The sequence below is a fragment of the Phacochoerus africanus genome, chromosome 3 (genome assembly GCF_016906955.1).
Source record: "Phacochoerus africanus isolate WHEZ1 chromosome 3, ROS_Pafr_v1, whole genome shotgun sequence".
Lineage (NCBI taxonomy): Eukaryota > Metazoa > Chordata > Mammalia > Artiodactyla > Suidae > Phacochoerus > Phacochoerus africanus.
Window position 1 is genome coordinate 26461876 of NC_062546.1, and position 70294 is coordinate 26532169.

Below are 70294 nucleotides of genomic sequence, written 5' to 3' on the forward strand. Positions count from 1 at the left end.
GACCCAAACTTCTGCCAGCTTGTGGTTAGGCTCAGCCACGCAGTGGAGATGCAAGAGGACATCGTCAACTAACTTGAAGAGGAATCGATAGTATTTATTAAAACTGAATTAGAGGAAAAAAAGAGGTCAAAAGAAATGAATGGAACCTCACGGACTGGAGGGACTAGAACAAAAAGTCAACAGTCACGTCATCAGAGTGCCAGAATGAGAGGAGAAGAGTAGTTGCAGAAAATAAATTTGAGGAGGTCCCGCTGTTGTGTAGTGGGTTAAGAATCTGACGGCAGTGACTTGGATTGCTGCAGAGGTGCGGGTTCAATCCCCAGCCTGGTGCAATGGGTTAAAGGATCTCGTGTAACTGCAGCTGCAGCTCAGATTCAATCCCTGGCCTGGAAACTCCCATATGCTGCAGGTATGGCCATAGGAAAAAAGAAAGAAAGAAAGAAAATAAATTAGAAGAACTAATGGTTAACAACAAAGAAGTCTCACTTCAGGATGGCAGCGTGAGGGGCTCTGGGAGCCCATTCTCCAGTGAAACATATACTTGGTGAAAACTATGGAAAATCCCTAGTTCCAATTTCAGCTTCAACATGGAAAGAGCTTGGAAGTTGTCACTCTCATCCTCACAACAAGAAAAGAGCTCAAGGAGTTCCTGCCGTGACACAACAGGATTGGTGGCCTCTGGCACAGTGGGTTGTAGGATTCTGCCCTGCCTCGTAGGTCTCAGCCGTGGTGACTCAGATCTGATCCCTGGTCTGAGAACTCCATATGCCATGGGGGTAGGGGGGGGACCACAAATGAAAAAAAAATTGCTTAAAAAAAAAGAGCTCGACAAACTGAAAATCAATTCCTAGATCCATCAGAGAGAGAACTGAGGGCATAGGGCAAATTGCCATCCTGAAATCTGGAGAGATGAGTGAACGCTTAGAATTATAGCCAAGATCAGCTTTCCTGAAGCTGAGGCTGCTGGAACTGGTCCTTTTGTATTTCAGGTCAAAAATCATTCAGCTCCTACAGAATTTAACCACTCATCCTGAGCTCCAAGACCTACTTCTATGAGTGCGGAAGGTGCTTCCCCTCTGAGGGGACAAGCTTCCCCAGCCTGGGTAGCCCAGTTCTTCTTCCTTCTTGCATCTAACTTTTCATAACTCTTACCTATATTCACAACATTAACTTCCTTCCATCCCTCCTCTTCTCAGTTCCTTGAAATCAGGTTTTCTCCTTTAAAAATATGACTCTCAGCCAGGGCATTGATAATCTTTCCATAGGCAACCCCAGTGGCCCTTCTCTGTGTCTCTCTTTCCCAAGCCTTTCGGCAATGCACACTCTGGACCAGTTTGTCCTCCCTCCTACCCCTCCTCCTTGTCATCTGTGTCATCCTCTTGCCAAGAGAACAAAGAAGAGGCCAGCGCGACTGGCTGCAAGTAAGCAAAAGAGGGGTGGAAGGTGATGTGGGTCCATTAGATTTCGCTTTTTTTTTTTTTAAGGCTACACCTGAGGCATACGAAGTTCCCAGTTCCCAGGCCAGGGGACAAATCAAAGCTGTAGCTGCCAGCTTACGCCACAGCCACATCAACACAGGATCTGAGCTGCATCTGCAACCTACACCACAGCTCATGGCGACACTGCATCCTTGACCCACTAATCGAGGCCAGGGATCACACCCACATCCTCATGGATACTAGTCGGGGTTCATTTCCGATACACCGCAGGGGGATCTCCAGGATCCATTAGCTTTTGGATGTCTCCCTTGGGGTCTCCCAGGAACTTCCAGATGGTGTAGCCACAGCTCAAGGCATATTCTTCCTGCCAGGATCAACTCACTCCCTCATTTCTGTTATCTTCGGGATCCCCTCCTGAGACATGGACCCAAGCCCCACCTGCTTCCTCGCCCACACCCTTTCAGGTCCACCTCTTGAACAGCTCTAATCTGCCATTTTCACTTCCTATGTGGTATCCTTGTGTATCATCTCCTCTGTCACATCTAGCCCACCCCCTGCCCCCCGATCCTGAGGATCCCGGAGCAGACACTCATCTAAACATCTTCCTGTCCTGCCTAAGACCGTTAAGATCTCCAGTGCAAGGCCCAGACTCAATTCTACGGCTCCAACCACCCAGGCCAGGGCTCCTTCCCACCTCCAGTGACGGCGAAGAATGACAAGGCTCCTTGTGCCGAGAAAGGGCGATTTTATTGCGCAAGTAACAGGGAATGTAACACATGCCTGGTGGGGAAGCAGGGGGAGCGGTTCCTTGGAGGGAGGCCTGCTCTGGTCTCCAGACCTGGTGTCATTGTCCGGGACATGGGCTGGCCTTCTGTGAGCCCTCGGGTGCTGGGCAGGGAGTGGATGGGGCAGCAGGAAATGGTCCTGTTGGGAGAAGACCCCAATCTAATGGAGACTCGAGGTCACGGAGACTTGCTGGTACCAGCCGGTCACCCAGCTCGCCCTCTGGAGGGTGAGAAGGAGCCTGAGACACTGCGGCCGGGGGTCTTGTTTCAGCCACCTGGGGAGCCCAGGTCCAGGCTCAGCGGGCTCCTCGTGCATGTGTTTGAGTGAGTATGTGTCTGTGTATCCCTGTGTGCTTGCTTGTGTGTAGCGTGTTTGCCTGTGTGTGTACATGCGTGCGTGTGCCTCTGTGCGTTTGTCTGAGTGACCGTGTGGGAGTCTGGGCATTTGTGTGTGTGTGTGTGTGTGTGTGTGTGTGTGAGATGGCCGTGCATGTTTCTCTCTACCTCTGTCAACATTTCTGTGGGCTTTGTGCATCTCTGTGTGTGTCTATGTGCCTGTTTTCTCTCTCTTTGGAGGTCACTGTCCCAAGCCCCCTGCTGGAGAATAACAGGAGAACAGCTAGCCCCCCCCCCATATCCAGGGACCGGGGAGCCGCAACTCACCAGCTCAGGAGAGGCCAGGTCCCTCGCTGGAGGGCTTAGACTTTGATGACAAATTCCTGCCCTTGGATTAGCGCTTCTGAAAAATGGAAAAATAACCATTGTGGATGAGAGTGATGGCCTCCATGTGAAGGCGTCCAGAGGCCTCCACTTCCCCCAAGGGCCTGGGGCCGGGGAACGGGACTCTGAGACGCAACCAAATCCCGGCTGGCCTTGGTGGGGGTGGGCGGGTGGGGGGTCCTCCACCAACCAGACCTGCTGCTCTCAGTGTCAGGGCTGATGCGGGGAGACGGGGTCTATGCCTCAACATGATCTGGATTATTCAAGGCAAAAAAGAAACCTGATATGGGGAGAGCTGAGGCTGGACAGACCTTGCTGTCCTCCGTGTGCGGGGACAGAGCTCCTTGGGGGAAATCCCTGCTCTGCAGAGGGGAGGGGGCTGGAGAAGATACTTACCGACGATGGAATGTACCAAGGTGACGTCCAAGTGGCTGAGAACCTCATTGACCAGAGGGCACACCTGACCCAGGGGCAGAGAGGGGAGTTAGGCCAAGTGGGGGGGACCCTGGGAGCTGCAGCAGCCCCAGCATGGATTCTCTGGGGAGATTTTCCATCATTTTTGGTATCTGAGAATGTCTGATTTTTTTTTTTTTTTAATGGCGGCACCTGCGACATATGGAAGTTCCTGGGTCATGGGTTGTATCAGAGCTGCGGCTGCTGGCCTACACCACAGCCACAGCAACACTGAGTCTGAACCACGTCTGTGACCCACACCACAACACATGGCAACATCGGATCCTTAACCCACAGAACGAGGCCAGGGATTGAACTTGCATCCTCAGGGACACTATGTTGGGTTCTTCACCTGCTGAGCCACAATGGGAATTCGTGAGCTGTCTCACTATTGGATGCTCACGCACTCACACTAGTAGGAGGAGAAACTGAAGGCATGCGTGTGAGGTGCCCAGTCACACAGCGGGCTGCTGTCGGGCTGCTGTTCACCCTGAGATCTGACATCTGTTTCTGAAGAGGGTGGGCAGCTCTGGGAGGGGCGAGTTTCTGGCTATAGGATGTACCCAGGCATTGTCTGGGTGAGTTCCTATCTGCAGCCGTAGTTGGGGTGGACTGGGAGCTTCCTGGGGCAGGAGCCAATCTGTTTCAGCTGTAGTGTGGACACACCCAGGGACTGGCTCAGAGCAGAAAACAATCAATATATTTTGAAGGATGGAAAGAAGAAACATGGACGGATGAATCAATGGACAGATTGACTGATGGATGGAATTTACTTATCAAATTGAGTGGTTCAGAAAAGCTCACCCCAGGGGGCTTCTTTTAGCCCGAGAAGCCCTAAGAGCCAAGGATCAGGAGCCTCCACTTTTACCCCACTAACCTTGCCCTGCACCAGCCCAGGAAGGACCTTATCCAAGACTCCAGTGATGCTGTCAAGAAGGCCTTGAGGGGAGAGGGGGCCCAATCTGAAAGAGAAAAGCCATGGGCAGCACAGGGGCCTGGAGCTGGTATGGAGGAGCCTTCGGAGGGGCCAGTGTGCCCATCGCAGTCTCATCACTGAGTCACAGAGACAAAGCCTCGTGCATCCACACCCACGTGCACACTAACAAGGGACCCACCAGAAGGAGTGACACCCTCCATAGCAGTGCACACACTGGGCGCATGTAGAATAGACACAGTTCCAACCAGAGTAGGTGTTCGATAAAACTGTGTAGAATCCGTAAATGAACCAACAGTGCTTAGTATGTAGTTGTCATGAGGATTCATTGAGATGATACATGGGAAGCACCTACTCTCCTACCCATCCATCCATCCATCCATCCATCCATCCATCCATCCATCCATCCATCTTCTCACCCTTCCATCCTCCCACTCATCACTTCTCCCATTGTTCCATCCGCCCATCCATTCATCCATCCATCCATCATCCCATTTGATTATCTCTGGCCTGGAACAGCTGACCCTCTGGCCTCACCCATCAAGCAGGGAGATTTTCAGGCTGCCAGGGGAGTGAGTGCAGTCACCAAGGACCAGGTGGCTCTTCCCCTGTTCGTCTTTCACAGCTGAGAGTTCTGCAGTGATGTTGAGCTTCACGGCCAGCTTTAGCAGACTTCCGACCACAGGCCTACAGAGGAGATGGTTTACTGCATCTGGTCCCACCGCATCCCAAGACAGAGGTGGCTTTTCTCCTTGGCAGGAATGCCAGCTTCACTTCACTCCATCTTGCCCACAGCTGTACTCATCTCATTTCCCAGTGGGGGAAACCAAGGCTCAAAGAGTTTCCCAACTGGCTCAAGGTCACTCATCATAGCAAATGAGCTGAAGTTGGAGGCTCAGGTCTGTTAGATAGACATCAACAACCGCCCCCTGCTCCGCCGCCCCAGCCACATGTGCCCTTTTTCTTTTCTTTTTGAGGCCACACCTGCCACATATGGAAGTTCCCAAGCTAGGGGGTGAACTGGAGCTGCAGCTGAGGCCCGTGCCACAGCCATGGCAACACTGTATCCGAGCTGCTGCATCTGCAACCTCTGTTGCAGCTTGTGGCAACCAGATCCTTAACTCACTGAGTGAGGCCAGTGATCTCACTGGAAGACAACATCATGTCCTTAACCCACTGAGCTGCAATGAGAACTCCTCCCACACCCTTTCCTTGACTCCCCATGATCATCGGGGTCTCCTTTGGTGAGCCATCCCTCCCGTTCTCTGACTCACGTTTTCACATTGAGGACCAGGCCCAGAGGGATGGTGACATAGAGACGATGGCCATCGGGGCTCTGCACAAGGCCGAGTTCCAGCAGCTGGGGATCAGTGATCTTCAGACTGTTCAGGGAGCAACATGGGAGGGAGAAACATGAACTCCTCTGCCCCTAAACCTAGAAACCACATTTAACCCCACCTTAGCCATCCCGGAGGTAAAGCTTCCCGGGAGGTGCGATAGACAGGAGTGGAGTCTTGCAGCAAAAGCTACGTGGGTTTTGAATTTCACATTTGTTTTTCCCAATCTCTGCACTGGGTCAGATCCTGACACCCACGTGGCCCTCTCATCTCCCGTCCATGCGGTCTTCCAGGATAGAGTATCTGTGTTATATTTGCCTCCCGTATGCCAGCTCAGAGCCTTGCAAAGAAAGGGATTACTCCATATTGGTTGACTTTGTGGATTGATGAGTTAGATGGATAGATGCCTGGAAGAGTAGGTGGATAGTTGGAAGGGAGGATGGACAAATGGATGTATGGAGGGTAAGTGGATGAGCCAATGATGTATAGGCAACTGGAGTAAGTCCTTCACAAACGTTTATGTGTAGGAATCACTTATCCTACCGTGTCCTTCATTGGCAGGTAAATCAACAATGTTTATCATAGAGATCGAGGAGCAGGAAGCCAGGGAGGATGGAGAGAGGATGGAAATAAACCTATTCTCTGAGCCAGCCACCGCGCCAGGTAATTTACATCTTCTCCAGTCCTCCCAGCAGCTTTTCTCTGTGGGTACCATAATCTTCATTTTATAGGTGAAGAAACCAAGCTCAGAGAGACTGAGAGCCTTGCCCCAGGTTACCCAGCAAGTACATGGTGAAGATAAAATCAAACTCAAGGCTATTTGTCTGTTTTCAAATCAAGGGCGAGCACCTGGGTGGGTAGGAATCTGGGGAATGGCTTTGATCCAGCCTATGAAGGACTCAGATTTTGCCAGCTCCCTGACCTCAAGCTCTCCACTATTGCTCCTTGCTTAGAGAGCTCTCAGGTGGCTCCTGGATTGTTGTTACTGGATGGTTCCATGGACATAACACAGTGATAGTATTGATGAGAGTGGATTACACTTTCTTGCTTACATCAAAGGCCACCATGTTCTCAGAGCTTCACAGGTGAGGAGAAAAAACTACCTCGGTGTAGTGGAAGAGGCCTTGGCTTTGGACTTAAATCAGTTAGAGTTAGCCCCCTCATTGTGCAGCATGCTGGTGGTGTGGGCACAAGCCCCTTTCTGGGCCTTGGGTTTTCCATGTGTAAACTGGCGATTCCTAGATCGGCCTCAGAGGGTTACCGTGAGGATTAGAGGTGATGCTGGGGACTCAGGACTGGGGGCAAGGGCTGGCTCAGGAAGGCTGGTGCTCCCTGCCAGACTGTGAGAAGGGTCTTAGACTGAGTTCTGGCCTCATGTTCAGACCACCCCCCTCCCTCCTTTAGGGCCACTGCCTGGGGCTGTGGTGGGGTCCAAAGACCTATTTTAGGGCTACTCACTCAACGATGTTGTTCAGGAGAGGGATCGTTGAAGACAGTTTCCCAAGCAGGCCTCCCAGCAGGCCACTGGGAGTGTTCCCTCCAGCCTTCAGGATGTCCAAGAGTGGAAGATTTCCAAGAATGCCCAGCACACCGTCAGAGAGCGGGCCATTGCTGAGAGCTGAAAATGGGGATGGGGGCCTCGGGGGGTTAGATCTGACAATTACGGGTCTTTATGGGTCCTCCGCCTCCACCTCCTTTTATCCCCCCTTCTCGATCATTGCATAGTTGTGTGTGTACACGCGCGAGCACACACTCACACACCTGAGGGAGGTTGTCACAGTCTCTCACTTACCACTTGTCAAGCTTCCAGCAAGATCTGTGGGACTTGGGGCCAGGGCCAAGGGCAGAGCCTTGTCCAGGGGCAGGGCTTCCAGCAGCGCTGTGGTCTGGGCCAGCAGCCCACAGAAGACAACGAGGCCCGCAACTTGAAACATCTCTCTTGATGTCTGTGGACAGAAGGACGGGTCCTAGTGGCACAGACACCAGAGAGGACCACCGCCCTCCCTGCCCTGGTGCACCGGCGGTGGGGGGGGGGGGGGCGGTGTCTAGCAATAGCCAAGGCCCCTCAGCATCAAATCTCCGCCAGGCATCAGGTTGAGCATTCCACGCTCCGTGACTTACTTCATCTTTACCCTAAGATGTGGGTGCTCACCACCTGCATTGCACAGGGAAGGAAAGAAGGGCCTAGTAGTTTAGGTAACATCCCCAAGGTCATCACAAGTACACAAAGGAGATAGGATTTGAAGCCAGATCTCTCTGACCCAGAGGCTTCTGTTTAAGGCACCATCTGATTTACTCTCCCACTGCGCTTGCTCACGATGGCTTGAATCAGACAAAGCAAACTACAAGGCTTAAACATGCTAGCGGCTGAGGAATAGGACTATGATGCTACCATCCTTATTAAACCCTTTGGTCTTTATGTAGCCTGGGATGGTTTGTGGAAGCCCTTGCAAGTCACAGGAATACAAAAGGTGGCACGGCTGTAACTATCATCTCATCCAGAGCAGTGTTGGGAAATCCTGGAATCATCCAAGGTCCTCCTTGCACAAGGAGAACCAGAGGACCAGAGAGGGGTAGTGACTTTCCCAAGGTCACACAGCAAATTGATGACAGATCTGTGATTGGAGGTAGGTCTCCCACCCACCCCACCCCCACAAACATACACATGTGTTTTCCAGGTCTTTCTCTTCTCCTTCAAGATGAGCTGGACGAACTCCTGGGGCAACCCCTGACATTTGCCTGCCTTCTGCACCCTCAGATACCACCAACTCTCTCAAGGGCCTATTTGGCAGCCAGCAAAGGTGTCAAAATCTGGAGCTAATTCCTACATTTTGGACAATGAGGCCCAAAGTGCTCAAGTTGCTTTAGGTGAAATTCCATCGCCTGGCCGATCTGGCCAAAGTGCCATCATTGCTGTGGCTTACCGGAATCAAAAGGGCTTTTGGGTCTAAAGAGCCCGTCATGGCCTCCCTAGGGAGGTCAACTTGGCTTGGGGCCTCTGGATCTCTTTTGGGCAACAGATCTTTTACGAATCCAATGGAAGCTAAGGACTTTTGAAAGGTCCCAGAAAGATGCACCAAAATGTACAAAACTGGGGGGATTTTAGGTTTGTTTGGAGCTCCATGGCAACCTTAAGTTAAAACTCCATAGAGATTTAGATTGAGGGCACAGGGAGTGCGCCCATGAGAAAACCCTAAGTAACATGGAATTTCAGCAGTGTGGCTGCGGCCACGTGCTCCTGCCACCATCAAACAGCCTGTTGCCAAACATCTCCACATCAACGTTACTGTTCTCTCAGGGACGCAGAGTGAAGGGCCATCCCCACGCCCCCCAAATGGCCAGTCCCAGTTCTCTTGAAAGACCCCCAAAGGGTGATCTTAAGTGCAGTCACCCAGGGCTGCCCCACAGTGAGGAGGCTGGCACCTCTGCCACCCACGGCAGCAGGCAGGGGGCCGAATGGGCAGATCTCACCTGGCTTCCCAGAGGTTCTGGCGGCTGTCCTGTTCTCCTCTTCCCGGCTTGCTTCTGCTGGGGAGGCCGTCTCTTTTATAGTGTGGGAATCAGGAAACGAGCGATTGAATGATGGGTTACTAGGTAATTCAGAATTCTGCAATCTGGTGGTGTCTTTCAGGGCTCTCCAAAGTAAATAATTGCCAATCACATTAGTAGGTGGGACAGTTAAGCCATTTGATGGACAAGTCAAACAGAGGAAAACTTGAGATAGGGTTGTTACTCAAGACTTCATGGTTCCATGACTTCATGGTGGCTGGGGCTGGGGACCCACGCTCCAGGGTGCCTGGGGGATCACATTTGGAACACGGGGAGAGGCTGCCAGCGGAGCCCAGGAGGGGAGCTCGGTCTCATATCCAGGCCCTTTACCATTCCTGGACCAGTTTTTTTTTTTTCTTTTTTCTTTTTTGGTTGCCTGGAAGCCTATGGAGTCCCCAGACTAGGGATCAGATCTGAGCCATAGTTGTGACCTAAGCTGCAGCTGCAGCAATGCAGGATGTGATCCTTCACCCACTATGCCGGGCAGGGGATCGAACCTCCCAAGACACCACCGATCTTGCTGCGCCACAGCGAGAACTCAGTTATTTTTCTTCAATTAGAAGAGTCTTGCTCCCAAAATGTCAAGAAAGAGTCAAACTACCTCTGATTTCCCTACATTGGGGCGCCCCTCAATTCCAGGGCAAGGATCTCCAGTCACACGCCAGTCACGTGCTGGGGGCTAGACAGTCTCACAGAACCCTGGAGGGAGCTAACTCTTGCTGAGCTCTAGCTGAATGCCAGGCATGGCCTTGTTTTTCACATCCAGCCCCTCACGTATCCTCACCACCCCGTTCGGGGTGAGAACGGGTGCCATGATTTTACAAGGGGGAAACTGAGGCTCGGAGTGGGAGGTGGCACGTCCAGAGTCGCATAGTGGACATGGGGCTCAGGCAGTCACACTCCAGTCCTGGAGTTCCTGCCATGGCACAACAGGATCGGGGGCATCTCTGCAGTGCCAGGACCCAGGTTCGATCCCTGGTACAGAGGGTTAAAGGATCTGGCGTTGCTACAGTTGTGGCTCAGAACTCCATATGCCACGGGGCAGCCAGAAAATCCAAAACAATCACACTCTGGTCCTTTCGCTCAATCCTTGGGCTGAGATGAGGGCCCTTTATCACATCCTGACAGTTTCGCGTCCCCATGTCTGTGACTATCACGTGTACATGCCTCCCATTTGCCACCTGCTTCTGGAGGCTGAGATGCTGTGCCATTTCAAATGGCAAACGACGGAAATGGCAGCTGCCCTGTCCCTGTTTCGTCCTCATGGATGCCAGTCAGATTCGTTAACCACTGGGCCACGCCGGGAACTCCAAGAGATACATTTTAAAAGGGCTGAATTAACTTTGTCTAGGGACTCTGCCTGCAAGGTGTGTTCTCCAGAATTGGGGAGTGTGATGCAGGTTCTGCTCCCTGGGGGTCAGCACTCTGTCGTGGTTGGGTGCGGAAGTCACAAGCACAGGTGGGCAGGGTCTGGAGCAAGCTTCTGAGTATTTGGAGCTGAATATTTCCTTAAACTACCCCCCACCCCGGACCCAGGATCATAATAGAGGTCCATTGTGCTGCAAGCTCTTCCAGGAGAAAACACGAGGAGTCCACAGCCCTGTGAACCTTAAAATGAAAACAGAGTGCGAGAAACCCAAGGAGGCTCCTTGAGAAAGCAGCCCCCTGAAGGGGTCGGGAGGAAGGCAGACAAAAGCAGCCTTCACGCGGGCTCAGGCAACCGTGCCGAAGGATGGGGCCCCATCTCGCCGTGTTTGCTCTCTGAATCACAAGCAGGAAAAACCCCATAAAGTCAAGGCTGTCAAGGGAAATGATTTGTGTGAACGTGGGCGTGTAGTGTTGCAAATCCCCGGTGAAGCATTTTGGATCAGGGCATCTGAGTTGAAAGATGGTGACACGAGGATATCTTGCCCTGTTCTCTTCTCTGAGCTGTTGACACTTCCTTGTTTGAGCTTGTCGGTCTAGCCGAAGGCATATTTCATCATTTTGCCCTCACTGCCGGGCTGTGTGTGTAGTGGGGGTGATGTTAGGAGGGAGGGGAGGCTGAGGTGGGGGGTATCACAGAGGTCACGACTGTGAGCTCTGGAGTCTGGTTGACCAAGTGCCGTTGGCTTGGTCATTTCCTGGCAGTGTGACCTTGGGCAAGTGTCTTGCCCTCTCTGAGTCTCAGTGTCCTCTTGCATAAATAAGATAGTAGTTTTGGACTTTATGGGGTTGCTAGAAGGATCTGATGAGAGGCTGAATGTAAGCTACTTGCACCAAGCTTGGCACATGCTGAGTGCTTAAATGTGTGTGCTATTTTTATTCGTAGGTGTTGTGTGCATGTGCGTATTTCCCCTTGATTTCTCCCCTGGGAGGAGGAGAGCAGGCATCAATGTTTCAGAATTAAACAGCCATTCATCAAATAATAATGGCCTAAATGACCTTTAATAAGCATTTCCAATGGACCGAGCACACGCTAAACATGTTGCAAATGTTTTTTTCCATGCACGCCTAACAAACATCCCGCATGGTAAATACTCTTTTTTTTTTTTTTTTTAATTTTCCCACTGTACAGCAAGGGGATCAAGTTATCCTTACATGTATACATTACAATTACATTTTTTTCCCCACCCTTTCTTCTGTTGCAACATGAGTATCTAGACAAAGTTCTCAATGCTACTCAGCAGGATCTCCTTGTAAATTTATTCTAAGTTGTGTCTGATAAGCCCAAATTCCCGAACCCTCCCACTCCCTCCCCCTCCCATCAGGCAGCCACAAGTCTCTTCTCCAAGTCCATGATTTTCTTTTCTGAGGAGGTGTTCATTTGTGCTGGATATTAGATTCCAGTTATAAGTGATATCATATGGTATTTATCTTTGTCTTTCTGGCTCTTTATTTTTGAAAAAATGTGATTTGTTGAAGTATAACAAACCGAAGAGAAATGCACAAGTGAACGGCTCAATGAATTTACACAAACTGAACACCATCCGCATACCCAGCGCCCAGATCAAGAAACAGAATGTTGCCGGCCGTCTGGAAGCCTCTGGCGCCACTTCTGGTCACTAAGCCTCTCCCCTGGGGGTAGCCACTCTCTTGACCTCTAACGGCGTGGCCTTAGGTGTGCTGGTTTTGAGCTTCCTAGAAATGGGAGATGTGTGTTTGGGGCCTGGTTTATCGGGTGTGTGAGGTCCAGCCAGGCGGTTGCGTGGCATAGTGACAAGATATCCGTCTGCTCTGTTTACCCATTCTTTGGATGAGAGTTGTCACCTCGGGATTATCATGGCCACGGCTGCCACGAGCAATCTGGGACACGTCTCCTGGTGCCCACGTGTGTGTATTTCTATGGCGCACGTGCCTGGGAAAGGGATTTAGGGTCAGAGGGAGGTATATGTGGCCCCTAAGAGAGGCTGCCACCCAGTTCGTGGAGTGCTGGTACGACTCACTGCCCACCAGCAGTGTGATGGTGCATCTTGTTCTACATCCTGTAGGATTTCTTATCTCATTTTGCAGGGGAGGAAGCCCGGAGGGAAAGCGCCTTTTCCTCAACACGCTAGTGAGTCATGAGACCAGGATTCGACCATTATTTAATCAGGGGTATTTGCTGAGCTCAGGCGCCCCGATGCACACGTCCAGACCCGCATGGAACTTCTCTATGGGCTGAAACAGAGCTGAACTCAGAACTCTTTGGTGCTGATGTTTATACCTGGCCACTGGGTCGCTGTTTTTCTTCACTCCCTGGGAGCCCAGCAAAGTGCCTGACACCCTGACACATACTAGATCCTCAATAAATACAGGCCAAATGCATGAGGGAATGGGAAATCTCTCTCTCTAAGGCTGCATCTGCGGGATATGGAGGTTCCCAGGCTAGGGGTGGAGTTGGAGCTACAGCTGCCGGTCTATACCGTAGCCACGGTCACCGCAATGAGGGATCCGAGCTGCATCTGTGACCTACACCACAGCTCATGGCAACACTGGATCCTTAACACACGGATCGAGGCCAGGGATCAAGCCCACGTCCTCATGAATACTAGTTGGGTTCTTAACCCGCTGAGCCACAGCAGGAACTCTGGAAAGGGGAAATCTCAACAGGACCTGTCCTGTATGGATGGGCTGCTGGCAGCAAATTACAGGAAAAAAGTGTTTTCTCTGGCATTTCTAGGCTGATGAGCAAACCCGGGTAGATCAGATCTCAGATAGACCTTCCTCAGGTCTAACTTCTGTTTGTTTGTTTTTTGGTCTGTTTATGGCTGTACCTGTGGCATATGGAAGTTCCCAGGCTAGGGGTCGAATTGGAGCTGCAGCTGCTGGCCTATGCCACAGCCACAGCCATAGCAATGCCAGTTCTGAGCCATATCTGCAACCTATGCCACAGCTTGTGACAATGCTGGATCCTTAACCCACTGAGCAAGGCCAGGGATTGAACCTGCATCCTTATGCATGCTAGTTGGGTTCTTAACACGCTGAGCCACAATAGGAACTCCCAGGTCTAACTTTTGGAGCCCAAACCTCAGGGCCCAGGCAGGGATCTCTGTGCCCTTCAGAGCCAGAATTTATTATGGAAGAGGAGAGAATGCCCACAGGGCCTGTGGTAAAAGTCTTCAGGGCATTGGAAGCCCCACTCTGAGGGAGACTTAAGGCCCCAAAATGTGGAATCTCCTTCTGATCACTGGTGGGCAGCTGAAGACATTCAAGTCTGGCTTGAGAAATGTTGGTTGGACTCAGAGGTAGTTGAGTTTGTGAGCAGTAGCCTGTTCTGTAAGGAGAAGAGGCAGAATCAGTCACTAGGGTGTCTGCCCTCTGACCCCCAGGTCCACACTGAAGGGGTCTCTCATCCATCCATGCTGACCAAGGCCTGCGGCCAGGAACATTTGAGTTAAAACTCTTCAAATATCTATTCACTTACTGTGTCTTCCGTTCACCGTGAGCTCTGTGAGGGTGGGGACTCTATCCGTTTATCTGTACCTGGTTGGGAGGGGGCGCTCAGATGGGGGGCAGTGCTCCCAGGAGGATTGAGTGGAGATCTTGGGAGCATCTCTGGTAATCTGGAGGTTTGGGTGACTAGGCAGGGCATGGCCTGCTTGGTTGGCATGTCCTCTGCTGTCATTCAGGGGACAGTGATGGACACTGTCATATGTCACCTCTGCGTGTCCTCAGAGCACACGCAGACACCCCTTAGCAGGCCTCAGCGGGGGCACCTCTTCCAGCTGTTTGCCCATCCTGAGCCCTCCCCCTGGATGGACTCGGGCGCTCACTTACCCATGAGGCTTTTCAACAGTTTCACATCCAGCTGCCTGAGGATTTCATCCATCAGAGGACATACCTAGGCCACCAACACAGAGAAAAGGGTCAGACCAGGGACTGGGAAAAGCAACTGGAAGCCATGGGATTTCCACAAGTAATCCACATGGCAAGAGCTGCTCCCTTGCACTGAGTGCCAACTACCACGCCATGTCCCCTTGAATCCTTGTGACATCTCTGTGAAATAGGGGTTGTGATGGTTCCCATGCTACAGGTGGGGAAACTGAGGCTCAGAGAGACTAAGTCACTTGCCCAAAGACACACAGCCAATAGTTGGCAAAACTGAATTTTTTTTTTTTTTTTGGCTTTTTAGGGCCGTACCCACAGCACATGGAGGTTCCTGCGCTCAGGGTCGAATCAGAGCTGTAGCTGCCAGCCTATATCACAGCCACAGCAACACGGGATCCAAGCCCCATCTGCAACTTACACTACAGCTCACAGCAATGCTGGATCCCCCACCCACTGAGTGAGGCCAGGGACAGAACCTGTGTCCTCATGGATACTAGTCAGATTCGTTTCCGCTGTGCCACAATGGGAAGTCCTGAATTTTTTTCAAACTGAAAATTTTAATTGAGATTTCCCAGGTTCTAAAGCCTAATTCTTTGCTGAAATGCCAATATATACAAATGTCCCAACCCTCAGACTCAAGGATGCCCAAGGTGAAAATATTTTTCTCAAACTTACCTGACTTTCTATCAGATGTGGGATAACTTTTGCCAGCTTCTCTCTGAGGTTGCGGAGAAAATGTTTCATCTTTGGTGAGATATCTCTAGAAAGAGTAGATGGGCCAAATGGAACAGATAAATACAGGCAGTCCCAGTGCCAGGTGCTGTGTGGGGCGAACACTTCCACAGCCATTTAATCCCCATGCAGCCCCACACAAGAGGTGTCCTTGAAAGCACTAGTCAAAGGGGCAGATCAGAGAGGTGATGTGTGCCTTGCCTGGGTCACACAGCTAGGAAGTGCTGATTAGACTAGAACCAGGTCAGTAGCCACAGTCCATAGTCTTTCCCTTGCTCTGTCCTCTTCATGGTTGTCTGGTATGACCCAGGCATTCAGTGAATATCTGATGAATAAATGAATGGACAGCCACGGAGGACCTAGTTGCTTTCAACGTTCTGGAATTACGGAGAGAAATCAGACACAGATCTTGCCCTTGAAGGACCTAGCACATAGTAGGTTCTCAATAAACATCTGTTGAATGAATGAGTGATGAGGAGGAGCTTTAAAGAAGTAGGGTACGGCATCCAGCCACAAGGATCAGCATGTGCCAAGTCACGGTGGTATGAAAATGTATGGCATACTGATGGAGGGGGGTCCTTCAGAGAGACCTGAGGGCAAAGGGCTGCAGAGTAGGGCAGGGGGCAGGACAAGTAGGGCCTTGAGTGACATCCAGGAGTTTACATCCAGCGAGTACTAGAGAGCCATTGGAGGGTTTGGAGCAGGAACCAGGGGACACAACCAGATTTCTGGGTGAGAAAGTGATTTTCGCTGCAGGGGGAGAAGAGCACGAAGGAGGTGAGGTGTGAGTCAGGAAAAGCAGGAGGCGGCTCCGGCCATGGTCCAGGACGTGGACCACGAGCTGGGGCAGTGGCGGTGGTGATGGGGAGAAAGGGAATGGGTGAGGGTTGCTAGGAAGTCATTGATGGGAACTGGTGAAGATGGGCTGGGGGCAAGTGAGGAGGAGGACACGTCTGGCTTCTGAGAGGGTGGCAGGGCCATCTCAGTGATGGGAACATAGGAGGAGGAGCAGATCCTGGGGAAAGGGTGAGATCTGGCTAGCGCCAGCGAGGAAGGGGCCTGGCCCTGGGGAGGGGCAGCTGGGACCTTACTCAGTGAGGACTGTCGTGCGGACGCTGCTGGGCTCCACATGGCAGTTGCCCATCGCCAGATCCCTCCGGCCAAACTGGTCTTTCTCCAGCCAGAACTCCACGGCGAGGTTCATGCGCACGTGGGTCTTTACGATCTGCTTATTGAAGGGTCTGGGGACGGGGTTGGGGAAGGGCAGGAGACAGATAAAAGGGTAGGAGGAGGAGAAAGCAGCCACAGTCCAGCCCCAGCCTGGCTGCAGTGAGTGATTTCCAGAGTGGCTACTGGAAATCCTTGAAATAGACCATAACCCCTTAATCCTGACTGTGATCCCAGATCAGGTGGCCTTTGGAAATTCAAAAATTGAGAGTTAATCTTATTCTAAAAATCTTTACCATTTAGCGGAGGTCTCCCTTTCCTTGGGGGCAGCTGCTGTTAAAGGGTAGTTTAAACAGGAGGAGGCAGGGGTGATGAGATTATTACAGTATTCCTCTTTGAAAAAATCGGTGTGGGGAACTCACATAGATTTAAATGAGCAAATGACCTGTCTCCACTGACCGGTGATCGCCACCCACCTTTCAGCTGAAGAAACTGAGGCTCAGAGATGTGAAGTGACTGGCCCAAGGTCACACAGTGAGTGATTTGAAGCCAGGTTGGAGCAGAAAGATCTGGGTTCCCCAAATTGCCAAATCACAACACCCCCCCCCCCGACCCCGCAACTCCCAGGTTCCCAGGGGAGAGGAACTGCGCCCCTCAGAGCCCACTTCTGTGTGACTCACAGTCTCAAGTCAACGTCAAATTCGAGTGAGATGTTCGCCAAGAACCACTCCTTGTGGAAAGACATCCGGATCCCACCACAGTCCAGCTGAATGTTGGTGATGTTGGCGCTACACAGGGAAAGATGAAGGCCTGGTAAGGGTGAAGGCTCTCAGGCTTGAAGGCCTTGGGTGGACAGACGAGGCTGGCCCGTCTATTAAAAAGGGCCGGGCAGTTGGATCTGGAGTCCGATCCTGTTACAGATGCTCTGAGGGCAAGAGCCCCTGCAGGAACCCCGGGCTCCAAGCTGTCCCCGAGTGCCCCTCACAGCCCCATAGCCAGCTGCAGACACAGACCCTGTGACTGTTCTCAGAGCCAGCCCCCCCTCCCAGCCCCTGCCCGGGGGGTCCAGCCCCAACCCCCGGAATGGCCTTCCACCTCTCCCCACACCTCACCTCCACATTCAACCCCTTAGCAAATCATGTTGGCTCTGCTCCCCAGATATATCCTGAATGGTGCCACGTCCCATCACCTCTGTCCCTTTCATTTACTTTTTGCCTGGAGATGCTCTGGTTTCTCTCCGGGCTCCTGGCCATGATCTCGGCCTCTCCACAGTCTAGTCTCCGTGTGGTGGCCACAGGGGCCTCCACACACTCCTCTGTCCCTCAACGCTCCCCCTGGTTTCTCTCTGCTCTTGCAATAAAATCCGAAGCTACATCACAGCCCCTACGACCTACGGAGTCTAGCCTTACCTACCTCTGCAGCCCCACCTCCTACCACCTCCCGTTGCCCAGCCAGCCTCACAGGACGTCCTCTCTTCCTCAAACACATCAATCTCTTTCCTGCCTCAGGGCCTTTGTACCCACTGTACCCCATGTCCTCCTGTCACTTACCTCCTTCTTGCCATTCAAATTTCCGCTTAAGGATTAGAAGGGCCCTCCTAATCAGTCGTCTCCCTCTCACCCTTTACCTGGCTAAACTAGTCTTCGAAGTATATCCCCCATCTGAAATTATTTACTTTCATGACCTATCTCACTAACGAGGGTGTGGGATTTAAAGGGCAGGAGGCCATAGGTCTGTGCGTAGCTGTGTTCCCAGTACCCAGCCCAAGTGCTGGTATACAGTAGGTGCTCAATGAATAATTAACCATTGTTAAAGGAACACATGAAGGAAGGTGGTTGAGGCTGCTCACATCCAGGGACACCCTGCTGGTGAGTCCTGGCGCTTATTAATGGAGAGAATGAGGGATTCAAATCAGAGAGAAGGTAGGTCAAAGGCCCAGCCGGCTGGAATACGGTTGAGCAGTTTTGAGATGGGGCAGCTGAGCAGGTCTGCACTGGTCGAGAGGAAGGAGGGAAAATGGAGGTGGAGGACAGGCCCAGTTCTGCGAAGTTAATTATACCCATGGCTCTGCTTCCACTATGTGCCACAGAGAGGAGGAGGTGTGTTTGTTTTTTTTTTTTACCCCGCTTTTTAAGGCTGCACCCAAGGCATATGGACGTTCCCAGGCCAGGGGTCGAATTGGAGCTGCAGCTGCTCGCCTATGTCACAGCCACAGAAACAGCAGGATCTGAGCCGCATCTTCAACCTACACCACAGCTCATGGCAACGCCAGATCCTTGACCCACTCAGTGAGGCCGGGAATTGAACCTGCATCCTCATGGATGCTAGTCAGGGTTGTAACCCGCTGAGCCACAATGGAAACTCCTGAAAGAGGGGGTATTATGCCCATTTCGGTGAAGAGGACTCAGGGCTAAAGCTCAGGGAACTCAAATACTTGCCCAGAGTCACATAGCTTTCAAGCAAGAGACCGGGGTTCCAAAGTCTGACTCTAGTCCTGGGTGGCTTCCTTTGGCATCCCAGACATTATTCTTTGCAGGCTGTGCTCTGCGTGCCCATGTTACAGATGAGACCAGAGTGGCCTGGCAATTTCCCCAAAGTTTGTGGCGGAGCCAGGATTTAAATGCAGAAAGGTTTACTACAAACCTTCCCCTCCCCCCATGACCCCTGGTACCCTGTCCCCACTCATCCTTGTATTGGGCCTCACAGCTCCTCCTTCCAGGCTTCCTTCCTTCCCTCTTCCCAGGCCTGGCACCTCCATGTCCTCAGCTCTGCCCCCTGACCTAGAGCTCTATAAGGAGCCCAGGGCTAAGGATGGGGTTCAGGATCTCACCTGCCTGCTTGATGCTGCTGAAGGCTCATGCTGCTGATTAGCCAGCCCACCATCCCCGGGGCCATCTGGCTGGAGGCATTCAGACTGTCCAGAAGGCGGATGTTCTGGATTCGGCCCTCTGTGTTATGCTTCATGAGGCCCTGGGCAATAACTGGAAACGGACACGGGGCCAGTGACATTGCATGATGTCCTGGCAAAGGTGGGGAGTTGGGAGCCAGGAGGCCCAGACTGTAGGCCGGTGCACCCACTTCTTGCTGAGTGATTGGGGCATATCACCCCCACCTCCTTTGCTCCCAACATTCTTCATCTGTGACCTTATGCTTTGCAGGGTCGATGTGACCCACCTGCAGAGGGTCTGGCAGTCCACAGCTGCTCAAGTGAGACACTATGTTTGAAAGTTCACCCAGAGCTGTATCTCTGAATCTGGAACACAGAGCCTAACATAGAGGATGTAGATCACAATAAATGTGGGTGGAAGAGAAAAATAGGTGGGCAAATGAGGGGAGAATAAATGTAAATTCTCCCACACTGTGCTCAGAAAAAAAACTGCAGGGCTGGGTGGAACTACCAGAGGAGAAGAATGAATTCCAGAAAGGAGGGGCATTTTAAAAGCTATAGATGCATGCAGGTCCTGGGTCTCTTTGCCCTAGACCCCTGCTGCCTGGGCTAGGGGCTCAGCTCGGACAACCTCAGGATGCATTTATCTCACTGACTCGACCCTCCCATGATGAGGCCCCACACTGAGGACTATGGGTAGCAGCAGAGCCACAGAAGCCATTGTGACACCGCGTCCCCTTCCTCCAGGATCAGCTCCCAGACCCTCTTTCAGAAAGCACCCCAGGTTTCTGCTGCCTACAGACAAGGAAGTGTCTGGAGTCTTAGGTCTGGGTTCAAATCCTAGCTCTGTCATCTCCCCGAGTTGTGATTTCCTCATCTGTATAATAGGGGCAGTAAAATACCCATTTCATAGAATGCTTATGAGGAATATTGAGACATTCATCCAAAGAGTATTTCGAGCACCTACTGAGTATCAGGCTTGGTGCTGAGCACTCACACAAGCCAGTTTTCTATTTTGTAAGAGAACATTCATTAACGAAATAGTTTCAAGGATGGAATAAACTATAGGTATGCCTAGAATTCTTAGCAGTTCTTGGTCAACTATGATAGTAGCTCTTAGGATTTTTTTTTTTTTCTTTTCTTTTTAGGGCTAAAACTGTGGTGTATGGAAGTTCCCAGGCTAGGGGTCCAATCGGAACTGCAGCTGCCAGCCTACACCACAGCCACAGAAACACTGTACAGATGAGGCTATCTGAGCCCACAGCCACACAGGAATGTATTTAATAACCTAAATGAAATGGATACATTTATGGCAAACCACGAGATGTCAAGTTGTGACGAGGGGAAAGGGGAAACACTGACAGCATGAAGCCATTAAGAAATAGAAATAGGTGATCTCATTGAACTAAATGGTTTTATGGAAGATTTTTACCAAACTTTATGAAAAAGCTATTGTGAAAGAAAATAGAAAAAGAAGAAGATGCAAAATTCATTTTGTGAGGCTAGTACAACTTGTCTGAAGGATGGTACAAGGAAAGAAAGTTACACATCAATTTTATGTATAAAAAGTTTGCTAAAAGCCTAAATAAATTACTAGCTAACAAATCTAATAGGTAATAGGACATTATAAAAAATCACGGAGTTCCGGTCGTGGCTCAGTGGAAATGAATCTGACTAGTATCCATGAGGATGCAGGTTCAATCCTGGCCTCGCTCAGTGGGTTAAGGATCTGGCATTGTCGTGAGCTATGGTGTAGGTCACAGGCATGGTTTGGATCCTGCGTTGCTGTGGCTGCTGTGTAGGCCAGAGGCCACAGCTCCAATTTGACCCCTGGCCTGGGAAACTCAATATACCACAGGTGTGGCCCTAAAAAGACCAAACAAAAAAAAAAAAACAAAAAAAAACAAAAAAAAGAAAGAAAGAATAAATCAACATTTCCTCAAATCAAAGAGGATTAAAAAAAATAGGAGAGCAAATAGAAAAATGGGCAAAAGACTGAGCACAGGGATTTCAAAGATGTCAAAATGGCTAACAAGGAGGGCCCGTTGTGGCTCAGCAGTAACAAACCGGAGTAGGAACCCTGAGAACTGCCATATGCCGCAAGTGAGGCCCTGAAAAGACAAAACAAAACGGCTAATAAAATTAAGATGAGATGCTCAAACTTCCCACTAATCAGATAGTCAAGTTAAACAATTAGCTATCACTTAGACACATATCAAGATAGGCAGACAAACAGAGAGATGGTCTATGTACTGAATGGCTCTCCCCTGACCTCCACCAAGTTAATATAGTGAAGCCTTAATCTCCAAAGTGACCGCATTTGGAGATGGGGCCTCGAAGGAGGAGTTAGGTTTAAATCAGGTCATAAGTTCTGGGGCCCTTATCCGATGGAACTGGCATCCTTGTAAGAAGAGGAAGGGACGCCAGCATGCACTCACTCTCTGCACACACACAGGAAAGGTCGTGTGAGACACAGTGAGAAAGTGGCCATCTGCAAGCCAGGAAGAGAGGCTTCAGTAGAAACCAACCCTGTGGGCAACTTGACCTTGAACTTTCAGGCTCCAGAACTGTGAGAAAATTAGTATCTATTGGAGTTCCCACTGTGGTGCAGTGGCTTAAGAATCCAACTGCAGTGTCTCGGATTGCTGTGGAGGCACGCGTTCGATCCCTGGCGTGGCGCAGTGGGTTAAAAGGATCCTGCGTTGCCGCGGTTGTGGTATAGTTTGCAGCTGTGGCTGGGATTCAATCCTTGGCCCTGGGGAACTTTCAGATACCATGGGTGCAGCCATAAGATTTTTTAAAAAAGGAGTTACCGTCGTGGCAGTGTGGTTAATGAATCTGACTAGGAACGATGAGGTTGCGGGTTTGATACCTGGCCTTGCTCAGTGGGTTAAGGATCCGGAGTTGCTGTGGCTCTGGCGTAGGCCAGCGGCTACAGCTCCGATTTGACCCCTAGCCTGGGAACCACTATATGCCACAGGAACGGCCCTAGAAAAAAAAAAGTCATTTCATCAAGCCGTCTGGTCTGTGGTATTCTGCTGTGGCAGCTGGAGGAGACTGATAACAGGTGGATTCTCCCCAGTGTTGGGAATATGGGGACGCAGGGATGCTCATTTGTTACTGGCACAGCCATCCTAGAAAGTGATCTGTCCGTCTTCGGTTAAATTAAGTTTGCACCTGCCCTAGGTACAAGCCACCTCCTTCAGAATTTCCCAGAGAAATTCTCTCCCAGGTCATAAGAGGGGCACACGTGAGAAAGTTCACCTCATTGTAGTTTATAAGACCAGGAAGCAAAAGACAGATGTTCATCCCTAGGGAAAGGGCCAAGTGGTGGTGCAATGGATGGATTTCATGGACTTTTCTGTACCAGTCTGAAGCAATAGATGTCAATAGCATAGTATCCAGTGAAAACACAATGAAATCTATGTGGTAATACTGTTTAGAAAAATCAAAACACTCTATGGTTTACAAGGATATGGGTATATATATATATTTTTTATTTTTATTTTTATTTTTTTTGCTTTTTAGGGCCGTACCTGTGGCACATGGAGGTTCCTGGGCTAGGGGTCGAATCGGAGCTACAGCTGCCAGCCTATGCCATAGCCGCAACAATGCAGGATCCAAGCCACATCTGTGACCTACACCTAAGCTCATGGCAATGCCCGATCCTAACCCACTGAGCGAGGTCAGGAATCGAACCCGCAACCTCGTGGTTACTAGTCGGATTCATTTCCGCTGCATTACAATGGGAACTTCTGATACAGGCATATTTAAAAACATATATTAAACACGCCGCAGTGCCTTCCAAGGAAGAGGGGAGCAGGAGTGAGAATAAGAGGTACGAGGGAAAACAACCTAAAATAAAACACAAGAAGGACCTTGCCCTGGTTCTTGATAAAGATGATATGCTATGAATAGGCATATGACCAACTCAAACTCAATTTCCTATACTTCAGGTCTAAGGGAAAAAAAGGAAGAAAAGAGGGCAAATGACTGATCTTAGGTCTTCTAGCAAGTCAGTGGGGGGATCAAGGTACAGCTTTCCCCACCCTCCCTGTGACAGTGAGCGGAGCAGGGGCTTAGCTTACGTCTCGCCAGAGCCGACTTGCCGTCTGTGTAGGCCTTGGCCGGGCCAAGCCAGTGCTGCTTGTGCAGTGCCGAGGGCAAGGCCAGCAAGCTGAGGAGGACCAGGAGCCTCCAGAGTGAATGCATCTTGGGTTCTGGGACCTGCGGATATCAAGAAAGGTCAGATGGTACCCAGGCGGAAGACTGCAATGGTGGCCAGCTGGATGGATGGACTCATGGTTTTCTCTAGGGAGATGACACTAGATTTGGCCCCCAGCATTCTGTGTGGAAGTGTCGTGATGGGCTCTGGCAACTGCCACGGGGCTTGCTCACATGATGAGGGCAGCAGGTGGAACCCTGGGGGAGGCCAGGGATCCGGAGGGAGGTCTCGTTGCTTAGAGACACCCAGCAGAGTCCACTGTTAGGTCATCCAGTGGGAGTCCTCTCCCAGAGCCTGCCCAGGCTGGATGTTGGTGACTCTTCAGCAAATCGATGAGTGAATGAGTGGGTGAGGGTGGCTAATCTCAGGCTTTCCAATTGGACCAGGACTTTCCTAAGGGCAGGATCACTTGCAATGCCTACCTCAATGCTTGCTTGCTAGAAATTAAGTGCTGGTGTTTATTTGTTGACTGAATATGTGAAATAGTGTGGATGGCTGTCCTCTGAATCTCCCACTAAATTATAGGTTTCGGGAGGGCAGGGTGTGAATTTAATTCATTTTCATGGGTCCAGTGCCTCCCGTGTTTACCACCTGGTAGATACTAATGATGTTTATTAAATGATACAAGTGAAAGAGTGACTAATTGGTTAGAGAGATGGATGGATAGTTTGTGGATAAGACTTACAGGAAGGGGAAAGAGAGGCTTGAAGGCAAAGCAGTAGGTTTGTCTTGCTGCCTTGTGTTTGCCCCTGAGAAGAATTCAGTTCAAATGCCCCTGTCCTCACCATCTCAAGAAAAGGCATCCCCATCCATCCGGTTGCTCCAGCCTCACTCCTTGGGGTCCCCTTTGACTTCCCTTTCCTCACCTTCCATGAACCCACCTGTCAGGAAATCCCATCAAGCCTTATAGAATCTGACCACCTCCAACAACTCCACCACAGAGGCCACCATCATGGCCTGGGTTATGGCAAGGGTGTCCTACTTAGGGTCCTTGCTTCTTCTCTGGCCCACCTGCAGTCTGTTTGCATACAGCAACCTGAGTAATCATTTTAAGACAGAAGTCAGACCATGGCACTCCTCTGCTCAGAACCTTCCAAAATTTCCCACTGCACACAGAACAAAAGCCAAACAAACCCTGTGCGATGCCTCCCAGGTCCTGCAGGGTCCCTGTGTCTTCTCTGACCTCATCTATTACCGCTCTGTCCCTGCTCTGCTCTCCTCCAGCTGCACAGGCCTTGCGGGTCTGGGCCCCACAATTCTGCTGCTGTGAGCTCTGAGACAAAGGCACTTTCCATTTCCACTTCCTGTGCTCTCTCCCCAGCTGCAAAGGGCATGCAGGGTCCTGAGAAAATTTCCCCACAGTCCCTGGGCTGTCCTTGGACACTTCAGTTCTGGTTTCATAAATCAAAGGTATTAGTTCAGGGTGATGGCTTTCCTGCAGCGAGGTCCTCGCTCACCGTCAAGCTCCCCTTGGGGGTGTTTGTAGAATATCAATTATTTTGAAAGGTACCTTTCTAGTCTTCCTGGTCTTGTGTAACCAGCTGGGATTTTGTTCCTTTTTGATCAAGACATGTGGAGATGAGTGATCACTGTTGTCTTTGGCTCTTTGGAGATCTGAACTGGGGGTACAGGGTGGGGTTCAGTCCCACCTCATCACAGGCTGCGGTTCTCAGGGCCACTGAGTGTAAAGAAATGATGACGTGGAGGGTGCAGACTTCCTGACATGGGAGCAGGAAGGCACTGCTCTGGGGTGAGCCCTGGATCTAGAGCCAACTGAATGCATAATCCCATGCAGTTATTTAGAGCATAGGCTTTCTGAGCCACAAGGACCAGGATGCAAACCCTGCCTTTCCCTCTGGGTGGACTCAGTTTCCAGATCTGTAAAAGGAGGAGGACAAAGTGCAGGGCTGCACTGAGGATTCAGGGGCATTGTGCAAATTTCAAAAACCGTGTTGCTATGATTGCTGTTATCTTCATCCCACCTCTCTGAGCCTCAGCTTTCTCATCTGTATTTTTTTTTTTTTGGTCTTTTTTCCCTTTTTTTTAGGGCTGCACCCCCAGGCTAGGGGCTGAATCGGAGCTGTTGCCGCCAGCCTATGCCAGAGCCACAGCAACGCCAGATCCAAGCCACATCTGCGAACTACACTACAGCTCATGGCAATGCCAGATCCTTAACCCACTGAGTGAGGCCAGGGATTGAACCCTCAACCTCATGGTTCCTAGTTGGATTTGTTTCCACTGAGCCACAACAGGAAGTCCAGCTTCCTCATCTATAAACTGCAGAAGCTGGTAGAGTGAATGGCATTGAGTTTCATTAGCCTAGAGGTGGTGCTGGGACACTGGAAGTACATGGTGTGTCAAGTAACCACCTCTGTGTGTGTGCGTCTCTCTCTCTCTCTTTTTTTTTTTTTTTTTGCTTTTTAGGGCCACACCCACAGCATATGGAGATTCCCAAGCCAGGGGTCGAATTGGAGCTACAGCTGCCAGCCTACACCACAGCCACAGCAACTTGGGATCCAAGCCACATCTGTGACCTACACCACAATTCACAGCAACGCTGGATCCTCAACCTACTGAACGAGGCCAGCGATCAAACCTACATCCTCTGTGGATACTATGTTGGTTTCTCAACTAGCTGAGCCACAACAGGAACTCCCAAGGAGCCACCTCTCTTGAGCACATTTGCAAATGAGCCCAAGGCTGTTTTGGCAATTCTAGCAGGAACTACAAAGAGGGAGGGAGAGGGGGCTGTGTTGGTCTAGAGCCTGGAGGGAGCTTGAAGACTTCTGATCACTCATTCCCCATCAACCTCTCCACCCCACAATCCACTCTGCCCCCAAACACCATCCCACAGCTCCCGAAGGCATTGCAAGGAGAGGCAGGAAGAATAACAGAAGCAGACTCATTGAGCCCCAAGGCTATGCCAGGCTCTGTTCTAAGCATTCTGTGTAGATTAATGTGATTAATCCTCCAAAACCCTTGAGGGTTGCATTGTTATTGTCCCATTTTACGGATGCAAAGCCTGAGACACAGAGAGATGGGGGGGTCACTTGTCCAAGGACACAAGTGTGGAGCCAGGATTCAAACCCAGTCTGCCTGGCTCTAGGAGGCTCTACTGTGTCTCTGGATAAATTCACTCACAGCCTTTGCCCCTGGTCCTGGGCTCCTGAGCCTGCCCTGTCCCTCGCATATTCTACAGAGGCCACTAAAGGCTCCAAGGGACACACACAGCAAATATCAAAGGTTTTCAATGAGCTGAAGTCGATGCACCAGGGCGAGTGAAGACTGGCCATTTCACCATAACCATGAATGCTCTAGACAGCAAGCAGGCAGGATCTGCCCTTGCAGCCCAGGGTCCTGCCTGGCAGAGGGGTTCTCAGGGGAAAGGAAGAAGTCAGGTCATCCACAATGAGCAGGCATTCAGAGCCACAATGTCAGCCTTAAATGCCAGCCAGTTGAAAGGAGGGAATGCGCTCGAGTCCTTCTCTTTACCGCACACATCAGACTTTGGAAACTAGAGTCAGGTAAACCCAAAGCAAGCAGAAGCAAGGAAGTAATAAAGATCAGAGTAGAAACTAATAAAATAGACACAGAAAAATAATAAGAGAAAATCAACAAAATCAAAAGTTGTCTCTCTCAGGGAGTTCCCGTCATGGCTCAGCAGTAAAGATCCCAACTAGTATTCATGAGGACTCAGGTTCAATTCCTGGCCTCACTCAGGATCCAGCGTTGCCGTGAGCTGTGGTGTAGGCTGGCGGCTGCAGCTCTGATTGGACCTCTAGCCTGGGAACTTCCTTATGCTGGGGGTGCAGCTCTAAAAAAACAAAGAAAAAAAAGTTGTCTCTCAGATTAATAAAACTGAAAAAATTCTAGTTATGGAGGTGAGGAAAGGGGGCGAGAAGACACAAAAGACCAATATGAATAAGAAGGAGAATGACAGAGGTGACAGCATAGGCACATCTTTTGTTATAATATTTGGTCTTTTGCATTCGTTTTCAAAGAAGTTTCAGAGCCATAAAGATGAAAAGGGTGTCTTGTTATAACAAACCCCTTTCAACCACAACTGAGTTTATGTTAATGAGGTGGATTTTGGAAATCCCCTAAGGATGGGGGCTGGTTGCCAGGGGAACCAACCAAGTGATTAGGGTGCTGGAACTTTCTGTCCCATCTTGCTGACTTCCAGGACGGGAGAGATGCTGGACATTGAATCAGTCATCAATGGCCAACAATTCAACCAGCCATGCCTGTGTAGTGGAGCCCTCATAAAAACCCAAAGGAGAGGGTTTGGAGGTTCTGGGTTTGGTGAACATGGGCAGGTGCAGGGAGAGTGTTGGGCTCGGAGACTCATGGAATGCTGCACACCTTCCCACATACGTGCCCTACTCATCTCAACTATCTGGCTCTTCTTTTTATAATAAACTGGTAATCCATCAAGTCAAGTATTTTCCTGAGTTATGAGCTGCCCTCACTAATGAACAGAACCAAAGGAGTAGGTCTTGGGAACCTCTGATCTATAGCCGGCGGGTCAGAAGTACAAGCAACAACCTGAGCGTCTGACTGGCATTGAATCAAGGCTGAGGCGGTCTTCTTGTAGGACTGAACAATAACCTGTGCCCTTAACACTCTCTCCAGGTAGATGCTGTCAGAATTAAGGGTTCTTTTGGTGTGTGTTTTTTCCTTTTTTTAGGGCTGCACCTGCGGCATGTGGAAATCCCCAGGCTTGGCGTTGAATCAGAGCTGCAGCTGCCAGCCTGCGCCATAGCCACAGCCACAGCCACACCAGATCTGAGCCACATCTGCAACCTTCACCACAGCTTTCGGCAACACCAGATACTTAACCCATTGAGCCAGGCCAGGGATTGAACCCACATCCTCATGGATACTAGTGGGATTCTTAACCTGCTGAGGCACAAGGGGAGCTCCCAGAAGTGAGTTTAACTGTGGGATACGCAGCTGGTGTCCTAGGATTGCTTGATGTGTGGGAAAAACTCACACATTTGGTGTCAGAAGTGTCAGAGTTAGTGTGTAATAGAGAGTATTGTGTATGTAACATAAATGAAAACAATAGTGTGTTTTTTCTTACAAGGAGTCAAATATAGCTGAGTCCCCTACTCCTATAAATTACTTGTGACTTACAGCTCAGGACCAGTCTCTTTTATGTTTTCAGTTGGAGCAGGATTGTTGCTGTGCACACCTAGTATTAAAACCTGATAGATCAGATCACGTGTAGTTCAGGGGGACGTCTCAGGTCGCATGGTCATTTAATGTCCCATGGTTAGATAGTCAACTCTACCAGGATTCAGTAGCAAGACAGAAACTGTTTTTAAAAACCAAAAGAGTCATCTGCACAGTAGGATAGTACTTTTCTCCAAAGCTCTGGAGGTCTGTGCTCTGTTTCTCAGAGTTTGCCAGAACATCCAGACAACACCTTTGTTTGCTAAAGAAACTTTATTTTTATTTATTTATTTATTTTTGTCTTGTTAGGACTGCACCCACTGCATATGGAGGTCCCCAGGCTAAGGGTCGAATTGGAGCTATACCTGCCGGCCTACACCACAGCCACAGCAACTCGGGACCCAAGCCACCTCTGACCTAAACCAGAACTCACGGCAACACCAGATCCTTAACCCACTGATCAAGGCCAGGGATGGAACCTGCATCCTCATGGATCCTAGTCAGATTTGTTTTGCTGAGCCATGACGGAGAACACCCCGATAAAGATACTTTAAAAGCATAATTGGATCTGACTAGGTCATAAGGAACAAACTGGCAGAGAAACTTGCATGGCTTGCTGGAAGGATTTTTCTTACTGATTCCAACTCAAATCTGATGCCTTGAGAGTTATTCAGTAACTGTATCGGAAGAGCACCTTTACTTATGGTGCATGTTGCCTTAAAAATCACAATGGCCCATGGAGCCTTGAGGTTTTTTTAAGAATATGTATTGTAAGGGCCAACAATTGGTTGTTATAATCTTGGAAGGGATACCCTAACATGTTTCAAACCATCATCCTCTTAGAAACTTCATCAAAGTGGTGGGGTCCAGAGTTTCCATGTGATTTTGTCTCACCTTCTTGCTTTCATGTACTTCGCTAGTGCATTTAAATACTTGCTAATTCCCACTCATCAATCTAATAGGCATAATGTTAACAACATATTGGACATACATAGTGTTCTGCGATGTCAAGATGATCAAGATTTTTGCAAACTGAGAGTAGGAGTGCTGACTAGCCTAAAGGAAAACTATGAAGGTGTGCTGATAGCACTGCCAAGTAAAAGCAAGCTGATTCTGATGGTTCCTATAACTTGGTATAGGGGCGAAAGAATGTTTTCCAAGGCAATCGTGCGTTCCAGGTGCCAGGCCTGTGGACTGTGAACACTTAAAAGTGTTAGGTGGGGATGGGATCACTACTGTTATTTTTTTTTCTTTTTTTTCTTTTTAGGGCTGCACCTGTGGCATATGCAAGTTTCCAGGTTAGGGGACGAATTGGAGCTGCAGCTGCTGGCCTATGCCACAGCCGAAGCAATGCCAGATGTGAGCCGTGTCTGCAACCTACACTGCAGCTCACAGCAGTGCCAGATGCTTAACCCACTAAGCAAGACCAGAGATCAAACCTGCATCCTCATGGATACTAGTCCAATTTGTTACCGTTGAGCCACAGTGGGAACTCCCTGTGATTTTTTTTGTATGTGTCAACAGGGCTAAGCTATAGTCCCCCTATTCAATCAGATACAAATCTAGGTGTTACTCTGAAGGAAGTTTTCAGATGTAATTAAAGTCCATAATGAGATGGCTTTATGGAGAGGAGATTATCCTGGATAATTTAGGTGGGGCTAATTCAATCAGAAGACCTTTCAAGCAAGGCTGAGGGGAGGGATAGAGATAGAGGCAGAAAAGAAGAAAAAGGAGGAGGAAGAGGAGAAAAAGAATATTTCTTGTGGATAGCAACCTCGGCCCTTGATTCTCCCTTCCTGATAGCTTGCCTTATGGATTTTTATCTTGCTTAACCAACCTCTATAATCATGTAAACCAGTTCCTTTTTCTTTCATTCTCTCTCTCCTTCTCTCAATCTCTGACTCACATAAGTATCATTACCCTTTTTTTCCCCTCAGATCTAAATGATGGCCTTTGTCTCTTCAATTCTCCCATTTGCTTTTGGTTTATAATCCTGTTACAAGAGAAAGGTCCAGGAGTTTCTGCTTGCCATTTTCTCCTAAAAGAACTCTTACTTCATGGATCAGAGAGCCAACTGGGGATTCTGCCGGTTGCTAATCATGTCCATTCAAATTATACATGCATTAACTGGGGAAATAATTGCAGAGTGGTTCCCCAGAAGTATCAGGCTCACTCTGAATCCAGCTTGTGCCAAAACCCCATCTATCACTTGAAAACCATAAACTCACTTTAACTGATGGACCATGAAGGTATTTGGGGTTCTTGGAAACCAGCATAAATTCAGAGCCAGTATCTCATATTCCCCAAAGTTTTGGGTATTTCTTACTGTACACCATGATTCTAATAAATGTCAGCAGGTCAATTTGGGAGAGACTTGAAGGAAGATTTACAGTATACACTATGGCAATATTTCAGGACCCTTTGCCTTCCTTTCAATCAATGCTTTCCTGATTCTGAACTGGCTTGTAAGTGGACATTGTGTGAGAGGCTCTGATTCTCTATTTTGGCAACCCAAGTCAGTTTTCTGGATTCCAAACCTGAAGATCTCTCTCAACTTACATTTAGTAGATAGACTATCTATTTCCTTTCTAGGGAAACCGTGATCAATTAGAAGTTGCCAAATATTCTGATGGCCAGTTCATCTTTGCTATTCATTACAGTGAGCATGCCGTCCTCTTTCTGCCAGTTAAGCTCTCCACTTCCTTTCTGTTACTTTTTTTTTTCCTTTGTACTTTTAAGGCCGCACGTGCAGTGCATGGAAGTTCCCAGGCTAGAGGTTGAATTAGAGCTACAGCCGCCAGCCTATGCCGCAGCCACAGCAACACAGGATCTGAGTGGTGTCTGCAATCTGCACCACAGCTCATGGCAATGCTGGATCCCTGACCCACTGAACAAGGCCAGGAATCAACCTGCATCCTCATGGATACTAATCAGATCCATTTCCACTGCACCACAGCACGAACTCCTCCTCTCTGTTATTTTTATGTTTCACTATCCCAATTGAAATCAGGGAGCCCATCTCAATGGCAGCATTTCCAACAGAAAGCCATCACAGAGTTCTTTAAGGATACTGTTACTCTCCTCATTAATGTATTTCCCAATTTTTTGGTGAAGATATTGTCCTCTGTGCCCCCTCAGGAGATATAATGGTGTGGGAGGGGGGGTAGGTGCATGTGTTTGCAAAAGATAAACCCACTCCAATAGTCCTACCTCCCTAAGCCTTTGGGTGACTTACTTTAAGTGAAGCCTTACTTTATATTAAACCAGGGAAGTTCTAGCATTTCAACCACACTGAATGAAGGTTATTGTTGAATTTGATTTCCAGTAATCAGCACCGTGAACTATAAAAGCCATTTTTAGTTGTGTGATCTAGTATTAAATCCAGAACCTTTCATAAATATACCCATCAATTAATTAAAAACATTTTCATAAATATGCTCAATGTTATATTCTATCTTCCTTGGTCTAACATATTTATAATCAAATGCTACAATAGTCTCCACATCTACTTATATAAATCAGCAAAAAATTGTAATTATTTTAAGTATGTGAGTTATTTTATCTTTTACTTTTGTTTCCCTGGAGCATGCTGAGAACTGAACCTAGTTATGGGTCTAGTGGCAAGAGAAGGTGGTTGGGATGAGCTTCAGCTTTGAGGATCTTTGAAAAGGAGCCCTATGGAACTTGGAAGCAAACTTTTTTTCTTTCTTTCTTTCTTTCTTTCTTTCTTTCTTTCTTTCTTTCTTTCTTTCTTTCTTTCTTTCTTTCTTTCTTTCTTTCTTTCTTTCTTTCTCTCTTTCTTTCTTTTTTTTTGTCTTTTTAGGGCCGCACCCCACCTGCAGCATATGGAGATTCCGAGGCTGGGGTCGAATTGGAGCTACAGCTGCCAGCCTACATCACAGCTACAGCAACTCCGGATCCAAGCCACATCTGTGACTTAAACCACAGCTTATGGTGACAGCGGATCCCTCACCCCTTGAATGAGGCCAGGGATTGAACCCACATCCTAATGGATACTATTCAGATTCATTTCTGCTGAGCCACATAGGAATTCTTGGGCAAGTATTTTGAGAAGTTGGGGGAAGAAGCCATATTATCCAAAACTGAGCAGTAGATGAAGATAAGGAAATAGAGACAGTGAGTAGCCATATATGTCTTTTGAGGAGTTTGGAAGTTTGTAGGGAGGAAAAATGGGGTTACCAGGGCAAAGACAAACTTCTCCCATAAAGCATTATAGACTGATCTAGCCTGAGGGCATTTAGAGGATTAGACCAACACTCTCAAATTCACAGTGAGGAGACAGTGCTCCAGAGTAGGGAGCTACCTACGGTCACAGAATCAGTTCAGAAGGTGTTCAGACAAAACAGGAAGACTTGTTCCTTAGCTTTTGGAAAACTCTGGGCCAGAGTGTTCAGGTATTTCTGAGATCAAACCTAAATTAACCCAAGCATCTTCCTCCACCTTGCAAATTTTCATTATCATGACCAGACCCACGGCCTCTCTAGTTATTGTTGTCCCTGCTCACATGGCACCATGGAAGCTGGGAAGTCCACAGTTCAGAGTTGCAACAAATTTATTATGGATTCTGGTGAGGATTTACAGGGAAATAGTCTCCGTACTCAAAGAAGTAGGAGATCTTTGGGTTTGGTGTGGGTAATGAAATTCCAGACAGGAATCAACATGAACATGTACATCGGTGATGGCCTGGAGCTTGTAGGACATTCCAGGGAGGAGAGCAGCCATCAGGATCTGATTCTTGGGAGATAATCAAGATATTTGCCGACATCATACCCTTTCTAAGGAGGCTGTAAGCCAGTGGGGAGAGCCCTTCCCCCTCCCCCACAGGCTTTCACCTGGTACCGTTGTCTGCTATCCATGGTGCTGAACCACATTCTTGTCCCGACATCCATCCTCCGCCTATCCCTGGATAACATTTTCTCATTGTTCCCTGGACGCTCATCAACTAAGATCAATCCTCCTCTTCACAACATACTTTATGCCACAAAGATGTAAAATATTACCAGATGTCCTGGTTGATCAAAAGACATTTTTCTTACTTTTTAATATTAGCAACTCATTCATATTTATAAAATACTTCCTAGGTTGAACCAAATATGTCTGCGGACTGAATACAATAGAGGGGACATAGTTTGGGACTTCTATGATATATGGATGCCTTGATATAGTGGTTAGGATAAAACAAGATGCTTTGGGCTTTCAAAATTTTGCACCGGCAACAAATTAGAGTTGCATCATCCAATATAGCAGCCACCAACCACATGTGAATATTAGCACTTGAAATACAGCTAGTCCAAATGGAAATGTGCTGTAAGTGTAAAATATACATTAGATATCAAAGACTCAGTACAAAAATAGAATATTGAATTTTAATATTTTTATATTGATTATATATCAACATGATATTTGAGATATACCAGGTAAATAAAAATCTATTGCTAAAATTAATATAACCCATTTGCTTTTCCTTTAAAATATTATTACTAGAAAACTCCAAATTATATATGTTTTATGCTATTTTTCCATTGAACAGCATAGGTTTAGAATATTGTATAACTGAGCTAATCAACCCAAGGATGTAGATCCAATATGATGTTGACATTCAGGTTCTTATGTCCCTTATCATGGGCTACAACTTCTTGATGGCTCAATTCATCACATGCACCAGTTTCCCCAGAAAGCATGTGTACAGTTCATTACAAACTTATCCTATCCCTTAAAGGAGGATACCTCCACCCCCCATGACTCCTATGACCAGGCACCCAGATCTTCTCCCTATGGTCCAGAGCACCAGACTCTTCCTTACTCCTGTGTATCTGCACATGCTGTTTCCTCTGCTTTGAATGTCTTTCCCACAAAGAAACTCGTAATCATTTTTTCCATACCCAATTTAAATCCTGTCTCCTCTGTGAAACCTCCTGGAAATTCCATGACAGGGCTGCTGGATCTTGCCTCTCTATTTCCACAAAACATCAACCAGAACACATAACTGCCTATATAAAATTGCCTGTTTATGTGTCTTATTCCTTACTAATCTGGGGGCTCTTGAGGTCATGGGCCATGTGTGATTGATCTTTCTAACCTTGACACCTAGGATAAAACAGGGAATGAAATAATAAATTCCTTGCCTTTATGCAGTTTATGTTCTAGTAGGGGGACAAAAAACAAACAAGTAATTTAGTAGGAAGTCAGATAGTAATGAATGTTATGAAGAAAAATAAAGTAGGGAAGGGAGTGGCAGATAAGCCTTTTTGAGAGACCCGAGATAGTGACACTTGAGCAGAGTGTTTATTGCGCATAGAATAGTTGCAAAAAAAAAAAAGCATGATAAATGAACAATGGCATCTCTTTTTATAGAAAATCTCCTCTTTTCTCCCAAATATCATCATTGTAAAGATGCTTCCTATAGCTGAGCCCTTTCCACACCTCGGTCCCTTTGCTCTCCTTTCTTTGTTTCAAAAAGGAAAGCTCATTCCTTCCTCTGGGCTTCTTCTGCATACCCTCATCCTCCTGCTTGTGTTCTTCTCCCAAAGTCTGACACAACTTCTGCTTTATCATTCAGAGCTCAGCTGAAAGATCTCCTCCTCAGAGAGCCTTCTGCCTGCCTATGCTCTCTTAATTTGATGCCTCCCTCCCCGCCTCCACCCCACTCACTCTCCTCTTCTGTGGTTTCTTCATGGTATCCACCACCCTCTGGAATTCAGTTGACTGTGTATTTATTTCCTAGTTCATTGGTAGTACACCCAACCAGAATACAAGCCTCAGGGCAGAAGAGTCTTTGTATTGTTCATGACTCTATCTCTAGTATCTAGCACATAGTAGATGCTTAAATTGAAGTTTTATAAATGAATAAATAAATGACACATTTATAATGACCCTAAAGGCCAAGTGCCATCACGAAGAAACAGAATGTGCTCTGATGTCTTACCTGATTAGTTGCAAATGTGACTTCTTCACTTTGGGGATATTTAGACGGCAGTTTGGTACCCACCCCACTGCAGCAGCAAACCTACAGTGCAAAACAGGGAGTAAAATCAGATCAGCGAGGCCAAAAGAGTTTCCTCTGTTCTACCTGGAGGCAGGGCAGTGTCAGGGAGTGAGCCGGAGGCTTGGAGATAGGAGGCTGGGGCTGGAGGCTCTTTGTTACCCACTGTCTCTGACCACTTCACTGACAGTGCTGGGCTTCATTTTCCTCATCCGCAATTGGGAACAAATATTCTTCCCAAGTGAATCGCTTAAGAGCTGTGCATTGAAATGAGACAATGCAGGAAGTTGGCATGATAGCAGCTGGAGTCCCCAGTTTGCCTGGGCACCTCTTCAAAGTGGTGGCTTGGTATCAGCAGAGTGTGGATGTTGTTTGAGCAACCCTATTTGCATTTACTTTCGGTAGCCTAAGGACCAAGCTTTGGGAGCTTTAAGTCTTATCCAGATTAACTGCCTGTCTCATAAGCAGTGAACAGAGGCCAGAAAATTGCCTGCTGGGAGAGAAACCTCAGCATCTTGGACTTGGTAGGACTAGTGTAGTATATCCAGTGAAGGAAATGTAACCAAGCAGGGCCCTGTGGGGCTCCTGGGCACACAAGCCTTTCCGTGTCCTCCATTTCTTGTTTTTAGGGAATTAGCCTCGGCCTCCACGACCTTCCCTGAGTTCCAAAGGACAGTATAACAGGGAAGGGAGGGGATACAGAGACCAGGGAGGAGCCGTCAAGAGACAATAGTGTAGCTCTGGGGTCAGGGTCCCCGTTCCTGCTCAAGGAATATACATAACAATATCTTTGAGCCTTTCTGTAGAACTAAAACCCCCAACAAATGGAGCAACTACTTGATGAAGCAGTCTTCATTCTGGGAAGAAGGACCACCAGAACCAGTCTTGCGGGTCACTAAACACCAGCTTTGAAAGACAACCTGATCCTTATCTTTGGCCCTATTTTCCACTCCCCAAACTATAAAACCACCTCCTAATCTATTCCAAGAGGGCACAGTCTTTAAGGCACTAGCCTGCTATGGCCTCCTTTGCCAGGAAAAGTGATGAAGCCATCTTTTTCTCCTTCACCCAAAACCCTATCTCTGAGTTTGTATTCAGCACCAGCAGACAGAGGCCAAATTTCAGCAACAGAAGGAAGAGTCCTTTCGACCCAGTAAATTCTACCGGTTTTCAGATTCCTGCTGGGGTCTCAGTTGCTGAGATTCAATCTTGCATTTGTTGCTTTGGGTTCTGGTAGATGTTGAAACTTAGGGTGCTTGGAGCTAGAGACTACTGGAAGGAGGCAGGTTTGTTTGTTTGTTTGTTTGTTTGTTTTTGGCCATGCCTGTAGCATGTGAATGTTCCTGGGCCAGGGGTTGAACCTGAACCACAGCAGAGACCAGAGCTGCAGTAGTGACAATGCCAGATCCTTGACCTGCCATGCCATAAGATTACTCCAAGGGAGGCAGTTTTTGTCTGGGCTGAAACTAGGCCAATTTTCTCTCCTAATGGTAACATCTAAAATTTAGGAGGAGGATGGGAGTTCCTGCTGTGGCTCAGCAAAAATGAACCCAACTAGGATCCATGAGGATGCAGGTTCAATCCCTGGCCTCACTCAGTGAGTTAAGAATCTGGCATCACTGTGAGCTGGGGTGTAGCTTGCAGATGTGGCTCAGATCCTGAATTGCCGTGGCTGTGACTTAGGCCCCAGCTATATCTCCAATTTGCCTCCTAGCCTGGGAACTTCCATGTGCCACAGGTGCAGGCCTAACAAGCAAAAAGTAAAAAATAAAATAAAATTTAGGAGGAGGATAACAGAAGTATCGGGCAGCTTTTCTCCTCTCACAAAGCCTCCATTCATATTTCAGTTTCTCTAGGCTTTGGGGACCAGAATAGAATTGAAACAAGCACATTCTCAGCCAGTTGTAGAGGGTCAATGGCTAGTGCAAGCAGGGTGCTTATCCCTGGGCCAGGTGCAGAGGACTCTCAATAAACGGCGGCTGAGTTCATTAGGATTGTTATTATTAGGGACCACTCTGTCTCAGCAGGGAAGGGGTTTTTGGTCTAGGAGAAGTACAGGGTGAGATAAGGGCAGAGGAGCTGGAAGATGAAGGAGGAGTTGGAGTTTTCTCCCAGAGGGTTCGTGTCCCTTCCTGCTACCAGCACTTACTAATCAGCTCACTAGACACCTGTGGGCTCAGGTTATAGAGCCATGAATTCATGAAGGGACTTACCTGAAAGACGAGGAAATACGCAAGAGTCAGGAGGAGGATTCTACCAACTGGAGCCTGAATGGGAGTAATCAAGGCAAGTTCTTCTTCTAAGCCAACCCATCCTAGGGGACAACCAGGTAAGGGGGTTTGGGGAACAGACTGCCCTGGGATCATATGTCAGCTGAGCCATTTGGCAACTATGTGACTTGGGTAAGTCATTCTTCTCTGGGACTTTTTCTTGAATCTGGAATCTGGAGATAATGTCGTTACCTAAAGTATGAGATTGTTTAAAGGATAAGAAAACTCATGTTAGATGACCGGGCACAGTGTCTGGGAGCTTAATGAATATTAGCTGTCAATTTCATGACCACTTCTACTTATTTTACAGATAAGGAAACCAGGTCTTGGAAAGGCTTATCAACCCACCTGCAGACACGCAGATGCTGATTTCTGACCCAAAGAATTAAATGTTTGTAAAGCACTTCACCCATATCTGGTTACAGAATGGGAAGTTAATATATGCCAACTCCTCTCTCCCCAGTTCTCCTCCCTGGGAGATTTCCTTCCAGTTTAAGAAGAACCAATTTAAGGGAGTTCCCGTCGTGGTTCAGTGGTTAACGAATCCGACTAGGAACCATAAGGTTGTGGGTTTGATCCCTGGCCTTGCTCAGTGGGTTAAGGATCCGGCATTGCCGTGAGCTGGGGTGTAGGTCACAGACGCAGCTCAGATCCCACGTGGCTGTGGCTCTGGCGTAGGCCAGTGGCTACAGCTCCGATTCGACCCCTAGCCTGGGAACCTCCATATGCTGCGGGAGTGGCCCTAGGAAAGGCAAAAAGACAAAAAAAAAAAAAAAAAAAGAAGAAGAAGAACCAACCTGCCAAGCTCTGGGCATTGGGACTCAAAAACTGAAGAAATATGGGAGTTCCTGTTGTGGTGCAGTGGTTAATGAATCCAACTAGGAACCATGAGGTTGCAGGTTCAATCCCTGGCCTTGCTCAGTGGGTTGAGGATCTGGCATTGCTGTGAGCTGTGGTGTGGGTCACAGACTTAGCTTGGATCCCATGTTGCTGTGGCTCTGGTGTAGGCTGGTGGCTACAGCTCCAATTCGACCTCTAGCTTGGGAACCTCCATATGCCGCAGGAGCAGCTCAAGAAAAGGCAAAAAGACAAAAAAAAAAAACCTCACAAAAAAAACCAAAAAACCTGAAGTAATATGGATTTGTAGACTTACTTTTTCTCCCAAATGACCGATTATCAGGTCTTTCAAGGTTCTCTCTATATTTCCTAGAAGAAAAGTTTGTATCCGGCTTGTTCTAAATGAAGAATGAAAAAAGTTAGTAGGACAGATTATTTACTCCCAAACTCTCCTTTCTTTACCTCATTTCTTTGTTCAGTGGACCCCAAATTGCTTAAAGTCTACCCTTGTTTCCATAGCACTCTGTGACCCAGCCTTGCCCTTAGGCTCCCACCTACCACTTAGGGCTTCTTAAAATTAATCTTTCCACTTAAATCACCTTGCCCTTATAATTGTTCCCCTTCATTTCTCTCTCTGTGTCTATTTTTGTCTTTTGTTTGTTTGTAAGGGCCGCACCCGTAGCTTATGGAAGTTCCTGGGCCAGGGGTTGAATTGGAGCTGCAGCTTCCAGCCTACGCCACAGCCACAGCAACATAGGATCCCAGCCACATCTGTGACCTGCACCACAGCTCACGGCAATGCTGGATCCTTAACCCACTGAGCAAGGCCAGGGATCGAACACACATCCTCATAGCTACTAGTCAGATTCGTTTATGCTGAGCCATCAGGGGAACTCCTCTGTGTCTATTCTGTTTTTCCTCTCCTGGACTGTCCAGCCAACTGGTTTCCCCCAGAAAGCCTTCCCAGAGCTCTCTAGCCAACTCTGTTCCCTTTGGCCAACTCTCCCAATTCTCTGATTATTCAAAACTTCAGTTGAACTTATCTCCTTGGCCAGATGGTCATGCCTTCCTGGAAGGGACGGTACAAGATCATTGTTTAGTTGAGAAAGATGAGAAGGAAGCAGGAAATAACAGTGAAGAGGTATGTTTGTGTTCCTGACTCAGTCCCTAATCCTTACAGGTGAGGGTAAATCTGTCTAATTCTCAGCGACAGGTTTGTGTCTTTATTCTATAAAAGCTTTTTATGGAGTTCCCGTCGTGGCGCAGTGGTTAACGAATCCGACTAGGAACCATGAGGTTGCGGGTTCGGTCCCTGCCCTTGCTCAGTGGGTTAATGATCCGGTGTTGCCGTGAGCTGTGGTGTAGGTTGCAGATGCGGCTCGGATCCCGTGTTGCTGTGGCTCTGGCGTAGGCCAGTGGCTACAGCTCCGATTGGACCCCTAGCCTGGGAACCTCCATATGCTGTGGGAGCGGCCCTAGAAATGGCAAAAAGACCAAAAAAAAAAAAAAAGCTTTTTATATAAATCAGTTAATCTACCACTTCCAGTCTGATGTCTCTGACTTCCCACAAAGAATGGGATTGTTTGACATATCAAAAGACACAGGAACCTTATTCAAGCCTTCCTAGGGGGAGATGGCTCTGAGCCAAGGGGGCTATGTCTGGCCTGATTCTCACTTATGTTTGAACATGACTGGAGGACATTACTGACCCCTAGGGGTTCAGAAAGGATTCTACATGCAGCTCTTTTTCGAAACAGTGAGAAATTGGGAGATGAATCAAAATAAAGAATGCAGGAGTGACAAAAACAGGGTATAGAGTAGATACCCTGGATTCAGTTAATCGTGGATGACCACTGGACTCAGTTAATCGTGGATGTCAGCCCAAGTTTTCAAAAAAATCTTACCAAGGAAGATTGTAAAAGACTATAAATTTAGAAGGAAACACTAACATTTTAGTTAATAAAAGGACAAACCTCTGAAAAAATTTACTCTGAAGAGAAAATATCGCAGACTAATGAGAGACTGATGAAGTCCAGGCTCTATTGGTACAAAGAAAAAGAAAAAGAAAATAATGGCATCCATGATATTTTCTACCTACTAAAGAGAGACATTGTGAGAAGGTATAACTGGCGTTGATTGAATATGATGAATATGAAGTGAAACCGCCCAATGCCAGCTCAAAACACATCACTTAGCCCAGTTCTATTGGCCAAGTGTTTGGTAAGTGACTTGGAATGTCTTAAAGCCATTATGTGACTTAAAATTTAAAGGTCATAAAAATGTTGATACTTTCCAGCAATTTTAGAAAACTGCCATAAGGAAATGATTCCATTTATAACACTATTTTTGGAAAATCTTTCTGTCCCAAAAGGCTCAGGATTACTTATGAGAGCAAAAAGTTCAGAAATAACCTAAATGCCAACCAATTATCAAATAATTCCATTTTCTTTGTCCTCAGTGCTGTTCATTAAATCTCTTTTCATGTCAACGGAATACTATTTTTGTAATAAACGCATTCTCTATTAACATAAAGTTCTACTTATAAAACACACAACCCCATGTACACAAAAGGCTCATTTTGGAAGGTAGTGTTTTGCCGGGGACAACTTTCAGGTGAAGCCTCATTACGGGCTTTGTCATAACCAACAGGAACCAGAAAGAGAAAAATGAAGAACTTACAAACTTCCAGGTTGGATCCTTACACTCTCAGGGCTGAGCATGCAATTCCCACAGGCAAGTAGGTATCGGCCATTTATATCCTTCTCCAAACGAAGCTGGACTTTGATATTTGTCTGCACTTGAAATATGAGGAGGTTAAGACCCGGGACCCTGTGGGAGGGAATAATTAAGCCTGATAGGAGAGAATTTCAGAGCGTTCTACGCCCCCATTTACTTCTAGAATGAGGGTCTCCATGTTTGCACAGGACCCTCAGAATTGCTCTATTATGGTCCTTTCCTCATTTTTCAAAAGAGCTGATTCAGGGAAACAGGAATAGATTTCTTGAAGTGATCCATCCAGCCAGGGGCATTCAGGATACATGACTGATACTCCCCACCCCTGGCTTAGGGGACAGTTAGAAAGGAAATGGTTGAGTTTAAGCATGGCATCCTATCAAAACTGAGCAACTATGACCTTGGAAAGTACTCTTTTAGAGATCTCAAAATTCACTGCCTCAAGGGCCAGGCTTGAAATGGAGATGAATGAAACAGACCAGGTCTTGGTTTTATAGGGAGAAGTGAAAGCTGTGATGAACTGAAAAATGCCCATCCTCTCTAAAAATACACCATGCGGACCAACGAAACTATCTCCAGGCGTCTCTAGGTGTTGGTACCAAGGAGTGTTGGGGTCTAGAGCAGATTCCCGAATTCTCGTCTTAAATCATATTCGATCAGAGCTGAATGGGCTCAAGGAGTGGGGGTCTTTGGATGAAGCAGGGGAAAGAAACATGTGCAACCTCCCTCCTTTCTCTAGAGGAGCCCCAGGATGGAAGCATTCAAGTGTTCTGCAGAGTCCTGCTTCTACACTTAGAGTGATCTGGACCCAGAGGGAGTGGGCGTTTTGTCTCAACCCACAGTCTTTCTGAGATGGTGCTGGACACATTTTATTTATGGCTGCTGCCCCCCCCCCCCGGCGCGCCCCCACTGCACACCTGTGCAAAGGCGGATGAAGCTGTACATGGGACTCGCAGGTGTTACTTACCTTGCATGCCCAGAAAATGACAATACAGCCAGTAACTCGGTTGGTTGGTTATTGCTGGGGTTCTGGAGGAAGATCTGATGGAGTCAAGGGTGCCTCAGCGGTAACCTGCATAAAGAAACAGCACAACAGGGGAAAGCTGTGGCTCCACCTGCAGGTGGACCTCACTTTGTGCAAAGGCAGGTCCCTTGATGAGCAGAAGCTGAAGATATGCAAAGATTGTCCCTCGCTCATGAATCATGGAATTTATTGCACAGCTACTGTGTGTGATGAGCTCTGAGAATACAGCCCTGAGCAGAAAGAAGCTTTTGTCTTATTGCAGCTCAGGATGATCATGCCTAGTCCTTTGATCAGTAGCAAGCCAGCTGGAATACATGAGTGACAAAATAGTAAGGAAAAGATAGAAAGCCATATAGAGTGCATGCTTAGAAAGAGTGTATGTGTGTAAAACATTAACCCAGTGAATGAAGACATATAGAACATGCCAAGTGATAGGTACTGTGAAAAGGCCTTGGGGCATCAGGTGACAGAGGGTAATATTGGGAAGAGTGGAGTTTTAAACAGGATAGCCAGGGAAGCCTTCTCATGGGAGGTGACATTTGGCCAGAGTCATGAATGAAGTGAGGGTACAAGTCATGAGGACAGCCAGAGGGAATAAAGGACCGAGACAAAGAGCAAGTGCAAAGGCCCTGAGGCTGCAGCTTGGCTGGCTTGTTTGAGGAACAGTGACAGGCTCGGCGTGGCTGGTGGGCAGTAGGTCAGAGGAGAACAGTCGGAGAAGAGGGGAGAGGGGCGGTCAGGGCTGGGTTTCGTGGAGCCTTATGGGCTAATGATCAGGACTTTGGGTTTGGTTCTGAGAGCAATGAGAAGACATTGGAGGCTTTGGGCAGGAGAGTTATAGAGGCTGACCTACCTCTTAGATTCTTCTGGATACCAGTGGAATAGAATAGAAGTGCAGAAGGGGGGCTTAAACTGGAAACAGATGGATCTGGAACAGTAAGTCACCAGGGAGAGGATGGTGGCTCAGATCAGGGGGGCTGGACAAAATGGTCAGGTGCCTGGGTGTGTTTTGAAGGTAGGGCTGATTTGCCAACAGGCTGTTGGAGTGAGGGAAAGAGAGGAGCCTAGGACAATCAGAATTGTGGGGCAGAGCAACTGGATGGGGTGGGGCGGGGATGTGGTCATTAACGAAGATGAGCTGGGTCAAGGGGGAGGAGCAGGCAGGGTGGGGCTGAGAGTGGGAGTCAGCAGTGACGTTGGATGTGTTAGGACCAGGGACTGGGGTCTTCTTCATTCTAGAGATCAGATCACATTGAATATTATGTTGTTTTCCCCTTGTCTTTTTAGGGACCACACCCATGGCATATGGAAGTTCCCAGGCTAGGGGTTAAATTGGAGCTGCAGCTGCTGGCCTAGGCCACTGCCACAGCAATGTGCAATCTAAGCCACATCTTTGACCAACACCACAGCTCAAGGCAATGCTGGATCCTTCACCCACTGAGCAAGGCCAGGGATCAACCCCACGCCCTCATGGATACCAGTCATGTTCTTAACCCGCTGAGCCATGACAGGGACTCCGAATAGATTACATGTTATTATTGCAGAGGTTGTTGTTACTGCTGATTGGAGTCTTACTAAGAGGGGGAGCTATGCAAGCATTTTACATATATTACTTCCTGTGATATCACAGCAGCCCTCTGGGGGCAGATGCTCTAATTCGCCATTTAACAGGAACAGGACTTGGGGCTCAGAGAGGGGGAGAGACTGCTATCCTCCTCCCAGACAAAGAGACTGAACCTCTGTCTGCAGCGCACCCCTCCCCCAAGCTCCTGCATGCCCCTCCCCCAGCCGCCACTGTGGGAATTTCTTCCAACCAGTGGGTCTCAGGCCATAGGGGCTGGAAGGGCTGTTAGTAGAAGGAACGGTCTTTGCAGAGTCAGGAAACCTGGGGCGAGCTCCAACAAACAGACAAACCAGATCAGCCTGGGCCTGGGGCTGGGGATCAGAGACCACTCACAAGAGACTGCTGTCGCTGTTGATGTCCAGGGTGCCTGCAATTTGGCTGAAGACATTTTTCAGTGATCCCTGGAAGTCGATCGTCTGCAAGCTGGGAAGAAAGCCGGTGCTGAGGAGTTCTTGGGTCAAAGCTGAAAAACATGACCTGCCTTCAACCCCGATGCAATTAGACCCTTAAATGCTAAAGATTCTCAGATGCAAACTTGACCTCTGAGCATGTCCCTCATGAGGTATTTCCCCTTCATTCCTGCAGTCTTTCCGGCCTGCTCTGTGCGGGGCCAAGTTCCAGACACAGTCATTCAGCAAATAAATATATTTTTTCGAATCTTTTCAGAGCCGCACCTGCGGCATGTGGAGGTTCCCGGGCTAGGGGTCAAATCAGAGCTACAGCTGCCACCCTCCACCACAGCCACAGCCACATGGGATCTGAGCTGCATCTGCGACCTACACCACAGCTCATGGCCACAACATTCAGCAAATGCTTATAGGGGCCTACTGAGTGCTGGGGCCCTGCCTGGGACAGGGCTGAGCCGGTGAGAATAGCTCGTGGAGCAGGTGTTCCAGTGAGGGTGAGGGGAGAGAGAGGACAGAGATGTGAATGAAGAGACAAGTGGGTCGGGGTGGGATGGGGGTGGGGAGGTGCAAACAAGTGCTGGGAAGGGACTAGTTTTACGGTATTTAGCAACCAGCTGGGGGTGGCACGGGGCAGTCAGAAAGAACATCAGGCATAGCTGTAGCCTGGTGTTGGGGCTCCCGGGCTATGTCAGATGTTAAAACCTCAGATTTTTTTTTTTTTTTGTCTTTTTAGGACAGTCCCCATGGCATATGGAAGTTTCCAGGCTAGGACTTGAATCAGAGCTGTAGCTGCCAGCCTACACTGCGGCTGTAGCAATGAGGGATCCGAGCTGCGTCTGTGACCTACACCACAGCTCATGGCAATGCCGGATCTTTAACCCACTGAGCGAGGCTAGGGATGGAACCTGCAGCCTCATGAAAGTTCGAAATTTTAGCAGAGACCTGAAGGAAGGGAGGGAGCTGTGTTGATCGTTGGAGGAAGAGTGTTCCAGGCAGAGGGAAGAGCAAGTGCAAAGATCCTGGGGTGTCAATGTCCTGAGGAGGCTACTGTGGCAGGAGAGACAGCGTGTGGGTGGTAGGAGAGGCAGGTGGGGGTTTGATGGTGGATCTTGATAGGTGAAGCAAGGCAAGGAGACAAAAATAAGGGGAATCTTGGAGAAGAGGATTAAATATAGTAATATAGTGATGATCAGAGGGTAATGATTAATGGTGTTAACTGTGTCCCAGGCACTATGCTAATAAGAACCAACATTGGCTAATGGCTTGGATTTTTAGGAGAGGCTTATGGGTCTGACAAGACCAGGCATGACCCAAGGCTGGGCTGTCTCACCTTCAGAAACTTGAGACAGGACTTCTTGAGCAGAGGATGAAGCGAGTAGCCCACAGAGGACAACGAAGAGGCCGGACAGCTTCCGTATCTTGGATCGGGTACCTGTGGGGAAGCAGGGCAGAGAGGACCGGTTACGGATTGTTCTCTGAGAGGGTCTCCTTGGAGCTTGGGTCCAGGATGGCTGCAGAACTCACATGGACCCATTTTACAGATGGGGCCACTGAAGCTCAGAGAGGAGACATGCTTTCTTCATAGTATAGAGCAAGCAATGGAAGGTCCAGCCTAAGTCATGCAAACCATATTTATGCCCAAGAGTTTTTCCTACAGGGACACAGCCTTCCCCAGTGGGGCTGCAGCTGCCCTTGTCAGAGGCTGTATAACATCATAGTTATGAGAGCAGCTGCTGAAGCTCTCTACCTCTTACAATCCTGGGATGTAGGGCGAGTGGCTTCATCATGTGACATTGTGTGCAAAACATAGTACCCTCTCTTTACAGAGAGGCATTGGCAGTGACCTGCACTGGCTTCAGAGGAAGGCAGCCTTGAAACTGGTATACAGCTTTCCTTCAACTCACTGGACTACTCTTTAGCTCAGCTGTGCAGTGTGAGACTTGTGATACTGTGATTGATAAGAAGAAATTTATATTTGGTCTTTGTCCCTGTTGGTGGCCGGGAGCTCTTAAAATCCTTGGAATTTCCTAAGCGAAGAGAGCAATGACAGTGTCTTCTGTCCCAATGATGAAGTGACTCTTGGAAAGCACCAAAGGTTGGGGGCTTGTTGCCAAGGGAACCGCCTAGGTGATGGAGAGTGGGATCTTTCAGTTTCATCCTCCAATGTCCCCTTTCCAGGGACGGGAGAGAGGCTGGAGGTTGAGTTCAATCACCAATGGCTAATGATTTCATCAATACACTTATGTCATGAAGTCCTCATGAAACCCCTAAAAGATGGGGTTCATAGAGCTTCTGGATGCGTGAACATGGAGATTCGGGGAGATGAATCTGGGTGGTGCTCCCAGAGAGAGCATGGCGGTCCCGTCCCACATCCCTTGACCTATGCATTGCTTCTATCTGACTGTTTCTGAGTTATATACTTTTATAAGAAACTGGCAGTTTAGTAAGTAAGATGTTTCTCTGAGTTCTGTGAGTCACTCTAGCAAGTTAATTGGACCCGAGTGATAGGGATAGAGTAGGATAGTTACACAGGTGGTTGTAGAAGTCCCAGTGGGGGACCATAGACAGCGAGGGAACCTAGAGCACTTTGGGAGACCACTGCAAGTTTATGATCGCTTTCAAAAAAGCTATCAGAACGTCACGGAACGAAGCAGTCTTGCTTAACTATAAAATCACAAATAAAAGCATGAAATACCCCGCAGGTCATTAAAGCGAAAGATAAAATGATGCCTGCATTCAAGTTCAGCAAGAAAATGATCCTTAGGCTCAAGGACAGGTAATAAAGGGAAAGATGACATTCCAAAGAAGGAGACCCTTACTATAACAGAAACCTGAGATGATTTAACATATGTCAGCATATGTTACCATCCTGCTGCTGATTTGAATAAGCACCATGACAGTCCTAGTTTGACCTCATAGGGTCAAATATTCTCTTACTGGATACGAAGGAGGCGCTAATGCTGTAAGCCTGATGTCCACTCAAAAAATGAGGAAGAAAGTGTCCCCCCCCCCACTTTCCATATAAAAATGTAGCCCACCTAATCCTCGGGGCAGAGCGTCCTTGCCTGCCTGCTTGCATCTCTCACAAGTGGCCTATCTTAATAAATCTATTTCTTGCCTATCACTTTGTCTCTGGGTGAATTCCTTCTGCACTGAGACAAAAATAACCTGAACTTCAGTAAGTCCAGACACCAGGTGAGGGATTCTAATTAAAAAACCATGGGTTCAAGCCCCAGTCTGGGTCCTGGCTAGGATCGAGCCAGAGGTGTTTTTGGTTTCAATTTGTTTGGCTGTGAAATATCCACTATAAGTGTACCTTTTGGATGGCAGAGACCAAGTTTTCAAAAGACACAGACACACACACACACAGCCTGAAGAAGATCAGGTAGGAAATTTATATTTCAAAGGCACAGGAAGAGAAATGCAAGGTCCCCCAGGAGGACTTTCGTTTAAGATCAGAATTCCGGAGTTCCCAACATGGCTCATTGGAAACGAATCTGACTAGTATCCATGAGGACTCAGATTCGATCCCTGGCCTCACTCAGTGGGGTAAGGATCTGGCGTTGCCATGAGCTGTGGTGTAGGCTGCAGACACAGCTTGGATCTGGCATTGCTGTGGCTGTGGTGTAGGCAATTACAACTCTGATTTGACCCCTAGCCTGGGAACCTCCATATGTCGCAGGTGACAAAAACAAGCAAACAAACAAACAAACAAACATCAGAATTCTGAGGAGTTCCCATCATAGTGCAACAGATCAGTGGCCTCTTGGGAGCACTGGGACACAGGTGCTGCAATCCCTGGCCTGCTGCAGCTACACATTAGGTCATAGCTGTAGCTTGGATTTGATCCCTGGCCAGGGGAACTCCACATGCCTTGGGGGCAGCAAAAAAAAAAAAAAAAAAAAAGAAGAAGAAGAAGAATTCTGAAAAGATATTTTAATCAAGCTTTTCTAACTTAACTGCATATGAAAGAAAAAGACTCCTGTTCCTTACATTCGGGGTAAGATTTCCTTTAATTTTCAATAAAGTAGGTACTTGCAAGAATGAGCTCTGGACATACAGTACGTGAATCTAGCTGGGCTATTAGATAGAGGTTGGCTTTCTGACACCCCTTGTCTCTCTGTTTGAAAGATTCTGTTTCCCATTTTATTTATATTTATTGGCCACACATGTGGCATGAGGAAGTACCCAGGCCAGGGACAGCACTGACCCAAGCTGCTGCAGTGACAATACTGGATCCTTAAGCTGCTGCACCACAAGAGAACTCTTGGTTTCCCATTTTAAAGGTGAATTTGTTGGGGATAAAATTTTCTGGTGAAATTGGGCGGCGGGCCAATGTGATGCTTGTGAGCTTAATTCCTCTAGGTTTTTACCCTAGAGTTCATTTCAGTTCCTTTCACACATCTCAGCTTCTCCCCCTGATAGGATAAGACCTCCCTGGGTGCTCAGATGATGAGTTCGTATTTGCAGCCAGTTCTTATTTGTGTCCCTGGCCGCTCTTGCAAGTGTCTCAGCTGCCTGAGAAAGCTGTTGCCAGCCAGGAGGAGATTCCTTTGCTTTGGAGCTGAAAGGTCTCAAGTAATATTTTTTCTTTTATCCTGACAAATTCTTAAGGTAACCCATCTGAGGAAGGATGTCAAGTCAGCCTCCTCCCTAACCTCTCAGCTCAGATACTCAGTGTCTTTTTAACAGAGCAAATCCGAGTATCTTTCAAATGGGCCCCCCTAATACCTTTCAACTAGCAGGCACCTTCTCCCAGTGCTTTTCAACCGGGCTCTCCTAATATCTTTTAAATGGGGGGGGGTTTGTTTTCCCCCCGTGTCTTTTTTTCTTTTTCTTTTTGTCTTTTTGGGGCCGCCCCTGTGGAAAATGGAAGCTTCTAGGCTAGGGGTTGAATTGGAGCTATAGCTGCCAGCCTACACCACAGCCACAGCGACTCAGGATCCAAGCCCTGTCTGTGACCTACACCACAGCTCAGGGCAATGCCGGATCCTTAATCCACTGAGAGAGGCCAGGAATTGAACCTCATCCTCATGGATACTAGTTGGTTTCATAACCTGCTGAGCCACAGTGGGAACTCCCTCCACAGTGTCTTTTGACTGGGCTCCCCTAGTATCTGTCAATTAGGGGGTCATCCCCCAGTATCTTTCAACTGGGGAGCCAGGTACCTGTCAGACACTGCCAAATAAAACTCATGAGCATCTGAGAACCAGGAGATAGACTCACCCAAATTCATCCCGACTCTCTGAGGAGATAGATGAGCCCAAGAAGTCTCTGCTGATACCAAGGCTCTGGTTCCCCATAGATTTCTGGTGAAAGAGAAAAGTCTGCTCTAGGTCCCTTTAGGTCACCCAAACAGTCCATTTATTTATTTTTATTTTTATTTTTGCTTTTTAGGGCTGTGCCCATGGCATATGGAAGTTCCCAGGCTAGGGGTTGAATTGGAGCTATAGCTGCTGTCCTACACCACAGCCACAGCAATGCAGGATCTTTAACGCACTGAGTGAGACCAGGAATCAAACCCAAGTCTTCATGAATTCTAGTCTGGTTCATTGCTACTGAGCCACAACAGGAACTCCCAAAGAAACTTTCTTCCTCAAACTTCTTTGCAATCAGGGATGATGGATGGAAGTTTTAGGCTGGGTCTTCTACAAAATTATTTAAAAGTGGCCGATCCAGCTTTTGTTTTCCCAATTCTGCTTTTTGCTGATTGGATATCAGACATGATGGCTGGAGCTCAACAGCTATTTTATTAGCATGAAGATGAAAGCCACAACCTAGGGGGTAGCAGAGGAAAGAGTTGGCAAGATTCCCCCATGCCAGTGAAGCAGCCTACCTTTGGACTTCTCATCATTATTTAAGCCATTATTTTTTGTGTTCTGTGCTAGAACCAGGCACAATTGTAACTGGTAGTGTAACCGAGCAGGGCCCTGTGGGGCTCCTGGGCACAAAAGCCTTTCTGTGTCCCCCATTTCTTGTTCTTAGGAAATGGGCCTCATTCAGCCTCCATGACCTTCCCTGAGTTCTGAGGGGCAGGTTCAGACAGTTGCTGATCAGGGAAGGAAGCGGATGCAAAGACGAGGGGGGAACAGCCAAGAAACAGTAGTACAGCCTTGGGGCAGCATCCTGGTTCCCTCTCAAAGAATACAGGCATCTTAATACACCTAAGAGAAAAGCTATATTCCTTATGCTTCTTTTAGAAATGAAAACTTTAAAATTGAACAGCTTAGAGTCCTTCCTTGTCCTTCTCCCTGGCTTAATTGTACCCGAAACACAATCCCCCGTAAGCTAAAGATTAGGCACCCTGAGCACAGTTGCCTGTGGGTTAAAGATTATTAGAACATGATGTTTTTCAGGAATTTTCCCAGTTTGTTCTAATCTCTGATCAATATGCCCCCCCCCTTTTTTTGGTCTTTTTGACTTTTCTAGGGCCGCTCCTGTGGCACATGGAGGTTCCTAGGCTAGGGGTCTAATCAGAGCTGCAGCCACCGGTCTACGCCAGAGCCACAGCAACATGGGATCCGAGCCGTGTCTGCGACCTACACCACAGCTCACGGCAACGCTGGATCCTTAACCCACTGAGCGAGGGCAGGGATCGAACCTGCAACCTCATGGTTCCTAGTCGGATTCGTTAACCACTGCGCCACCACGGGAACTCCCAACATGCCCTTTTTGCAAGTACTGTTTTTCTAGGCAATAACCCCGAAGACCACCATCATGCACATGCTCAGATCTCCTGACGCCCCCTTGGATGACTAAGCTCCCCGAAAGAAAGATGAATGTGTGTCTGCCCTCACCCTGATTCCTGTCTGGAAACCCGTTTTTCTCCTTTTCACTATAAAACTCCTCACAGTTCTTTCCAATGGGGGGCACAGTCTTTAGGGCATTAGCCTGCTGTGACCCTCCTTTGTCTGGCAAAGCAATAAAGCTAATTTTTTATCCTTCACCGAAAACACTTGTCTCCGTGTTTCTATTTGGCAACGGCAGACAGAGGCCAAGTTTTGGCAACAGTAGCATATATCAGAAGCTTTCTTCCGGTTTGGCATCTGATGAGAAGGCAGGTTGGAGAGTGGCATTGCCTCGTGCTCACCTGGGTTTCTCCGGTGTGCTGTAGAGATATCCTGGGTCCCCGTCAGGTGGTCCCCCATGGGCTCTGCGGGGGGGCAGACTTTATAAATGGTGAGTGAGCCCCTCACTGGGGGAGACGTGGCACTGAGTGAGGGACAGCTGGGAAACTGATGAGAAGCCCTCAATCTCACCATGTCCATCCATTACCTCCAAAACAAACTTTCCTGCACAGAAGGCCCTGGGGGATTAAGGGGTAGGGAGTCACTTAAGCCATTTGACGGCTGTGTCAATAACATATTTGGAACTGTACCTCATGAATGTCACCAGTGGCAGAGCTGTAGGGAACCTGGAGGGCATTAAGAGAGCCAGGAGGCTTGTTCCTGACTCATCCACATCCTGTCCTGCTCTGCACCAGTTTCCTCATCTGCACCTTGAGTGGCATGGACCTGGGGACTGTGAAGGAGGAAGCCATTCAGTCTGCTCTGGGTAGAAGTGAGGGAGAAGGTACCCTGGCCTCAGGCCAGGGAGCCTTGTGTTCTAGCCTGGCTCCGCCTGTTCCCTGCTCTTTGAAACTGGTCAGCCCCGTGTCCCTCCTGGGCCTTGGACCATTTTCACAAATGCTTGGAGATCCTCATTGTGCATCCTTATGATATAAAGACTGCTGTTACTTACAGATAAGGAACTAAGACTTGAGAGAGGAAACATTTTGCCCAAGGTCATAGGGCTAGTGTCTAGTAGAGTCAGGATTTGAATCTGGTTCTGCCATATATCCAAGCTTGTGATCTTGACACCACATCACAGAGTCCTCCTTTTAGAGCAGAGCTGAGGCCTCCTGGTGGGGTGGAAGGGACAGTTCTCTGTTTCACTGAGAAGGCTTTTTCCTCGAGGCCCCAAGGACAGACATTCTCCATTATTTGTTCCAAAAGTTAGGACCACCCTTCAAACCTTAATTTCAGATTGGTCTTAAAATGTGTATTTCAGGAGTTCCCATTGTGGCTTGGTGGTAACGAATCCGACTCATATCCATGATGACATGGGTTTGATCCCTGGCCTTGCTCAGTGGGTTAAGGATCCAGCATTACTGTGAGCTGTGGTGTAGGCTGGCAGCTGCAGTGCTGATTGGACCCCTAGCCTGGGAACATCCATATGCCGCAGGTTCGGACCTAAAAAAGACAAAAAAAAAAAAAAGAGTGTATTTCAGATTACTCGAAGAATCCATGTTTTGAAAGGAATAATTTTATTTAAAAAAATTTTTAATTTTTTTACTTTTTAGGGCCATACCCGCAGCGTATGGAGGTTCCCAGGCTAAGGGTCAAATCAGAGCTGTAGCTGCTGGCCTGTGCCACAGCCACAGCAACGCCTGATCCTTAACGCACTGAGCAAGGCCTGGGATTGAACCCACGTGCTCATCGATACTAGTCGGGTTCATTAAAGGCTGAGTAACGAAGGAAACTCCAGGAATAATTTTAAAATGTAGAAAGGCGTTAAGACACCAGTGTCTCTATCTAGAACTAAGCCCTACTATTACTTGCGTTCATTTCCCTCTAGTCTTTGTTCCATGTGACTAGTGATAGACATAGATGTAGAGACATGATCAGCCAACTACCCTCTTTGTGGCAGGTCCTCTTGAAGGGACAACTTCGTGATGTATTTCCTTGTCTGCTACATTAAGTCGCTTAACTACTCTGGGTGAAGATTTGACAATCCTGCCGAGTCCCAGCCGTGGGGCCCTTGTCGTGCGGATCTCCACCAACCATCCCCAAATGCACCCTAAGTCCACTGCTGTTTACTTGCTGTCCCGCCCCTCCTGCCTCAGGGCCTTTGCTCAAGCTGTTCCCCTGGCCTGCCTGGAAGACAGCAGATGGTCCAGAAATCTGTGTTAAAAGAATGAATGGGAGTTCTGGTTGTGGCTCATGGGGTTAGGAACCCGACTAGTGTCCATGATGATACAGGTTCAATCCCTGGCCTCTCTCAGTGGTTTAAGGGTCTGGCATTGCTGTGAGCTGCAGTGAAGTTTGCAGATACAGCTCAGATCCAGGGTCGCTATGGATGTGATATAGGCCAGCAGCTGTAGCTCCAATTTGACCCCTAGCCTGGGAACTTCCATATGCCACGGGTATGGCCCTAAGAGAAAAACAAACAAACAAACAAACAAACAAAAACGTGGGCCAGGCAAGGTGGCTGAAGGGGCAGGCAGAGATCAGGTTCTAGGGAAAGCACAACGCCAGGCTTAGAGCCTCCAACCTGAAAGGTTGTGTTTTCCATAGATTTTAGTTTTTAAGAGCAATTTTACCTTCCCAGCAAAACTGAGCAGAAAGTGCAGAGAGTTCTTATACATCTCCTTCCCCTTTGTCCCCACAGCCTCACCTGTTACCAACATCCTCCACAGAGCGGGACGTTATTATAACGATGAACCACACCGACACATCATCACCACTCAGAGTTTACATGAAGGCTCCTTCTTGGTGTTGTACACTGCACAGCTTTTGTCAAATGTGTGATGACATTTCTTTGCCACCATAATGTATGGAACAGTTTCACTGCACTAAAAATCCTCTGTGCTCTGCAAGTTCATCCTGCCCTCCTTCCTAACCCCTAATAACCACTGATCTTTTTACTGTCTCCATACTTTGCCTTTTCCAGAATGTCCCAGAGTTGGAATCATGCAGCGTGTAGCCTTTTGGTAGGCTTCTTTCATGTAGTCACATGCATTTAAATTTCCTCCATGTCTTTTCATGACTCCATAGCCCATTTCTTTTCAGGGTTGAATAATATTCCATTGTCTGAATATACCATAGTTTATTTATTCATTCACCTACTGGAAGACATCTTGGTTGCTTCCAAGACTTGGCATTCATGAATAAAACAGCTATAAACATCCATGGGCAGGTTTAGTGTGGACCTAAGTTTTCAACCTTTTTGGATACCATAGATCATGATTGCTGGATCATGTGGCAAGACACTTGGGAGGTTTTGATCAGAGTGTGACATTTAGATTCACAGGCACCAATGCCAGCCCAGCTGTTCCCATTGATGGCCATGCCTGCAGAGGGTCAGCTGGATGGGCCAATGTTTGCAGGTCAACAGGGACAAATGTTGATTTTGCCTGTGGCCTTAGAGAGGAGCCAAAGGGAATCACTTTGTTCCCTCTTCCGGAACCAAAGTTGAGGTCTTGCACCTTCCTGCAACACTGTCTCCCTCCAAAGTCAAGGAGGGCAGAAACGCAGCCCCGGAGCCATCAGCCCTGCCCTGGGCTCTAGTCTGGGGACTGAGGATGGCAAACGCTCAGCATGAGTGAGTTGCAGGGAGGCCTTCTCTGGCTGCCCCTTTCCCTTCCTTGAGCACCTCTTCCCTAGAAGCAAAGTCTGTCTCCTGCCCTGGATCAGCCTGGACCAGCCACCATCATTGTCTCCTTTCAACCCACCTGGCACATCACCTTCCAGAAGACACTTCCTTACCCTGAACACTGAGGTGGTCTCTCCTCTGCTCAGAAACCTTTCATGGCTCCCTAGCGCCTAGCCAGGTGGTTCTCAAAGTGTGGTCTGGGGGTCCCCAAATCCCTTTCCAGGGGATCTGCAAGGTCCAAACAAATTCTAATTTAATTTGATTACATTATTTTCCAATTTACTCTCATTCTCTCACGAGCAAGGAGCAGAATTTTCTAGACATTCCATGACATGTGATATTGAAACCAATTGAAGGCAGAGCAGACGTGAGAATCCAGCTGTCCTCTGTTAAGCCAGTTGTTCTGGAGATTTTAAAAGATGTAAAACAGAGCCACTCTTCTTACTAATGATGTTTTTGGAACATTGAGTTATTTTTCATAAGAACATGTCATTTTGTTAAAATGCAATGAGTTTATTATTGTGATTTCTAAAGGAATCAATAATTATGAATTTTAAATTTTTCTCAGGGCTAGTTTCTTTCACGGCAAATATCAATGGATGGGGTCCATACAGACAAAACTCTTCGAGGTGTTCAGCTTTTGAGAGTGAGATAAGAACAAATAAATTTAACTCCTGGCTAAGAGGACCATGTTGAAACCAGCCTGGTGTGGCATTCGAGGCCTCGCCCTCCACTTGACCCTGTGGAGTTTGATTGCCAGCGACACGTGCCAGGTGCTACCATGTTGATTCTCAGTTCCCAGCCTTCATTCTTTTGGTCACTTTTGCTTGCAGTAAATGCCCTCCCCTCCCATCTCTCCCATCTTTCAGTTTTAACTGCATCGGCACCTTTTCTGGGAAGTCTGCTTTGACTCCTCCCCCCCCATCTCCAGGCTGAGTCACGAGACCCTCCTCTGAGTCTTTTTCTCAGCACTCTGTTGCCTCTTCCTCACCCCCTGCCTGGGCAGGGGGGTCATCACGATTCCAGCTAAGCACAGTTCTAAGATCTGTATATTTCCACTCAGCTGTAAAACGCAAGCATTTTCCAATGTTTTGGGGTTTTCTTCTTCTTCTTTTTTTGAAGGCCATTCCTGCAGCATATGGACGTTCCCAGGCTAGGGATCAAATCAGAGCTGCAGCTGCCGACCTACACCACAGCCACAGCCACAGCCACACTGAATCCAAGCCGTTATCTTCCACCTATACCATAGCTGCGGCAATGCCTGTTCCTTGACCCACTGAGCAAGGCCAGGGATTGAAGCCCCTCCTTATGAACATTATGTCAGGTTCTTAATGTGCTGAAGCCACAATGGGAAACCGCTTTTTTTTTTTTTTAACATTCAGAAAATAGTCTATTGAGTTGATGTAACAATTGACTTTCCTAATTTGGGACCTTAGTTCTTCCTTGTGATGAAGTTTATTCTACCCTCATTTTAAGAGCAAGTATTTAAAATAAAAGTGTCCATTTTCTGGCAAATACATGGGGAAATGTATATACTCTCTCACCTTAGTGTAAATAGAAAGATCTGGTTTGGTAAATAACATTGTGATGTGTTCCTGGGGCCATAAAATGTTCTGAAACATAGAGTTATTAATTCTGATCCTGAGATATTGTCCTGAGGGAATTGTGCAAATATTGGAAAGATTCGGCATTTACGTAACTGGATTAAGCCTTCAAAAGAGCTTGCACTGGAATTTGGCACTTGAGTTTCTGGATGACTCAGGTTTTGTCTTATTTCTCCCTATATGTTCTCTTATGGCAGATAGTCCCTTACCCTCTCATCAGATCCTCCTCTTTGTCACTGCCTCCAGGAAGCCCTCACCCCTCTTTGAGGTCTGCACTGGGTGGGCAAAGAGCCAGAGCTGGTCCTGGGAGTGCCAGGGTCACAGTAGCAGAACACTCCCTCACTTCCCCACCTGTGTTTTTCCCCTTCATTGGTCACATCAGTCACCAGTGGAGCTGAGTGGCCTTGGCCCTACCCACTCCATGTTCTGGCTTCATTCCTCTAAGGGCTGTGCGCCTGGTCCATAGTCCATTACTTATGACCTCAAGGGCCAGGCCTCTGGCCCTGGTCACCAGAAATAATGATGGGTCTCCAATACCCCACAGTCGTGGGTTGCTAGAATTTTCCTGTTCACTACCCACTCAGCTGTCCTAGTGATAGTGTCTGTGTACAGTCAAAAAGAGATTCATTCATCCATCCATCCATCCGTCCATCCGTCCATCTATCCATTCATTCAACACTGATTAGTGCTTGTGTTGCACAGAGTCCTTTGCTGGGCACTGGGGCTGCTGAGAAGAAGGAGGTGCCTACCCTGGAGGAGCTCACAGGCTCAGGGGGCAGAGGTGAATAAGAAAAGTGAGAGGGAGTTCCCATAGTGTCTCAGCGGGTTAAGAACGTGACTAGTATCCATGAGGATGCAGGTTCAGCCCCTGGCCTTGCTCAGTGGTTTAAGGATCCAGCATTGCTATGAGCTACAGTGTAGGTCGAAGATGTGGCTCGGATCTGGTGTTGCTGTGTCTGTGGTGTAGGCCAGCAGCTGAGCTCTAATTCTACCCCTAGCCTGGAAACTTCCATATGCTATAGGTGCAGCCCTAAAAAAAAAAAAAAAAAAGAAAAAAAAGAAAAGAAAAGAAAAAGAAAGAAAGAAAAAGAAAAAAAGTAAGAGAGTGATGTTACCTAGATGGAGATATAGATCATTCCTGATTTGCTCCCTTCACAAGAAGAACAACTAATAACTACTGCAGAACAAAACACCACTGAGAGAATCCTAGAACACAAGGGTGAGGCTGAAGCATCCTCCACACCACAGAGACCAGGACAGACTGTGTTAATTAGAAGAGTAAGAAGAATCTCCATGTTGCCCTGCCCCCGCCCCCAGGCCAGTGCAACACCGTGCAGAGAGGTCTCTCCTGAGCCTCCAGTTCCTCCAATGGGAAAAGAGAACCCTAAGGAACAACCAGGACCCCCTTGGCATTGTGGGGCTCCCTCCCCCCTATTCTTGGGATGTGGACTGCCTAGGAATCTGCAAGGAAGGGCTCCACCATTGGGAAGCTGATTGTGTCAGAGAACTGGGGAGGGGCTTGCAAAAACCAACACATGGATGTTGGCCAACCAAGTTCACACCTGCAGTGGCTAAGTAGTCATCACAACGAGTGGCTTCTGCAGAACCAAGTTGGGGGTGCACTCTCTGACCAGGGAATTTGGCAGGGAGAAAATCTCCCTGATTCAGATCCTCAAACAGGTAGTTTTGCTGGTTCTGGAGTTCAATTTACCCAGGCCCAGGTCAGGAGTAGAGTCCCAGCACAACCCACTGAGAAGATTGTCTTCTGATCCCATCTGACCAGAAGGGCTAGTGACAACTCCTGGAGGCTGTGCTGCCTAGCTGGAGCCTGGAGAAGGGCAAGCAGAGCCCACAGTTTGCAGAGCAAAGCTAGTTTTCTGTTCACCCAGGAAACCTGGGGTGTGGGTTGGCTTGAATTAAGGCAAGAAACAAAAATCTTTACCAGCTTCTGAGCTGCTTCTACCACTGTGCCTGGGCAGGGAACCTAATTCATAGCTTTGCTCATTGTTAAATACAGCCTTCATCTTGTTCAACTAGAGAGACTAACCAGAGCCCTTTCAACAGCCCTAAGTGTAGTGGCACTTGAAGTGAGCATAGCCCATGGCTTATTCTTGTTTGCAGAATGGGAATGATGGCTTTACCTAAGTAGGGAATTCAGTGCACATTCAGGCTTCCAAACGATAAGCTGTACAGGTCCTGGGTCCTGTCCTAAGGCGTCTTGTACTGAATACAGTACCCAGTCCCAACCATCTAGTAAGACTGACCAGAGAATTCAGGCAACCACAGAGTCCATCCTACAGCCTCACCTGGGTAGGAAACGAATCCAGCAGTCCTATCCAATGGTTTTCAGACAAAGGCATGCTCCCCTGATCCCCATCCTCAGAGCTCAGACAGTTGCCTTATTCCAGAAATGGCCATAATAGTAGCTCCCATATACCCAAGTCCATAACCAGCAGGCACACCCAGAAAACTAAACTGAGCCAACTGGTGAAGAACTGTCTCTGTCAAAGCGAACCTGTAAAGTCTGGAAGAGGAGCCTGATTACTCAAATGTGCAGATTCCAATGTAAGGAATCAAGAATCACACACAAAAAATCAGTTAACTATGACACCACCAAAGGAAACTAGTAAAACTCCGATAACTGACCCTAAAGAAATGGACATTTCTAAACTGTCAGACAAAGAATTCAGGGTAATCTTCTTAAGAAAGTTTAGTGAACTACAAGAAAACACAAACAAAATTAGGAAGATAATGCATGAATAAAATGAGTTCAGCAAGGAAATAGCAACCATAAAAAAAAATAGAAACCCTAGAATTAAAAAATACAATAACTGAAGAGTCCAGTGGAGAGTTTCAAAAGTAGACTTGACCATGCAGAAGAGGGAATCAGCAACCTGGAGGACAGGACATTAGAAATTACCCAGTCAGAGGAGCAAAAAGAAAAAAGAGTGAAGAAAGCCTATAGGAATTATGGAACACAATGAAAAGAAATAATATTTGCATTACGGCAATTCCAGAAGGAGAAGAGAAAGAGAAAAGGACAAAATGTACCAAACTTGGGGAAAATAATGGACATCCAGATCCATGAGGACCAAAAAACCACAAATAGGTTGAATCTGCACAGGTCTACCCTGGGACACATTGTAATTATATTCTCAAAAGTCAAAGACAAAGACAGAATTTTAAGAGCAGCAAGAGAAAAAAGAAAAGTTGTATACAGGGGAACCCACAAGATTATCGGCGGCTTTCTCAACAGAAACTATTCTGACAAGGAGAGAATGGGATGACATAGTCAAAATATTGAAAAAAAGTAACTGTCAATCAAAAATTTTCCTTCAGAAACAAAGGAGGAATAAAGACTTTTCCAAATGGACAGAAACTGAGAGAGTTCATCACCATCAGATAGGCCTTATAAGAAATGCTAAAGGAAGGTGTTTGAGTGGAAGTAAAATAGGGCTAATTAACATCATAACAAGATAAAACAGTAGCATAAATTTCACTGGAAATAGTAAATATATAGTCATAGATTCTGCAATATGATAATAGTGGTGCATAACTTACGATTCTGGTTTAAAAGTTAAAAAAAAGAGCATAGAAAGATAACCATAATTCTAATAATTTGTTATTAATTTCACAATATAAAACATGTAAATTGTAATGATAATCTAAAATGTGAGGAAGAGGATAAGTACAATTATAAAGTTTATGAATTCTACTGAAATTAAGTTATGATCAGTTTAAAACAGGGTGTTTTAAGTTTAAAATATTTTATATTAGCCTCTTGGTAAGCTCAAGGGAAAATTCTGTGGTAATTATATAAAAGAATACAATAAAAAGTCAAAGCATACTGATACCAAAAGACATCAAAACACACACACACACACACACACACACACACACACACACAGAGACACACACGAAAGAATAATAACAAAGAACAAACTAAGCCCAAAGTTAGCAGAATAAAAAGACATAGTATAGATTAAAGCAGAAGTAAATGAGGAGTTCCCGTCGTGGCGCAGTGGTTAACGAATCCGACTGGGAACCATGAGGTTGCGGGTTCGGTCCCTGCCCTTGCTTAGTGGGTTAACGATCCGGCGTTGCCGTGAGCTGTGGTGTAGGTTGCAGACGCAGCTCGGATCCCGCGTTGCTGTGGCTCTGGCGTAGGATGGTGGCTACAGCTCCGATTCGACCCCCAGCCTGGGAACCTCCATATGCCACGGGAGCGGCCCGAAGAAATAGCAAAAAGACAAAAAAAAAAAAAAAAAGTAAATGAAATAGAGAACAGAAAAATATTAGAAAAGATTAACCAAATTAATAGTAGATACTTTGAAAAGATGAATGAAATTGACAAAACTTTAGCCAGACTAACCAAGGAAAAAAGAGAAAGGACCCCCAATCAACTAAAATACAAGTAAAAAAGGAGACACTACAACTGATACTACAGAAATTCAAAGGGTCATAAGAGGCTACTATGAACAACTACATGTTAACAAGCTGGACAACCTAAAAGAAATGGAGAAATTCTTGGAAACTTACCAAGACTGAATCGGGGAGAAATAGAATACATGAATGGAACAATTACTAGTAAGGAGACTGAATCCATAATGAAAAATCTCTTAGCATTGAAAAGTCCAGGGCCAGGTGGCTTCACTGGTGAATTTTACCAAGTGTTTAAAAAAGAATTCAACATTCCGAAATATTGAAGAGGGGAGAGAGTACTTCCAAACTCATTTTATGAGGCCAGAATTATTTTGATTCCAAAACCAGGAGAGGACACTACTAGAAAACCACCACCACCAACAACAAAAGCACAATTTCAGACCAATATCTCTGATGAACATAGATGTAAAAACTCTCAATAAAATATTAGCAACCCCAATTCAGATGCGTATTAAAAGGATAGTCATTATAATCAAGTGGGATTTATCCCTGGAATGTAAGGATAGTTCATATACACAGATCAGTCAATGTGATACAACATACTAAAAGAATGAAAGAAAAGAATTATATGAGCATCTCAGTAGATGCAGAAAAAGCATTTGAAAAAAAAAAAAATCAAACATCCATTCATGATTTTTAAAAAACCTCTTAACAAATTAGGCATAGAAGGAACATAGCTCAACATAAGAGAAGCCGTATAGGACAAGCCCACATCCAACACCATCAAAGGTAAACAATTGAAAGTGTTTCTTCTAAGATCAGGAATAGGAGTTCCTGCTGTGGCACAGTAGGTTAATGATCTGGCTTGTCTCTGTGGAGGCACTGGTTTGATCCCTAGCCTGGTGCAGTGGGTTAAGGATCTGGCATTGCTGTAGCTGTGATGCAGGTTGCAGCTCCAGCCTGGATTTGATCCCTGGCCCCAGAACTTCCATATGCTGCAGGGATAGCCAGAAAAGAAAAAAAAAATTATATCAGGAATAAGACAAAGGAGCCCATTTTGACTATTCCTATTCAACATACTGAAAGTTCTAGCTAGAACACTAAGTCAAGAAAAAGAAATAAAAGGGATCAGAATTGGAAAGGAATAAGTAAAACTGCCCCTATTTGCAAATAACATGATTTTATATAGGAAATCCTAAAGACAAAAAAATCTGTTAAATCTAATCATGAATTCAGTGAGGATGCAGGGTACAAAATTCATGTACCAAAATCAATAGCATTTTTATACATTAACAATGAATTTCTCTAAAAAATAAAAATTGGTCTCATTTACATTAGTATTAACAACAATAAAATACTTAGGAGTACATTTGACTAAGGTGGTAGCTGATCTTTACTCTGAAAAGTGCAAGACACTGATGAAAGAAATTGAAGAAGATACAAATAAGTGGAGAGGTATCCCAAGTTCATGGATTGGAAAGATTAATAACATGTTTAAAATGCCAATACTACCAAAAGCCATCTATAGATTCAATGCAATCCCTGTCAAGATTGTAATGACACTTTTTTTTTTTAACCGAAATAGGAAAAACACTCCTAAATTTTATATGGAACCACAAAATACCATGAATAGCCAAAGAAATCTTGAGGAAGAAGAACAAAGCAGAAAGTACCACATTTTCTGAATTCAAGCCATAGTCATCAAAACAGTATGATACTGGGGGAGTTCCCATTGTGGCTCAGTGGGTTAAGAACCTGACATAGTGTCTGTGAGGATGTGGATTCAATCCCTGGCCTCACTCAGTGGGTTAAGGATCCAGCATTGCCACAAGCTGCAGTGTAGGTCACAGATGTGGCTGGGATCCAGCATTGCTGTGGCAGTGACGTAGGTCAGCAGCTGCAGCTCCAATTTGAATCCTAGCCTGGGAACTTTCATATGTGGCGGGTGCAGCCGTAAGAAGAAAAAACAAAAACAAAATCCAGTTTGATACTGGGATCAACAAAGACAAATAGACAAATGGAACAGAATCAGGAGCCCAGAAATAAACCCAAGCTTCTGCTATCAAACTAATGTTGTGTTTAGTGAATACCTCACAAAGTGGTGCTGGAGTGATTGGATATTCACATGTAAAAGAATGAAACTGGACCCATATCTTCCACTACTAACAAAAGTTAACTCAAAATAGATTAAAGACCTAAAGATAAGACATGAAACACCTAGAAGAAAAAACATAGGAATAAAGCTCCTGGACAAGGCTGTGTGCCAGAAAAGGCAGCCCTCCCAGACAGGGGTGGTGTTTGCAGAAACAGAGTGATGCTGTCTCTGGGTGACCTCGGGTCCGTTTCTTGCCCATTCTGGACCTCAGATTCCCCATTTATAAGACAAGAAGGTGAGGCTGGATGATTCCAAATGTCCCTTTCAGCTCTGGATCCAGGTCTCTGCTGCTCTAGTTGCACAAACCGCACCTCCCCCCCAAATCCCATGGAAGGAAGGCAACAGGCCACACAGGAGGTGCAGAAATGGCTTTTTATTGCTGGGGGTGGAGGGTAACGAGTGTAGAGGCCACTGTCCCGACTGTAAGGAGGCAAATCTGAGGGGTGTCGTCAGACTGGGCTCAGGCTTTCACACTGTTGGATGGTGGCAGCACCGTCCCAGGGGAAGATGGTACAAGAGAATTCAGTTAAGCCTTCGGGAGTGAATCTGGAATGAGACCACAGCGGGTGAGGGCACGGAGAGCAACAGGGACCTTACCGGCCCCTGAGATTCCCCAGGCACAGCTCCCCAAGCTCTTTCCCACAAAACCCTGCGAGGTCCAAGGCTTGGGGAGGGACTGGTACCTGTGGTTTGGAGTCTTTCTCTGGCACCTGGCACTGAGCTATCCTTCTTCTCCGCTCCCCCCCCCCCCGCCCCCACCCATGCCCTCACCTTAGGAACAATATCAGATGTGAAAGGACTGATCAGAGACCAAGATGAGCCAGCGTTCAGGGCTCAGTACATGACCAGGATCATGGGTCAGGTCTCAATCTGTGACCAAGGTCAGGGCTCAGTCAATGACTGGAGTCAAAGCTCAGTCTGACAGTGTTCTAGGCTCAGTCAGGGACCAGAAGCACAGCTCAGGCTGGTGTGTGATTAGGGGCCTAGGGCTTAGCCTATGGCCAAGATCAGGGCTCAGTCTGCTAATGAGAAATGAAGAGAAGCCAAGGAGTTCCTGTCATGTCTCAGTGGTTAACAAATCCAACTAGGAACCATGAGGTTGCAGGTTCAATCCCCGGCCTTGCTCAGTGGGTTAAGGATCTGGTGTGGCTGTGAGCTGTGGTGTAGGTTGCAGACGCGGCTCAGATCTGGCGTTGCTGTGGCTCTGGCGTAGGATGGTGGCTACAGCTCCAATTCGACCCCTAGACTGGGAACCTCCATATGCTGAGGGAGCGACCTAAGAAATGGCAAATAGACAAAAAAAAAAAAAAAAAAAAAAGAACAGAGGCCAAGTTTTGCTTCTGCTTCACCACAGGTGCCTGTGGAGGGGCCTCATCCTCGCCAGCACTGGGCGCAGAACCCGGCCCTTGCCAGCAGGCGGGCATCACAACGGTTTTCCTCATCGGCCCTCCTCAGTTGTGGGTCTGTGTGTGGATTCCCTGCTGAAGTTTATCTGAAGGAACAAAATCAGTAGCAGGCCTCAGTCTCTACCCTGGAAAGCCGAACAGAAACCAGACCCTGGTGGCCACCGCTCTCTAGCAGGTCAGCCTGACAGCCATGGGGTCTCAGGCATGTCACTCCGCCTCTCTGAGCTTCAGTTTGTTCATCTGTAAAATGGGTATGATGACTGTACCCACCCTATAGGGTCATTGCAAGGATCCAATGAGGTGGTGCTGTGAAGCACAGAGTGATTGCCCAAGGAACTGGGCCTGTGGCCATTTTCTAGAAAGGCCACCCCAGGACTCTGACACCTGGTTTATCTCATTTCTATTGACCCACAGCCGCAGCAGCTCCACGCATGCCCAAGACCCAAGGTTAAAGAAAGCCCCCAGGGGCTGGAGGAGAAGCCGCAGCTCCTCCTAAGAAGGGAAAGAGGGAGTCCATTGTAGCTCAGTGGTAATGAACCCCACTAGTATCCATGAGGATGCGGGTTTGATCCCTGGTCTTGCTCAGTGTGTTAAGGATCTGGCGTTGGCATGACCTGTGGTGTAGGTTGCAGACGCGGCTCAGATCCTGTGTGGTGGTGGCTGTGGTGTAGGCGGCAGCTACAGCTCCAATTTGACCCCTAGCCTGGGAAATTTCATATTCTGCAATTGTGGCCCTTAAAAAAAAAAAAAAATGAAGGGAAAGAGAAGGGGCAGTGTTTCTTTCACTGCCTGCCGGATATTACGCTCTTTCTACTTATTTCTTTAAATCCATTTAACAGCCCTGCAATGTTTACAATCTCCTTTCACCTGGGAGGAAACTAAGGCTCAGAGCTGTGGAGCCACTTGACCAAGACCCCACAATTGCTAAGGAGCAGGTCCAGGATTTGAACCTAGATCTGGCCCGTCTTCTTTCCTGCATCATTCTGCCCAGCAGGTTCTGCAGGTTTGACAAAGGAGGGCAGCAGAGAGCTCTCAGAGGCCCCCAGAACACCCTCAGTTCTGCAGGGACTCCTCCAGCCACATTCTCCAGACTTGCTCAGGACCATGAGTCCTCAGCTTCTCCAGGGGCCCCTGACCAGACATGCCTGTGGACAGGCGTAGGGCTGCAGAAGGAGCACCCCCGCTTCCCCGGGCTGTGACTTACCAATGATGTTCTTAAAAAAACTCGCACCCAGGTTTTCAATGAGTTTTTGGATCAGTGGGCATACCTGAGGGCCATGGGGAGAGAGAGGGAGAGAGTCAGGCGGAGAGGGAAGGAAGGAGAAAGGGCAGGAGGGAGGGAGGGAGGGAGGGAGAGAAAGGAGAAGAGGACCGATCATTATCCACTGCCTGCCACCCAGGCAGGTACTTGGGATCCTAGAACTTCTGACCCTTAGCCTTCTAGAATAATGGAAACCTAGAAGGCTCACGTCGGAGAACCACAGGATGCTAGAATCCTAAAACATTAGAACATTAGGGTCCTAGAACCTTAAGAATCCAGAGTGTGAACATTCCAGGACCCTACACTCTTAGAAACCCCGACCTTTGGAGCAACTACTTCAGGGAAAATAAGATTCCTTTCTACTAAGTGTGAGGCAGTGATACTTTAGCACTAATGCAGAGCTTGCTCTTCTCTGGTTCCACACTGGCTTATTTCAATAGACTGCAGTCGTGCTGTAAGGTGTGTGCAACCTGATGTTAACTTTATGGTCTGAAGTGTTCAGCTATCGAGTGGATTCCTTAGTAGACCAAATCTTTTGTCACGGAAGGGTTCTGGAGTATATCTTGATGTTTAAAAGGAAAATACTTGTTCAAGCAACCTACTTTTTAAACCTTTCATCCTCTGTAGCTATTGACGGCATGTATCAGTCCTCTGGAAGTTCGGATGAGCCAAGTTGATGGGAGTAGCTATACGCAGGGCTTGTTTTCCAAAGAATGTATTGTTTAGGGTAGCGAAATTATAAGCCTGCCTAGGCATGTTGTAAAGCCGTTTGAGAAGGAACTCAGCTAGTTTCGTGAATGGAAATGTAGTGCTGAAGTCACATTCTACTCTAAAAGTTGTAAAAAATACAGATGAATTAAACAGGAAAAAAAAAAAAAAGAGAGAAACCCCAACCTTTGGATCTCTGGAATTTTAAAGAGTCAAATGGGGCCCTGGGAGCCACGGAGGAGTGTATCTCACAGTTCTGTGTGCATACAGTTCCTTGGGGATCTGGTTAAAATGCAACTTCTTGATCCAGCAGGTCTGGGAAGGACCTGAAATCCTGCATTTCTAAAAAGTGCCCAGGCGAGGTCAGTGCTGCTGGTCAGAGGACCACACTTTGAGCAGTGACCCTCCAGGTCAGTAAACCACAGAGCCACCTGGAGAATTTCTTTTCCCATAAACCCAGATTCCCAGCCCCCTTTTTTTTTAGAATCTCTGCAACTTTGGGTACATGGTAGTATGGTTTTGTATGCTGCACAGGAATCTTATACATAGTATTATGGTTTTGGGGGGGTATAGATGCAAAAAAAAAAACTATTTAATAGGTCTGTGCTTATTTTTTAACCCTATGATAATTAATATTAATGGCTATTTCTATTAGGGATATAAATTTCCTTTTAAAAAGTAAAAACATATTTAAATTCAAGTAAAGTTGTGTGGATGGAAACGATATTCGCTGGAAGGCATATTGGTAGTAATGGGCATGGCAAATGGTTCAAGGGTGGGGCCCAGCGATGTCAGCTAATGTCAGGCCCTGTTCCCCTCCTCCCCACACCAGGCTGAGGGGAGACACTGGCTGTCAGCCCAAGAAGAAGTTTGCCCCTCAGAAGGGAAGGTGCCCAGGAAGGACAACCAGGCCAGTGAATGTCACACTTGCCCCCAGCAGGCCTGGCCCTGGGCCCTCAGGAATAGGGGACTCACCTCCTTTTGCACTAGAAGGGACACCACATTTCTCAGTACTTTGACCACGGAGTTCACGGCTCTGTTGACCAGTGGTCTGCGTCTGGAAAAGGGAGGGAACGGATAAAGCTCCATCATGTTGGCAGAGCAGACAAGCAGGAGGGCTGGGGCGACAGAAGAAGATGGCAAAGCACCTGAGGTCAGGTGACTTGAGCCTCTGTCTGGGGGGATCGTCCCATAGAACACCCTATCTGACCAGCAGTGCATTCAATACCTCCTGAGAGTCTCATCGCGACACTGAGCCCTCATCCATCCATCCATCATCCTTCCATCCATTCATTCAACACGTATTTACAGAGCACCAACCATGTGCCAGGAACCAAGCAAGGCTGGGGACACAGGCATGAGCAAAGCACAAGCAGCTCCTAACCTGGTACCTACATTTTGCTAAGCTGGTTCCTTCCCACCTTCAGCTCTCAGCAGAACCCCCACTTCCTCAGGGCAGCCCTCCCCGACCGCTTCCTATCACGGTGCCCTGTTAAGTGTACTGCTCTGCCCAGGGACCACTGCAATCTGACATCGTCCTTGTGGGCCCTTGATGGGTGGACTGGATGCTCATCTGTCTGCCTTTCCCTCAAGCTCCACAAGAACAATTTCCTTGTCTGCCATCACCAGTAAATTCTCCAGAGCTCAGAATGGTGCCTGCCTGGCAGGTAGTGGATGCTTAATACATTTTTGGCTGAAAGAATAAATGACGTAAACATACAATTAACTATATACTGGCAACTTGTGACAAGTACCCAGAAGGGCAAGAGTAGATGGTTACAAGCGAGATTAGGAGGAAATACAGACCCTGAAGATGAAAAGTATACTGTGATGGGATGGAGGGGAAGGGGTCTAGGTAGCCGGAACAGCCCGTGCACAGGCCTTGCGGTGGGAAAGAGCTTGTCTGCGACATAGAGCAAAAGCTAGTGTGTGTAGAGCAGAGTGAGCAAGAGGGAGAGCAAGGATATGAGGGTGGGTCCAGATCAGGCAGAGTCTAGGGGGCTATGGGAAGGGCTTGGAATTCCACCCGAAGTTGAAGGAAAAGCCCCGAGAGGATTGGGAGCAGCAGAGGGAAAGGCTGACACTGAGACGCAGAGGGCAGGATGAATTCCCTGGGGCTACGGGCAAGGCGGAGTCCAGCAGGGCTCAGGTATTTGGACTTGCAGCTCAGCCTTTACAAACCAGAGCCGGCTATGGAGTCTTTCTTTGGTTTGGGGAGGTCTTGAAGCAACGGGTGATCAGATCTCCTTTGGGGTAGGAAGAATTGACTTCTGCCCCTGGCTCAGCCTTGATCCCTGCCAAACATGGGGCCAACCAGCCCCAGTCTTCAGCTTCCTGACCGTTTTTCCTCTCTTAGCAATGGCCAGGGTTAGGCCTTCTAGCACCTCTTTCCTGGGCCAAACATGCTCTTTCAAGCACACAGTTGAAGATGTAAATTTGTGGGTTACCGGGGATCAAAAACTTAAATGAAAAGGATTAAGTACCAGCATTTTCTCATCTGGTCAGCTCAGTAGCCTATGGGTAGGTAGTATTATTATCTTCAGTTTACAGATGTGAAAACCGAAGCTCAGAGAAGCTAAATTGGTTACAAAGTCACAAGTTAGGGGCAAAGCTGGGATTTAGATCAAGATTTGTCTGACTCCAGAATCTGAACTCTTTTTCATCATTCTATGCCACCTCCCCACTATAGGAATAGGGCTGAAACTAGGGGTCCCCAACCTCTCTGGGATCCCATCCCTGCTGAGATAGGTGGGGCCTGACCTGTCCAGCAAGGTGAGTGAGATGCTGGCTGGGTCGCTGGCACATTCTCCCAGGGTCAAGGAGACACCAGTCTCGGCATCTGTTTCAATTGTGACAGTAGTCAGGAGGTCCAAGGTGAGGTCCAGGTCAACCTGGCCCAAAAGAGGGCTGTAGGAAATAAGATTCACAGTGAACAGAGGTCTAGAAGTCCTTTCCCATTGCCCGCTTAGGTCCCTCGATCTGTGGGGACATTTATACATGATGTCTATGGATAATGTCCATACTGTCTGTATTTTTCATGGAATTTACATTAGGATCTTTTTCATATGGCCATGTGGGTTTGGTTCATGTAAAATTTCCATACAGTATCACATTGATAATGACAATAAAAATAATAGTTAGCATTTTTTGAGCACAAGTTCTATGTTAGGTATTTTTAAAAAGTATTTTACCTGGAGTAACCCATTTAATCATTAGAGCAGTACCATGAGGGAAAAGTACTATTATTCTATTTTCAGAGTAAGAAAACATTTGGTATAGGGAGGTTAAGTAACTGTCCCAGGATCTCATAGCAAACGAATAATGAAACGATAATGCAGTTAATTTATAAAGACTCTTCTACACACCCTCATTTCCCTATCTCTTTATATCTTTTTTTTTCATTTTCTTTAGGGCATATGGAAGTTCCTGGGCTAGGGGTCCAATCGGAGCTGTAGCTGGGGTCTATGCCACAGCCACAGCAACAGCATATCCAAGCCGCATTTGTGACCTATGCTGCAACTTTCAGCAATGCCAGATCCTTAACTCACTGATTGAGGCCAGGGGTAGAACCCGAATACTCATGGACACCATGGGTTCTTTTATTTTGGCTTTTTAGGACCGCACCCATAGCATTATGGAGGTACCCTGGCTAGGGGATGAACGGGAGCTGTAGCCGCTGGCCTATGCCACAGCCACAGTAACAGCAGATCTGAGCCACGTCTGTGACCTACACCACAGTTCATGGCAACACTGGATCCTTAACCCACTGAGAAA

General features: G+C 47.5%; 3 protein-coding genes across 4 annotated transcripts in view; all 3 read right to left on the reverse strand.

The window, feature by feature from the left end:
• Window positions 1-2167: 2167 nt before the first annotated feature.
• On the reverse strand, window positions 2168-9304 carry BPIFA1 (BPI fold containing family A member 1). Of its 2 annotated transcripts, none has more exons than XM_047771311.1 (9): window positions 9140-9304; window positions 7461-7614; window positions 7127-7286; window positions 5606-5713; window positions 4869-5018; window positions 4275-4359; window positions 3341-3404; window positions 2888-2963; window positions 2168-2363 (listed from the first exon to the last, which is right to left on the reverse strand). In XM_047771311.1, exons 2-8 carry the CDS (start codon window positions 7600-7602, stop codon window positions 2923-2925), a joined length of 750 nt encoding a protein of 249 aa, XP_047627267.1. In that variant the 5' UTR covers window positions 7603-7614; window positions 9140-9304; the 3' UTR covers window positions 2168-2363; window positions 2888-2922. The 2 variants fall into 2 exon arrangements, with proteins under 2 accessions (XP_047627267.1, XP_047627268.1); XM_047771312.1 differs by having other exon boundaries at window positions 2314-2444; window positions 9140-9222.
• A 4430-nt stretch (window positions 9305-13734) lies between these two features.
• BPIFA3 (BPI fold containing family A member 3) lies at window positions 13735-42582 on the reverse strand. The gene is made up of 12 exons (XM_047771314.1): window positions 42503-42582; window positions 41482-41631; window positions 39119-39200; window positions 37909-38157; window positions 35639-35719; window positions 23381-23519; window positions 19236-19386; window positions 17086-17193; window positions 16330-16479; window positions 15182-15266; window positions 14456-14519; window positions 13735-13952 (listed from the first exon to the last, which is right to left on the reverse strand). The coding sequence occupies exons 4-12, from the start codon at window positions 38059-38061 to the stop codon at window positions 13918-13920; spliced, it is 966 nt and encodes a 321-aa protein (XP_047627270.1). The 5' UTR covers window positions 38062-38157; window positions 39119-39200; window positions 41482-41631; window positions 42503-42582; the 3' UTR covers window positions 13735-13917.
• Window positions 42583-63503: 20921 nt separating this feature from the next.
• The window catches only part of BPIFA2 (BPI fold containing family A member 2), an 11098-nt gene continuing 4307 nt past the window's right edge, over window positions 63504-70294 (reverse strand). Inside the window, exons 5-8 of the mRNA XM_047771315.1 lie at window positions 69281-69427; window positions 67496-67577; window positions 65756-65819; window positions 63504-63691 (exon numbers count right to left, since the gene is read on the reverse strand). Of these exons, the coding sequence (XP_047627271.1) occupies window positions 63672-63691; window positions 65756-65819; window positions 67496-67577; window positions 69281-69427 (313 nt within the window). The 3' untranslated portion in view covers window positions 63504-63671. The remainder of the gene's footprint in view (window positions 63692-65755; window positions 65820-67495; window positions 67578-69280; window positions 69428-70294) is intronic.

What these genes read in the sequence shown, in the direction of transcription:
- BPIFA1 (XM_047771311.1), bottom strand. Translation starts at nt 7,602, where the DNA reads ATGTTTCAAGTTGCGGGCCTCGTTGTCTTCTGTGGGCTGCTGGCCCAG. An exon ending in TGCTGGAAGCTTGACAAGTG is followed by an intron (nt 7,287 to 7,460) that starts GTAAGTGAGAGA and finishes CCCCATTTTCAG; the next exon opens with CTCTCAGCAATGGCCCGCTC. An exon ending in AAAATCTCCCTGCTTGATGG is followed by an intron (nt 4,360 to 4,868) that starts GTGAGGCCAGAG and finishes TTTCTCTTTCAG; the next exon opens with ATTGGGCCCCCTCTCCCCTC.
- BPIFA3 (XM_047771314.1), bottom strand. Translation starts at nt 38,061, where the DNA reads ATGATCCCAGGGCAGTCTGTTCCCCAAACCCCCTTACCTGGTTGTCCC. An exon ending in CAAGTCGGCTCTGGCGAGAC is followed by an intron (nt 19,387 to 23,380) that starts GTAAGCTAAGCC and finishes GTCCGTTTCCAG; the next exon opens with TTATTGCCCAGGGCCTCATG. An exon ending in CGCACGACAGTCCTCACTGA is followed by an intron (nt 15,267 to 16,329) that starts GTAAGGTCCCAG and finishes TACTCTTTCTAG; the next exon opens with AGATATCTCACCAAAGATGA.